This window comes from Micrasema longulum, unplaced genomic scaffold, assembly GCF_059751315.1.
Source record: "Micrasema longulum isolate JH-2025_06_02 unplaced genomic scaffold, ASM5975131v1 h1tg000236l, whole genome shotgun sequence".
NCBI classification, from domain to species: Eukaryota; Metazoa; Arthropoda; class Insecta; order Trichoptera; family Brachycentridae; genus Micrasema; species Micrasema longulum.
In genome coordinates this window covers 370382-429476 of record NW_028277441.1, presented here as the reverse complement: position 1 = coordinate 429476, position 59095 = coordinate 370382, and the positions used below count along the sequence as shown (strand labels likewise).

Genomic DNA, 59095 nt, shown 5'->3' with positions numbered 1-59095 from the left:
TCCACACGTAAAGATGGAGAGAAAATTGTCCAAGATAGAAACTCTCACTCTGGCCAAGAATTACATCATGGCTCTCACCAATGTCATCTGCGATATGAGAGGGGAGGAAAAGCATTACACGTGAGTTTTACTCATTACCTATTTATTAAATTTACAAATACAATATACAGGAAGTTAAATATATATTTTTTAAAAATAAGTACTGCAACTTGATGATGATAATTGACCGGAGAAGCGGTAATAAAGGAACCCTAGAGCAAAGGTTCGACATTATTAAAGTATGATACTCTCCAATAGCAAGAGTATTTCCCTCTTAAACATAGTTTCACTGATGTGAAAGATGTCGACATAACCAATGTCTTCCAATCGGCATAACCAGAGGCAGGTTGGTTCTGGAAGCCAGGAGGTAAAACAGTCTTTGCTGACGCTGTCGGAGATAATCATCAGGAACATAAAAATGGATACTCTCTGAAATGTTTTTTACGAGTTTTCGATAAAACCCCCTATCAGTCTGAAAAATTAATCAGTGTGAAACCATCTCTTCTAAGTTGCAAACTGTTGGTCACAATGCCCAAGAGGAATGCAATGGGATAGAGCCACCTTACACATATTTAAGATAATACGGTAGGTAATATTTAAGGTGAAAAATTAGAGATTATGTTGAGTTACTTCAAGAGTTATGCCGCTATTGCAGGTTAAAATTTTAAAACGAAGGAATTATAATACATTCTACATTGCATTTTTCCAGATTCGTGGATGCCGATGAAGCTGACGGAAGCTGCAGTGCAAGTAGTCCAATGGAGAACAACAACTGCCCTATGCAGCAGGATCTAGAAGCTCTTCCTACCGCCATTGCGCCTCTTTGATCTGTTCGTTCAAACAAAACAAATGTGATATAAATTATATGAACTTTTTCGAAAGACAACCTTACAGCGCCGCCATCTTTTGTGTTATTAGTGCATCCCTTGACCTCAAAAGTCGAACCATAGAGAGTTGGACCGAGTGACAGTGACAGTGGTCGAGTATTAAAAAACTAGAATGTTCCTAGTGATTATTCCCATATAGACAATAAAAACAACTATAGAGATATATTTAAATATGCATTTCTTGCAATTTTTCTGTGAATTTGTGAAAGTAGAGATAAAAACAGCGTTTATTTTACGAAATAATAAAATAGACGTATTGTTCAATATACAGGTGTATCCTGCATATTGGGAATACATTAGTCGTATAATTTTAAATGTTGATAACTCAATTCTCGATAAAAGAAAAGTGTCTTTGAACCGTTTTTAAACTTGTATATCTTTTGTACTTTTACTTATTCAATGTTACCAAAAAAAGTCATTTCAAAAACAACTTTAAAACCTTAATTTATGGATTAGCAGTTTTCAAAATATAATAAGGCCAATTTCATCCTTGTATTTTTTGAACCGAAATCTTTTGGATGAAATTGATGCAAATACTTATGTAGATACTTCTCTAGTAAAAACTTTGTCGATTAGAAACGATGGGTAAGCCTAAAGAAAAATGACAGATTTTAAAAACATAATTGCTTTAAAATAAAGATTACAATAATCAAAATATTTAAATTATTAAATTGTTCGTCTTATACTGATTTTTTATGTTAGTCATACTTGTTAAAATGTCTGTTTATAACTCTAATTAATAATGGTTTATTTTTTTTATTTAAGCACGCATCATAGATTTGCCGCAAAACGGGGAATTATATATTTTTTTAATGATTTTTCCCATCCCATGGAAATGATAAATCTTCGTAACATTAATTAGTCTTTATTTTGGACGGAAAACAGTCGTAAGAAATAAATATAAATTAATAATTTTTAATTATTGGGCAAAAAAATACCTTCAATTAAAATAAAAATTTCTCAAAATAACTTCTAGACATTCGTTATTATCGAATTGTTTCAGATGATTATTTAAGAAATGATTTCTATTTTCGATTCGAAGGATTTTCCTTACAATTGAACAAACATTTTTTCCATGTTATCAATATTTTAAATTAACGGCAACCATATTATAATATTAAATTTCCTTTTGCCAATAAGTGTATTGTGTATTGTGTATTGTGTTACCAATTTATATTCAGTTTTATATTTAGTATAAGAATTCGCAAAATATTTCAATAAGTATAGGTACATAATAAGAAAAGTTACGCAAAAAACAATATTTTTTCTTTCGAATCTATTAAATACATTTATCTTGATTTTCAATAAGTTATAATAATATGTAACACTGATTAATGATGTCTTCCACGGGTGAAATCATTTTGATATTTGTAGTGTTTTAGAATTTAATTGTTTTGCCTTGATTTCAGTAAACATTGCTTTAAATATAATTATTTATCGTACACATATTATCTGAATATTATGTGAATAATATTATCTCTGCATTTATTACATGTTATGCCCATAATATATTTATTTATTTTATTTTACATCTTACAACATTATACAGTATATCAATAGCATGACAATAAATTCATATGTATTACTTAAACAATGCGTATATTCGTGACATTTTAATGTAACCCAGAAGAAATAACGTTGATTTTTTAAGCTAATGTCGGTTCACTTACACAGCTACAATGAATAAATCCTCAAATAAATACATAATACCTATGAATTAATTATATAACTACTAGCAAATAATTATTGGATACGACATTTGCAGCCATTTCCTAGTGTTAGGAGCACCATTACATTTTATACACAATAAAACTTATTTTAAATAGTGGGTCCCATACAGGGAACCGCCCGTTACTCACAGAGCATACTATTTTAAGGCAGTTTTTACATTTACAAATTGTATCCAGATCTAATTAGCTTCACATAACAACCCCTTTATTAATTGTAAATATTGATAGAAAATTTAGGATAAATGAATACATACAAATTATTGATACATATTATCAAAACATTATTATAAGTGGGTCAAAAATAATACATAATCCAGAAAAATATATTACCAAAAACCTGAAGTAGATAAAAAAATTGTTTCATTTGTTAATAAACCATGATTATTATTACTAATAATATAAAATAATATTTCGGAAATATTTTTTGCCACATTGTGCGAAAATTTTATGAAAAAAAATAATTATTACTTATTTGTCCAAAACTGAATTACAGTCATTCAATTCTGAAAAAAAGGAAAACTTTTTTTAAATTATGATTATTATGCTGTATAACGTTATATTTATTTATTTATATTTAGTGATCATGCGTACATACATCTAGATCAATAAAATTAATGTGAATTTATTATTGATCACACTGAAATAAATCTTCGACTTTTTGATTCCAAATACGAGATAATACATAACTAATTGATTACCAATCAAAATGGATACCATCTTCAAGAGAGGCGGTTTCTTTATTATAGGTATTTATTATAACATATACATCCTTTAAGAAATAATATTTAATATCTACTATATGTTTATGAAATATGACAAATAATTATGGTTGTGATTGTTTTAGGTAAGCAGATTTTATTACACCACGAATACATGATATTTTGAGAACATTTACCTATTTTGATATAAATTTTTACGTCAACAGCTAGATAATTAATGATAAATAATAACTGATTCCTTTTTTACTATTTTCCGCACTCGATGGTGCACAGAGCATATCCTGATGCAGCACTAATTGATTATCGTTAGACGATTAGTTTTGCAATCTATCAGATATAGTTGGAAATATATTAGATTTTCGACATTCCTTTTCATTAGTATTTATTATAGAGTATAGGATAACATTTTATAAGTTACCAATGTTATAATTTCATCTCGCGATAACTGCTCATACAACTTACTATATAGAGTACTTACAATTATTAATAACTGACTTACATTATTTGTATATCAGTAAGTATTTTTATCATTTTATTCGTCACAGCTTTTTGATTTCTGCCATTTTATAGTTTGTATTTTCATCGGAGATTGAAGAACTGAATAAATAACGTTTATTATAATTATGATATAACAGTGTTTTATGTAATTATTTAAATAGCCGAATATTTTATTAGATGGGGTCTCATTTTGATCGTCAAATTTTGGAATTAGGATTATTTCATTTTAAATACAGTCATTTATTAGCTTTATTGTGATTTCAAACAATCTTTTTGGAAAAAAATATTATTTTGAAATTACAATTTTAAAAGCTTTGACGCTCCGTTACGTGTGCTTTACAATAAATAGATAAACGATAAAAAATATATTTGTATTAAAAAAGTAATAAAAATAAGAACCAGTAAGCGTTTAATTTAAAACCACCCTTTAAGCTCGCACTAACAAATTTAAACAATTTATTTATTTACTTGTACTTGTATTGTACCAAGGCATTAAAAATTAAGAAGTCAATGAAGTTTTTGGTGGCTATAAATTAACGTAGTTAGATCAGTTACGTGGAAAAAAAATCCTCTCCCCAAAACTTAAATCGGGAGGGGGTAGTACTTGAGTACCTCTTGGATTTTAATATACTTTATTTATTGCAGTCAAATTATTTGCTATGAACAAAGATTCTTACCCTATAATCTCTATATAACAACCAAAAAATCACAACAAACAGCTGTTTTTACCCAGTAAAATACATTTTTTCGCAGAGTTATTTGACGGTGACGGCCTGTGTTAACTGTCTCATTAACATAATGAAATTAATAAATAAAACAACCAAAACGTGCTCTCACATACCTACAATAAATTCACAAACGTGTAGTAATGAGGAAGTTCAGTGTTTTTTTAAAAGTTTTATTAATTTGTTAATAGACTATTGAACTTAGTCAATTTTTTTTTTTTTAATTTTTATATATCGTATTATCAGCGCTACGATTTTTTTAAGTTTTGTATTTCTGAAATAACTCCGCGTGTAACGTCAGAGGTTTATTTCCGCTTATTCTCATTCAGTTCTTCCCATTGGTCCAGAAGCGACAAGCAGACGGGAAATCTTCTATAGCTCTCAGATCATAGGCTGATTCACATGAACCAGTGACGTCATTCAAAGTAGTGCGTTTTTATCGAAGTATTTTTTATTATTTTTTCCGTACATTTTCAAGAAACTTTGCCGTACAATTTAATGTTCTAATTTTTACCCCGCGCAAGAAAACATTTTTTGTATCCAATTTCCCGTAGGGCTGAAGTTCCTCATTATAAGTATCGACGAAGTTCTTAAAATAGTTCCCCTACTAACATGTCTACCCTTGTTTCTGATCCCGATCACAAAATAGTCTCAGTTATTTGAAAAATGTTTCCAATTAACTCCTTTTTTGTCAAAAGTTGTCAACATGATACCTATGTAACGAAACATTTAACTTGACAAGTGAATAATTGCCATTTTAACATTATTAAAAAAAAGTTCTTTCAACAGTCGACATATGTACATTAAAAAACGATAGCTGACATTTAAAAGTGATTAATAATTACAATATTTCGAGTTTGTTTAAATGTTTGTAGATAAAAGATTGGATTTCGAATAGATTAAAAAATTACAAAAGGGATGGGGAATATTTTAGAGAAGGGATTATCAGGCATTTACAGGGATTATGACCTGTCATTGGCTGGATTAACTACAAACTCAGAATATTGTAACTAAACCAACTGGTCTAATTAGAAGTTAAATTTGGAAAATTGTTTTCATGCATTGCTTAGTGTGTGAAATAATTCAATTATATGAATCTCTTTGCAACATTTTTTTTTCTTTCACTTCACTAAAATCAACAGATGGAAGAATTGAAGAAATATGGATGCTCAAACATAGGCAAATAGCCTCTTAAACCAGCCCATGACAGGTCATAAGCCCTGTAAATGCCTAGGCTCCCTAGGTCTGTAAAAGTAAAATCGAAATTTATGTATTTAAATTGGCATATTTGTATGAAAATTTAAAGTAACTTCGACGGATTGAGGAAGTTCATTGCTACGGGAAATTGGAAATGAAAATTTATTTCTCAAGTGCGGTAAAAATTAGAGCATTAAACAATACGGCGAAGTTTCATGAAAATGTATAAAAAAAAAGATTTTAATGAAAACGAACTACTTTCACCGACGTCACTAGTTCTTCCGACTCAACAAATGGAAAGAGCATAGAATTAAGAATAGTCCAGAAACTGCACACGCGCATCAAACAGAAGGCGACTGAACTACTCTTAAAGGAGTAGTTTTACGTTTTGACCCATAAGTTTCTTTGTAGACGTCGCTCAGTAAGCAATTCCCGATTTGAATTCAACTATGCCGTGTTATGTCGTTTTCAAGGGTAGAAATACTGCTGGGATCAAAAAGAAACAGGGTGGAATCACATTTCATGTGTAAGTGGCAAATGCATGTGTAAGTAGCAAATGCATTACTTAAAAATTTAATTATTTTTCCACCTGTCAGATTGTCAAAGACAATATATATTATTTAACATGACATAAAAATATCCGCTTTATGTAAAATAAAATTTGTTAAATTTCTTAAGTTCAAAGTTCATTAATTCAATTACTCTTATTAAATGACCCTTTCCTTATCTACTGTCGTGTCAATCAATGTTTCCGCGTGTACAATAAAGTTTTAGAGAACTTTAAAAAAAATATGTGTTTACAATTATCTTACATTTATGTTATGATTATATTTTTCGCGATCTGGCAAAATTACGGGAGGGGGGGCAAAATGGGGGGATTTTCGGATACAGCCCGATGAATTCAAATATGATTCTACGCTCCTTCTGGACTATTCTTAATTCTATGGGTTAGAGTGTTGTGACATATTTCTGGTTTACGGGAAGCAAATTTACCAATCTGCAGAACTCACCGAAGAGAACTTGTGACGTCACGGGCGGAGTAATTTCGAAATTACAAAACTTGAAAAATCATAGCGTTGACAATAGGATTCATGATATTTTTATTGGCTTAGTTTGATAGTTTATTAAAAAATGTAACAACACTGAACTTCCTCAATGTTTAGAAAAAAAATGTAACATGTAGAGCAAATGGACGGTGAAAGAACGATACCCAAAAGCAGTTTTTTTTAAGTAAATCAAAGCACTGCATTGAGTTACGTTTCAAAATTTCAAATCCATTTTCTTTTAAATGTACGCTTTTATTCATATTTTTGGAAACAAGCACAGCTTCTTATTAAAATCAGATTAAGTTTTTATTCCCCAATAAAATCTTATTTAATAGATAATACTGTTATTTTAATTATTATTATGTTTGATATATGAATGAGGAACTTCAGCCCTACGGGAAATTAGATACAAAAAATGTTTTCTTGCGCGCGGTAGAGCATGAAATTGTAAGAAAAATGTACGAAAAAAATAACAATATATATTTTAATAAAAACGCACTACTTTGAATGACGTCACTGGTTCATATGAACCATCCAATGATATGAGAGCATTGAAGGATATCCGGTTTGGTCCACCGTAAACGAACCAATCGGAAGAGCTGTTATTGAACAACCTCTGACGTCACACGCGGAGTTATTTCAGAAATACAAAACTTTAAAAAAATATAGCGCTGATAATAAAACATATAAAAATAAAATTAAAAAAATGGCTTAGTCTAATATTCTATTAACAAATTTAAAAAAAAAAAAAAGACACTGAACTTCCTCATTGAATTCATTTGCAAAAGAGATCCCATCTATGAAAAATACTTTAAGATAAATATTATGTAAACATTGGACCATCGCAGATCGTGTTTACCTTGTTTTTGTAATGTCATCACTCATACATATTGAATCTTTGAACATCACATTAATATTAAAATTTATTAATAAGTTATGTATATGATAATATAATATTTGTTGTAATTATTTTATGATTATATTTTATGAAAGAATTTTACGAAGAAAAAACTCGCATTTTATTTACGTGTTTTATTTTTTAACCCTTTCAAATTAAAGTGAAAATATAACAATCAACCACACATTTATTTATACATATATATATTACAGGGTGTTCTTTAAACCTTGTCACATTCGAAACTACGATGATCAGTATAGGCAAAAAGACATGTTAGCTAAAAAAAATATTTAGAACACAGATTTTTTAAAAATAAAATATTTAAAAGAACAAAAATGGTGGCTTACTTCTGCAGGGGAGAGGTGAGGGGAGCGCGGCGCAGTATCAGTCTCCCCCCGCCCCCCTCCTCGTTTCTCCTCTGCAGAAGTAAGTATCATTTGCTTTTTTTGAATATTTTATTTTTTAAAATTTTATTCGTTCTAAAAAAAATTTTTAATGTGCCAATATGTCTTCTTGCTCATTCTGATTATCGTGGTTTCGGATGTGACAGGGTTTAATGAACACCCTGTATATATATATTTTTTAAAAATAGTTTAAACTAATGTTAGTAAATATTAGCATAAAACCACTTACCGACTTTTTATGTCTACCGGTTTCGAGACATGCCCGTCTCTTCGTCAGGACACTCCTTACACCAACATGCAAATACTGAAATACACTTTCGCCTTTACCAGCACCGTCGTAGTAGGTATACATAGTATTTACGAAAAAAAATTGTTTTGCTTGCCATGCAAGAGGTCTCGGGTTCGATTCCTGACATGGTTGAAATGAGATATCTATATGAAAGTTGTGTTTTTACACTGCAATATTTCAGTCACTGGACTGGGCACCGGAAGCGTTATGCTGATCATCTTGCCATCACGTACTGAAAATAAGATTGAGATACGCTGTCATTGATATGTGATGATTTCTTTGATTGTTACACACGTTGAGTATGGTCGGGGTCTACGTTCAAGGCGCACGGAGAGAATGCGGTTTTGTATTGTGACGCTGTCCGGTTGAGTTTACATGAAATTAGCTGGTCGATATTCACGAATGTATTATATTCTTGAATGTCGAGGCACCAGTTTTTATGGAAACTCAACTGGGCAGCGTCAAAACACATTACCATATTCCTTCCGCGCGCCTTAAACGACTAAAAGTATCTAATTAAGCTGAAACCTTTTGATATGGGTGAGATTTTACCAAATATTTCAGCCAGTAGATACTACATTATTCATTATTCCCCTTTTCGTGCATAGGGCACTTAATTGGTAGATTTTGATTAGTTGAAAGAGTAGCCTACCCATTTATGTACCTACCCTACATTCAAAATAAACTATTTTAGCTTCAGCACTATATATTATTTACACCGTATTTCCAGGTTTAAAAATTCTCTGAATAATATTATCATGGACGCATTTAACATAACGCAACGGCAAGTATATACCTGTTACATTAAATGAATACATAATATTACACTGCATAAATATTTCTCATGTTTAGGTACCTACTTAATTTACATTCTTATTTAGAATGTTTTAGGAATAAATTTACTAGCACTGTAAAGTATGAAAGATAAAAAAATAAGCGATGAATGCTACATATCCGAAATCAATAACAATAATTATTATGTGTGTATCCTTTGCTTAAATCATTATTTTTCAGTACATTTTGTATCAGAAATTTTTGAATTTATTTCGTTTCGCGGCACATATTTAGAGATTAAATGCGCATGCGCTCGAGCGATAGTGCTGCCACCATTATTTCTAATGCCGTAAACGCGAAGAAAAATGGTATTCTCTGTCTAGCACTTCAAGAACTCATGAGTAAGAAGAGTGCGGTAAGATGCGATCAGATGTGACCGTATGTCTTGGTTTGGCTTGGTCGATTCAAAAAAAGGGAGTCTATTGTCGTATTGTGGATTAGCGGATGTCAAATTCCTACGATGTATCCATTAATCCGAGTAATCTTCCATACGAGGTGTTTGTTTAATTAAATAGATCATGGATTATTAAAATTAAATGTTCGGCCTTTCTAATTAACACGTTCATTTTCAGGTAGTACTCTCCTGACTCTAATACATAGCGATGGACTTATCTGTCCGATATCAGAATTTGTTATGTAGTAAATACAATATGGCTGCTTTCTAATGGCACAGGACGGTGACTTTGTATTTGTCTCTATGAATGTCAACAAAAGTGTTTAAGAAATGGAGTTACGCGTAGGAAATAAGTACAGACTCGGAAGAAAAATTGGTTCTGGCTCTTTTGGCGATATTTACTTAGGTAAGTAGATTATGGCACGAATCAAATAGTAAACAAAAGCCTTATGTCTTCGTATTTCTTTGACATCTAATGTGTATTTTTCTAATACTTATCTACATCCAGTGCCCGATTTGATCATTGTTATTCTGTGTTAAATGATTCCTTATATAAATGTGCAATTTCGCGTTGAAGGCCTTTTGAAGGTCCTGTCCGGAATGTTTTCTAATGTTTTTTTTTTCGACATTCCAGTGTTTTTTTGTAATCAAATTGATGTGATCAACACGGTTGCCACATTTATCTATTGAAATAGTCGAGTTTCTGTTTTCTTAATATTTATTATTTTAATATAAGTTTTAATTATCTGGTTGTGAAATTTGCTAACGCCTTAAATTCTACCGGATAGCTGGAATTCCTTATAATAATTTTGGAACACCTGTAAATCAAATTTTGTGAACTAGAATAAAGACTCGGTATTTATCCTTTGTCGATCATTCCATAACTTTTCACCTATTCACTAAGAGTTTTGAAGAAACACTTGTATTTTCCAGTAATATTTATGGAAATACATATTACTTCATTCCTTCAATTTTATATATTTAAATATATATTTTAATTTGTTTATAGTTTTATAAAAGAACCTGTCATCATTAATGAAGTTTTAAAAATATTTCTTTAAAATTATGTTTTACACAGTCAAACACAAAATTGGCGACTGAAAGTTAGTAAATTATTGTCATTATTTTTTTTGTCTCCCTACAGCGAGATTAAAATATTTTTTACAAAAAATATTTAAATTGTGTCATTTGTGTTGATTCGGTATTAAATACTGGCCACACAGTATTGCAGTCACTCTAGTATGGATGTTTGTTCATTAAATCGGACGAAATTAAGACAGTGAAAGATTGTACATCCGCTGAAGTAAATAGAGCGGAAATTTAGAAGTCTTCTCTCTTTAATCTGTAACAATCTATTGTCAATTTACCGAATGCTTTTTTGTTTTGTTTTTAAGATTTATTTTGTAGATTTGGGCACAATTCCATTAAAATGACCAAAATTCAATATAAATCTTACAGTTATGCTAATTGCACAATTTTGCAGTTTTTGTGAAAACACCATGATTGTTTGCTGTGTTCTTGATAGATTAGCGTCGAATGATAATAATATATCTATTTTCAGCAAATTTGTTTGAAATCCCAGTGATAAATTATTGATTAAATAGGGTTTATTTTAGCCTTATATTTCGCGCATCCGATAAAATAGAGTCATAACTAAAAAAACTGATTTTTAGTTTCGTATACAGAATGAATTTTTTAAAAACGCATGAATTTTTATTTGGACATAATTCTATCTTTACGATTTACCCGCTTGATGGCTCTATGACACACCCATACTAACATTTATTTTAATGCTGCTATTTCCGTTCTGTTTAGTGTCATATTTAAACTATTTTCTTCATAACGATCGAGGTTTTCTTTAAAAAATGTTGTAGCATTATTAATACTAGTCCATATATATATATATATATATATATGATACATTGGCATTGCTTTAAAAAGTGAAAAGAAAAACATAAAAACTCAATGCATAATACTTGGTTTTAAGACATGTTTAATTTAGTTTTTGCTCTCCTTGAAATTCTACTTTATGTTATGACTATTTTATCAGATGTGTAATTTGAACCAGAACCCTGGATGAGTTTTTTTGACTTGATCCTGAAAAGGGATTTGAGTGTACATGCATTCACCTCGAAATATAGTGGTTGGTGCTTTCGCCTACCACGCTTGTGCATGAGGCAAGGGACAGCTATTACACCACGGGGCCGCCATATTTTCCAAAATATGACAATCTTTATAACCTGTTGTGTTGTGCATGTTAGTAATTTTTCCCACTGTACCGAGCCAACATAATAAAGTATCGAAGTTTAATTCCATAGCCTAAGAATTAGAAATAACAGTTAATGAATATAATTTCTATCTGCAGGGACGAGCATTGTCACCGGTGAAGAAGTAGCAATCAAGTTAGAATGTTTGAACGCCCGACATCCGCAGCTGCATACAGAGAGCAAGATCTACCGATACCTTCAGGGAGGAGGTATGTTCCCAATAATTATCATTAATACTGCATCGTCACTACTCTCATCGGTTCGGACATGAAGAGCGAAAGGACGCTATAATGATTAACATGTTGATGAATGAGAAGTTCATGAGAAGATGTATGAATGTAGAGGTAGCGAAGTCCGTACACAGATATATTAATGTGGCGTTCTATCTTTAACACGGCGGAACTGTGTGATGGTTTGTTGTTAGTTTGATTACCACTGAGCTTGTGCCAATACTATGCGAACCCACTTAGTGACCTTACGCACTAGTGGCTGGTTAGCGGTTGCTTTTCCAGATTAATATGCAACCGCTTATGATTGTATGCTTCGCGGCTCGCCGCCATCTTGTTTTTATACTCGCTGGTGATTTAGTTTGCGGCGAGCCGCCGATGAGTTTGTACGTTTGAGTTGCGACACCGTGAACTTCGACACGGAGAAATTCATTGTTGAAATCCAACGAGAAGCTATTTAGAATTGTGAAGAGGCAGTATATAAGAATAGAGATTTAAAACGGAAATAATGGGAAGAATTAGTAAACATTTTTGAAGAAAGAGATGACAACAGAGGAAACGAAAAGTCTTCGTAAGTATTTATTATTTTTAAACGAAACTACACATAATTTAAACACCTTACAACATAATAATAATACGTCTATTTTCAGTTAAATCATATTTCTTTACCATTCTAATTTCTCATCGGTCATAAAATATTCGGCAAACAATTCTATGTACCTCAACGCAGTTTTATCGTTCCTTCTTAACCCTTCCTGTGACCTGTGACCATTTTCTGGCAAAGAGCAACTAAGTGAGTCGTCGAAATAATAACCATCTCGGTCTCTTACAAAATTATGTAAGACACAAGTACCTTTAGCGATATCTTTTGCTAGAGCGAAGTGAACATTTAGAGGTCTATGAAATATACGCCACATGTTTTTGCATTAATTCCAAAACTGCATTCTACGTATCTTCTTACTCTAGAAAGCCTGTAATTGAACGTTCTTTTTGTTTCATCTAAATGACGAAACACTCATTCTAACACAGCCAACAAATTTTTCTTCATGCTTCTTCAGTTCTTGCGAACTGGCCAAATTTGTTGCGTGTTTCTAGTAAAGAATGAATCCATGATCTTTTTTTATATTTCTTTGGTTGTTTTCGGTAGTAAAAATAGATAACACAAGCTACCTCGATGCCGTCCATTTTGTTAATGGACCCAACACGCCTTCGAGCGGTCCAACCGTTTAATGCGGTTATATCGCGGTTGGCCGTCATAGCAGTCAGCCGCTCAAATGAATTGCCAAGGTGACCAACCGTTAGTGCGTAACGGGCCTTACTTCAGGTATTTAATTTGAAAAAAAATCAAATAACATTTGATGGAAGATTCATTACGTAAGTTTTACAACAGTTTGATAATATTACCATTAAGTATAATAAACGTTAAAAAATACTAATCCTCGGTTATATATAATAAGTTTTGAAAATAAGTAAAAAGGTTTTCTATTCAGTTGCCTTCGATTATAGTAATACACAAAAAACCAAACAACTTACATTTTTTGTGTTTTGTGAATGTACAAATGAAGTCACCACCCAACAAAAACTAATGATGAATCATTATGTATTGTAGTTAGGTCAGTATGTAAATCATTTTGATTTTTACCTTATAAAGTTATTCATCAACTTGATTTCCTTATCCACAACTAATGGTGCATAGGGCACCGCAATGGTACACTAATCACAGCGAACATCTTCATTTTTTTGCCACGTGAAACTGAGATAATCAGACTTATGCTTCAGATGCCTATCATTAAAATATTACAGTGTAAAAATACCCTTTCAAATAAATATTTTATGTAAACCATTATAAGGGGTTGAATCCGAGATCTTTTGCGTGGTAGACAAAAGCACTGAAATAACGAGGCGGACAAATATATTTTACAGGCGTTATATTATTTAGTTGAAATCCAATTCCATAAAGAATTATTGCAAATAAAAATGTCAGCTTAATTAAGAAATTTCTTATTGTGTTAAGACAAATGTTAAATTACAATCTATAACTTCCTTATATAGGCACCGGAAGATACTAGCAATGTGTGACCTCTCGTTGGAACCTCTCTACCCTCGCAACTTCTCGAACCTCTCTACTCTCGAACCTCTAACCTCTCTACTCTCGCAACTTATTAAAGTTCGCAATGTCTAGCATAATATGCTAGCCATTGTCATGCTAATTATCTTCACACTGTCATCATATAAATCTGATCTTTGCACAGCATAAACATCCATATTGTTAACATTTTAAAGCTCATATTATATTACTTGCATTCTAGACATATCATAAATTAAAAATGAGGTTATCTCGCAGCAATATAATTGTACCTACATAATGTTTTCCCCATTTATTTACTTTCCGATCTATGTAATCTTCATATTGTAATATTTAAGAGATACAATTGAATACAAAGAAAATGAAATAAATTGTTTTGAAATCACTACTTTGTTTTGAAATAATATAATTTCACCATCTGCTTCATAAACATTATAAATATTTATTTTCTTTAATCAGACTTTGGGGTAATCAATGATTCTAGGAATGACAAATCAAGCTATATATCAAATTCTGATCTCCAATTCATAGACCATTATTTATTTTTTTAATATTAGATTTTTAACATGTATTTTTATTATATATTTTTCATTTATCAAATACAAATAATTAGCGAAAGCGTCCTCCTAGAAATTGGAAAAGAATGTGTATTTTTTGCTAAAAAATTACAAATACGAAAAAATCTACAAATATTCCCACAGAAAACTATTGGGAGCATGCGATTCCTAAATTCAAACAATTTTTGCATTTTACATACCTACTTATGCGTATTTCCTATACCAACACACTTAATATGTAGGTACTACTTTTGTTAGCCTTGATAGAATTTGTCGGATACGCCAGATACAGCTTTTAAAGTTGAGTTCAGTTCCTATAGTAACACACCTATACTTACCTAATACATACAAAAAGTAAGAACAATATTATTTTTTATTTATTTATTTTAAAGAAACAAACAGTCGACCATGATTTAATTTCAAAAATAAATAAATACGGTTTAAAGACAGACCAGCGAAGTTTCTAAATAAAAATCATACATATTATTAAATTGTGTTAAAACAAAAGGATGTGTTTATGTGTATTTGTATTTTTTGTCAGCATCCCTATTGATAATAGTCTCTGCAATGAGGAAATAACCCCGAAATCAGTTGACGTATCATATTAAATAAAGGGATTTAAATTACGCTTTTTATTCCTTTTATTTGAAATTGCAAACCGACAAAACTTTGTCAGTGATGTTAAATGTCATTAATTTTTCTAGACGGAATCCCGGTACTAAAATGGTCGGGCTCGGAGGGAGACTACGAGGTGATGGTGATGGAGCTCCTGGGTCCTTCCCTCGAGGATCTGTTCATGTACTGCTCCCGCCGCTTCTCCCTCAAGACCGTCCTCCTGCTGGCCGACCAGCTCATCACCCGCATCGAGTACATCCACAACAAGAACTTCATCCACCGTGACATAAAGCCCGACAACTTCCTCATGGGGCTGGGCAAGAAGGGGAATCTCGTGCACATTATTGACTTTGGTCTGGCCAAGAGATATCGTGACCCCAAAACATTATTGCACATAGAGTATAAGGAAAATAAAAATTTAACAGGTAATAATATTAAAGGCATCGCCCATATAATGTTGTAACTTATTGAAGAATGAGGAAGTTCAGCGCTACTGAAAATTAGATACAAAAAATGAAATTTCTTAAAAGTGTATGGAAAAATTAATACTTTGAAACGGCTCAAGTTCAGGTGAACACGCGTTTTCAATAGCCAATCAATTATGTGTTGTGATAGATTTCCGGTTTCCGGGTAGCCAGGTTTAGCGTGTTTTGAAGGATACGAGGTTCTCTTTATAAATGTCAGGAAAAATCATTGACTCGAACTCGTGACGTCATGGGTGGAGTAATTTCAAAATTATAAACTAAAAGTGATTTTTTGATGAAATAGTGATGCTTCTGGCTACACCTATCTATCCTACTCTATTCAGGGAAAAATGATATCTTCCTTCGAGTAGCATCCAAAGTGTGCCGGCGAGCGCATCTCAGTGGAATAACATTGCGCGTGTTGACCCGTCCGTGCCAGTTTCTGTGTCTCCCGTGTAAATAAAAAAAGAGTGTAAAATTAATTGGAAGGACTATAAACAGACGGTATTTAAGAATCACTAAAAGTGGTAAAAAAGGAAGATTTGACGTCTGTTTCAATATCTGCCCAAAATCGACACATGTTTTTATGAGCTGGCTACAAAATACATAAAAAACGTGAAATTGGTAAATGAGTTACATCTACAATAAACATAACCATGACAATTGGAACAATAATCAGTGTAATAAAATTGTACCTACATATAATATTTATGTAATAGAATACATAATATTTATTATAAAGCTACTTAAAAGAGATTCAGTGAAAATCAAAAGATAAAATTGTATTGTTTTTTTATAGACTTTATTTTAGGAAACCGTATGTTTCTTGAAAAACATAGGTAGTTCCATTGATTAAGTCTTACTTCTTCTCGCATAATATTTTTTATTGATTCTGTAGACTGAATATTAAAGTGGTCTGTTTTATCTTCAGGTACTGCTCGTTATGCGTCGGTGAATACACATTTAGGTATCGAACAATCTAGAAGAGATGATCTGGAATCTCTCGGATATGTTTTGATGTACTTTAACCGAGGCTCCCTGCCGTGGCAAGGGTTGAAGGCGGCCAATAAGAGACAGAAATATGAATGTATATCTGAAAGTAAATTATCAGCACCCATCGAGGAACTTTGCAAGGTACGATTTCAATTTGAAAAATGTCTGTTGTTTTTGTTTTATTTTGTTCAAATAATGATTTTTATAATGTCCGTTTATAATTTTGTATACCAAAACTGCAAATTAAACATTGTCCTAAATTACTGTGACCTATATTTGAAAAATAAATGTTTGGGTCTTATCAGATTCATTACTTGTCTGAAATTTTTTGAATAAATATTACAATTAGGAAATTCAGTGCTATGGGAATTGGATATAAACAATGTTTTCTTTTGCACGGTCAAAATTAATTGTGCGGTAAAGTTTCTTGAAAATGTATGAAGAAAAAAAAATTAACTACTTTGAACGACATCACTAGTTCTTCCGAATCAAATAATGATGAAGTGTTGTAATAGATTTTTAGTTTAGGGCAAGCCAACTCGCTAATAGAGAACTTGTGACGTTACATGGGGAGTAATTTCAAAATTAGAAAACTTTGGCTTAGTTTGATAGTCTATTAACAAATCCACTGAATTTCATTATTTTTTTATAACCCTTTTCAACATCATTGTTTATTACTTTGTATCTTTGTAAATAAGAATTGTAAACATATAAGCCTTTTCAAGCTGTATTATTGAAAAAAGTTTATTTTTGAGATACTAAATAAAATGTTGACCTTATATTCAACAGGGTTACCCTCCAGAGTTCTGTCTTTACTTGAAGCGGTGTCGACAGATGAGTTTTACAGAGCGACCCAACTATAAAGCACTTCACTATCTCTTCAGTAATCTTTTCCTTAGTCAAGGCTTCTATTATGATTATGTCTTCGATTGGAATATGCTGAAATTTGGTAATTTTTTTTTTACTAAGTGATTTTTATCCAGTTTTGTTTGTATCTAAAAATAAAATAAATTTTTGAGTTCTTAAGATTTATTAAAGTTTAACTATCGATTTCCCTTATAAAAATAAACCTGTACACAACAAGCACAGGCAGCACTATTTTATATCAACTCGTAACCCTTGTGTGGCTGTTATATCACATAAGTCTACATAGAATACAAGATTCGATGTATCTCTCGTATTTAAAAAAAAATGTAGGTATATTTTGCTATAACAGACCTAAATTATATGAACATTTCTGTACATTATGGAAAATAGATTACTAAACTGCATGTATATGCGTATTTTGTAAAGATAATAAATAAATGTTTTTATGTAATCAGGTGGTCCCTCTCGTAAGGAAGGTAGCAGTGCCGCCCCCCCCGCTATCAGCGCCCCCGCACAGCCCAGCCCGGCACAGAGGCCGACGCGCAGGTACCAAGCTGAGCAAGATCCCAATAATCGTAAGTTTTGTACCGTCTTCCAATATTCCATTTAGCAATGCATCACTACCCGTAGAATGACATACACAAATAATGTTTTTTTTAAATGAGAACATGCATTAGCTTTAAGAATTCAATACCTCACGTAAATTTGAAATATAGAGTAAAACCTCGTTTTTACGTTTCTCGATTTTACGTTTTCCTGCTTTTTACACCGAAAAAACCATTCTCATACAAATATTCCCCCAATTAACGTTTTTTACATTTTTCTTCATCCCGGTTTTACGCTTGAAAATTTCCGGAATTTATTTGATGTGCCAAAAAAGCCAAAATTACTTCGTAATAATGATGCCGCGGACCGCACGCAACCGCGTGTGCCACGCGAATGAAGAATAAAAACAGGTAAACAACTAATAAAGGATAAATTATTGTCTTAACCTAAATTCAAAGCAGGTGTAGTGTAATTGACCTTTTTGTTTAAGTGTCTTCCTTTTGGGTTAGTCTTAGCTTTCATTTAAACAAAAACGTCATATTGACTTGTACAAATCATGATACGCAGTTGACAAACATTTAGAAACAATAAAGTTTTCATATCATCAAATTTTGAGTTTTAATATCATCAGATTTGTGTTTTAAAAAATACCACACCGATATTAAAATCTTAGTTATTAAATTACTTTTAAAAAAATCAGTTTTAAAAATATTTTTTCTTTATAAATCGATATTCTTTCCTATCTTTTCGCAAGCATTTTATTTAGAGCTTGCTTAAACAGTAAGTGTAAAATAAATAGGGGAAAGGTGGTCTGAGATGATATTCTTTTTGAAAGGCGCTGTGGCACAGTCAGTTAGACGACCAACTGTGAAACTGGAGTTGCGGCTTCGATTCCCACCAGTTGCAAGAAAAAATTCAATTTCTCGATTGGTCTGGGTGTTGTAGTGTACTTTCATAACCCCGTTCCGTATCCCTCTTTCCCACCTGCTGACAAGCCTCTAGAATAGAGGTTTAGCAGGTTATTTCTTTTTAAAAACTGTTTTTTTCCACTAACTTAAATGAAATTAAAACAACCAGTAATTGATTATCATAAACTATTATATTATAAACAAGAACACAATATAAGTATTAATTAAAAATATTGTTTTACTAAATATTTACTAAAGTAAACTCTTGAAAAACCAGGGGCGCTCTCATTTTATTTTGGGTCAAAGGCAATTATCATACTCATACGCCATCTCATCCTGTAGGTACATATTGTCTAAAATAATTAATAAGCACATCAAAAATACTCATTATAGTATTACTTTAGTTCCACGCTCCTTAAATCAAATTATTTATTTTTATTTATTCTGCTTGTGTAAGAAAAGGTTTTTGGCGCATATATTGTTGTGCTATATTTAGTTATGAAGGTGCCAAACTTGCTTTGTTTCTTTATTGTTCTCAATATGTGTTATTTTTTTAATGTTAATATTATTTATGTCCCGAATTAAGTTGTTGTAACTCCTGGGAATGTAATTCAACGTATTATACTTGTAAAATACTTGATTTTGAAAGCACAGGTTTTGAACAAACATACATGGTTTCACTCCCAATCTCTTTTGCATACTGGCATCAGATAAGTTCGAACAAGAAACCATTTAAGGACACAACCCTGACATCAATGGCGTGCTCATTCGCTGAATTATGACCACCATGCCACCTCGTTACGTTTAGAATCTAAACCAAAATGCCTGTTTGTGTCATGAAAGCATTGTAAAAATGATCATATAACTTTTCATCCGTAAATATTTGTTTCATGAGTGATAAGCAAAGCTTAAAACAATTCATATGCAAATAAAAATACTATTTTTGTAAATGTCAAAATACACCTAGCAGTACAATTGTGAAGCTCTTCTTACTTACAAGGGGTGCATTGATAGGAATACATTTCACAAAAATACATCATACAAAAAAATAAAATAGATGTGAGTTAATATTGTTTTTTTGTTCCTCAAAATCTAGTGAAAAAGGAATTTAAGGAAAGAATCTGATTTGGGATCCACCAAAAATTAATATTGATTGTTAACGTTAAAATACAAACTTTTTTATGTACCAAAAATTAGTATCCTCTAATTTTTGGTAGCATATGCATGATCGTTGAATGCGGCCCTGGTGTAAATAAACAATCTTATTAACTTGGGTACGTTTTCGTGTCACTACTTTAAAAATATTTTACTGCGTCTATGTATATTAATATGTCAATGGCATTTTGTGTTCTTACGACAATAAATGAATACAAAATATTTCTTATGCTAATATTGTTTTCAACATATGCAAATACCAATGTTTCTAGAGTGAAAGAATGTCGAATTTTGAAACGTTACTACTAAATAAATCAAATGGTCCAATCATTCGTAACCTTGTGTAACGATAATTGTTATTAAGTAATTTTTTCAATATGAGCCGTGTTGTTTTCCCAGGGGGACAGTCCCGTAAGGAGGTAGTGGCAACCGGAGGGGCGGCTGCTCCACCCCCTGCCCCTCCCCCGGCCCAGCAAGCTCCGCCACAGCGCCCCTGGATGCGTAAGCCTCCCTTCCATTACTTGTCTCGGAATCCAGTTAGTTATTACATTTCTTCATGCAATCTATATATTTTACGTATTTACCCATATTTTATATTTATAACCCGTTTGTTTTCATTTTACTAACAATTGTTCCTTCTGGTTGCTCACAATTATATGCTCAATTAAATGAATTGAATTGTGTACACATTATGTCCGGGCGGATACAGTTGTGAAATAGAACCAGAATCCTGGATGAGTGTTTTCAGGCTACCCTTGGGCAAAGATCCTGAACAAGGAAATCAAGTGCGGAAAAGTCCACCTTGTGGTGTAGTCGTTGGTGCGTTCGTCTACCATGCTTGAGGCCTCGGGTTCAATTTCTAGGGAGGTCGACATGAAGTATTTTTTTACGTAGTGGTTTTACACTGCAATATTTCACTGTCCCTGGACTGGCACCTGAATCTTAACACTGATCACCTTACCTGAAGATGTAACAGATGATCAAGTTACACTGCATTTAGTGTAACGATGCGGTGCCCTATGCACCATTGGGTGTGGATAATGGCTTGACGATACTGAATGTATTATATACAGTTGAATTCCGTTTGTCCGGATTGCCAAATATTCGGATTGTTATCAGGAAATAAAACCTTGAAATAAGGACCTCTCTGCTCGTAATCGAGTTTCTTAGACAAACCAATTAACTTTGCTGGACATGTTTAAGTAAGTTTTTAATGTCATTCCAATTCACTGTATTATTTCTAAAGCAAAAGAAAAGAGATTTCTGTAAACTTTGCATGTCTCAAAATATGACATTTACTTGTGAGGGCAGTATAGATGTACTTGATCTAACCAAGCGTAGGCATTTTCTTAAAAAAGATTGCCTTAATTTAATGTCTAAATTTTTGCAACAGAGAGGGAAAACATTTTGGAGAAGGAAATATGGAAGTCTAGACATTTACAGGGCATTTACCTGTCATTTGCTGGTTTAAGTGGCCACTTTACACATTGTGTAACATTCACCATTCTGCCCATGTTTAAACATCCACATTTCCTCGACCCTTCCATCTGTTGACTTTAGTGAAGTAATGAATTTAATGGTTAATCCAATTATGTATCCAGATTTCTGCATATCCGTTTAACATCTGGCACTCGGTAATCTGCATAATTTACTGTAGATACGAATGTTCTATTCTTACTGACTTCGGTATAAATAGATGTGTAGAATAAGCATTTTGCTTTTATTGTTTTAGCTTCTTACGGATACTACCCCGGATATGAAGAAGCCGCAGCTCAACAGTCGGTCCCCCGACCTCTGCCCACGCGACAATATCAAAATTACGACAAGTTAATTTGTAAGTTGCGTCAATTTTCCTATTCGCCCACTTATTTTTCCATGTCCACTAATCCTTCTAATGTATTTGTTTTTGATGTTTTAGGAGGCCCGTTTTATAAGGAGTATACCTTCGCTCAACCTCCTTCCCATCGTGAGTATATTCTTATTTTACCATAGAATGCACCGAACTCAAACTCTGGAAGAATTACGGCAATTCGGAACATTTGTTTTATTTATATTTGGTAAAAACGATGAATATTTTTCAATCGTATAAATAAATCTCATTACTCTGACTTTTGTTGGCATAGACATCTCGACTCCTTGGAATAGCAAGGTTCCAACTAACAATTTGAGTTGCCAAGTAAAAACAGTTCCATTTGCAAATAATCTATTCCTTTATACACCTTAACTAAGTAAGTAAGTAATCAAGTATCAGTTTCAGGTGGAACTTGGTTATTATTATTCTAAGGATCGGTCTGCCAAAACGCGTTGCTCTCTATCATCGATCCTGTATTGCCTTAAATTTGAATGTGTTACAAACACTTGGAATCCCAATATTCTATAACTTGCTAAATATTAACATCACTTTTCTAAGCATGTTTTCATAACCCTCGGCTGTGATTTAGCAAAATATTAACGGTGCAAACCCTTTGTTTCAGCTGTAAACTGGTTTGTAGCAAGTTACGGTGAGGTAGGATCCTATAATTGTTACAACATTATATACGAGTGAAGTGTGGTGAACTAAACAAATTGTGCATTAAGAGACTATTGCGTTCCTCAGGAGCGCTCTGTGATTTAAAGTGTTGCCAGATTATTCCAATAGGTCACTGTTGCAACGTACCAAAAACTGTCGAGTGCTTACTAATGGTTACAAATACTTGGGACATAAGTGACAATGTTTTTTATACAAAATAAGTATTTACCCGTATCGACCCCGAAAAAGGTTCAAAAAGTTCAAACTAAATATTTGACGAGTTGTTTTTATGTCATTGTTTAGTTTTTTCTTTTATGACAAGTGGTCACTATGTCGCTATAGTAGTACGGGTGACCGACACGAGTATGGAGGGTGTGGAATTGTATCGGGCTTCTCTCGAGGGGATGATGATTATCTCTTACTATCTACGTATTGTGTATTATTATGTGAAATGAATTGAAAACGGCGATTCTTGAATCTCGATATCGTAGCATACACTCGTGTTTCGACCAATTATATGAATAAATTCGTCCGCCTAAGTAATATGTCGCCTGTTCCTCCCTCTCCTCGGGTAGTTAGTGGTAGTGGTATGGGACACGGAATGCGAGGTATTGGTGCATTATTTATTTTACTCACTAAGGTGCGGCTTGTTGTATATTTGCAATGTTGGGTTCTCCGCATCCGCGAGGATGTACGGAGAGTATAATAATGCCAAAGAGCGACGGGAGTCGGTGGCCGGGAATATATATCAGTCCATACAGGGTGACTATTTTATATGAATTTTTGTCGGGAATAATATTGGCCTCGCGCAGAACCCGGTCAGAATAAATACTCGCACCAATATGGATAGCATTTTTCTATTCTTGTAAAAATATGGAACTCGGCGAAGTGCGCGAGATTTACATTCAGCGAAGCGCTTCGCACTAGAGTCATCCGGTGCCAAACGGTGCGGCGACACTGTCTGTCAATTATCAGCGAAGAACCCCTTTCCCCCGTTAAGTTGTTGAATAATGATGTAAGAAGTTAGTAGCCGCTGTAGTCCCGTCCCATGCAATGGGACCCCGGTGATTAGTTGCGCTTTGGTCACCACATTACCGACATTAGCGCACAGAACAGGACGGATGTTGGGATGAAGCAGACTGTTAAGCTTAAGACATTAATGAAGAAGTGTGAATGTGTATTTGTCCGAGACATTTGATTGTATGTGTGTAGTAATGATTTGTTATTTCTTGGAAATAACACTTGACCGCTTTGTTTTATCTAAATTTGCATACATATTATTGATTTATACATTAAACACGCAATAGTTAATACAGTTTAATTTAGGTTAAGATTATTTTATATTTGTCTTTATGTACATGACTTATAGCGTAATATTTACCTAACAACATTTCGTTGTACAGGGAGTTTCCCAAATTGCGATATTTTACAATTTTTATATTCATCTTGTATTTTGAAGTTTATGTTAAGTTTTTAGGTTATTTGTCCTTAAATGTCTTCCTTAAGAGTATCGAAACAACATTGTGACCAAATACAGACATTCTATATGATGATGATACGCTTTAACTATGAATTCTCAAACTACCGCTGTTGGAAGCCGACTGTCACACTCATTATGTAGTCTCTTTCTCCGAAGTACAAGTATGTAAGGCTGATGTGGGTACTTGTCCCCGTTACGCACATTCCCCACGTAGTATTACAGAGCTCGGACTCTTTATTTGTTCTAGCCAAATTGTTAAGGTTACAACTTGAGACAAAAGACCAAAATTATGTCTTTGTTCAAAAATTATTTGTTCGAGTTATTTTAAGATTTTTGACTTTGCTTTGTCTTATTAGAAAAATTAAATCAATGAATTATTATTAATACAAATTAAATTAGAAAAATATATTTCGCAAATGTAATTAATCGACAAATGAAATATTTATTATTTCTTAGAAAATTGAGATATGAAAAATTTTAGGAATTAAAATAATTGACCTGATACTAATAATTGTAATATGTACTCAAGCTCCTCAGAGTTATACAATCCCCAGAGTATGATTATTGTGTTTATTGACACATCGCAATATTGTAACACTAAATTCTTAAAGGAACCAAATGTTATATGGCTAATTTAGCTTTTTGACTTGTATATGATCTCATTTCATATTTTTACTAATCATTCGCAAATTATCACCACATTTATCATTGACCGAGTAAGATCCTGATGTATCCATACCACCACGTAGTATATATTATGCATAACTCGCACAACCGAGACACTACTGACTTGTGATCCTCAAACCATGTTTTATTTTCATGAAAACTCTTCATTAGGTATTAACGCAAGTGGTGATCCCTTATACATTTTGTCCATTAGCGTATTAACATTTATGATTATTTTTTAAGATTTATCATTTCGGATTCATGTAAATATCCTAATGTGCTGTTAGCTGTCATGAATTGGAATTTTACTCTGAACTCGGGATAAAACTTGCTACTCTTTTATAACGCAGAACCTCCTGATCCACTAAGTGAGATAATTTAAGTCTAAATTAAAACTAGGATTTAGGTTAGTCTACTGGCCGAATTAAACTAAATTTAACTGTGAGTTTGTCTGAATATTCCTCTCACTGAGGATTTTTATAAACCCCGCTACTTATAGTTCCCAGTTCAGAGGAAATTCCATACTAACATTTACAGCGGTGTGAGGTGATAACTGCATATAATACTTATTATAAGGTCATAACATTAAACAAATTAAACAAATCAAATGAAATACAGAGAAATTTGTTATAGATATTGTGTTTTATTTATGAACTTTTAATCAATTTGCACCTGATTTTAAATTTAAAAACTCGCTTAACTAGTTGCTTGTGCTTTTATAATCACGGACTGAACTGGAAGGGTATCTTTTTTCGAAAGATTGTTTAAAAGTAAATTAAGTGTTTTAGTTTTTTGAACTCTATTGAAAATTAACTGACTATTTTTGACTCAAATAGAATAAATTCAATATTGCTTATTTTTGAATAAGATGTTTGTATCGGTACCACTTTTCTTCCAACAAAATACCGGCATATGTATTTCCCTTTCTCAGTTGCAAGTAGCCAGGAATCCTCCATCCAGAGGAAGTTGCACTCCATTAATGAGAGAGGCTTTATCACTCAGTAGAAATAGTACAGCATTTACTACTTCGTGTACTTCCCCAAACCTAAAATCACCAAAAAAACTTTCATCTTGGAAATGTAATTGAAAATACCAGAAACCGTCATTTGGAGAACATTCTCAAATAAAGAGTTTTTCTTACTGATCGACCCCGAGTATTTCTCCACTTAACATATTATTTTTACTTCATAATCATGTCAATACGTAGTAAAATCAGATAACTCCATTTAATACTAAAAGTATCTGGCATTTTCGTAAAATGGGCTATGATCGAATCACATGATTTTGTTCTCTTTTTGTAATTTTTCCAGGAACTTATTTTTAACAGAAATATCAGTACTTATGTCAATTAATAAACATAATAAAAAATAACTGGAAATTTTAGTTATGGGTGTTTTTTAAAATTAATTGATACAATTATTTAACTTTTCTACTTAAGGAATATTTGCAAAGGTTTGCTTTTCACCTAATGAACCTTTATTTATTTATTGAATTGAATGGTTCGTCCAATTCATCAGTTAGGTATTCTTTCAATAATGATAATATATTAAGGACACTTACGAAATGTTCCACAAAATTACAGACATGTTTCAAACTAATCAGTCGTATTTCACTGGAGAATGAAATTCTTACTCTGTACTGCAATATATTTCTGAAAGCAAAGTCAGGCTCTGGTGTAGATTTTTGGACATTGATTTCCTACAAGGAATATCATACAATAATATAATAAAAAATGTGCCGAACAATTGCACTAGTGTTTTGGTTCAGCATATTTAAGTGAATCGTCATTTTCAAACGAACGAAAAGTAAGCAACGTTCTCGCATGACATGCTCATATGTTGGATTTTTAAGTTGGCTATATTCAACTAAAACCCTGATTTTGCTACCCTAACAAAATATGCTTACACTAAGTTGTTACTTGGAATTATTTTCAATTTTGTCCTGTGTTTTTCCATACGGTAAATGAATTTCAAAAATTGTGTATTTTGTTTCATTTACATATCGCATGCATGATAAAAAAAATATTTTTTATAAAATATATGGTGAAGTTTACCATAAAACAATGTTTTGAGTATGTTCAAATGTTTGCAGAGATGCTAGATTTCCTCCCTAGGGAGTTATTTAGATCTAAAATTGTTGCAACCGAGAGGGAAAATATTTTTGAGAAGGGATTATGGAAGTCTAGGCATTTACAGGGCGTATGACCTGTCATTGGCTGGTTTAATTGGCCACTTTACACATTGTGTAACATTCACCATTCTGCCTATAATTAATTGTAAAACTGATTTTTTTTTAAATTTATAAAACTCTGATTGAATGATTGCACGGACTCTGGACAGCGAAAAGTAGATCTCGGGTCTGGTCAAGTTGGCCACATTTGCTATAGTTGGCATCATAAAAGAAGCCGCATCCTTAGGGCACCACTGGTTAAACCTGAGGATGTTGGAGCACTTGCCCCCTAACTAAAAACCCGAGCTTCGATAGTGAGAATTGATTTACGGGGACCCGTCACAATACAACGACGTCAAGAGTTTATATAGCACTGACTCCCGTCATCCGGAATAAGAATAGGTTTAACCAGAAACATCAATATTTTTTACATTATTACCAATGCCACATATTATATGCAGAGGGTATTCATAATACTAACCTTCCTAGAGGTATTTTGCTTATCATTTGATTAGCCTTTACTGGATCAGACCAGCCGATGCGACCCATATCAGTCATGATAACGGTTGGATTGACACAGTTGACCCTTATATTGTGTTTTCCAAGTTCTAGAGCCATTACTTGCGAAAGTGAGTCCAGAGCGCCCTTTGAAGAGCAGTACAGGGCGTGTTCACGAAGACCAACCTGCCAAAGTAAGATATGAAATGTGGCGCTAAATGTATTTTATTACCCTCCTTTATATAATGATAATAAATTCAGATGCTAAAATTATTGTAGTGTTTACAATTTGAATGAACTCTGAAGTTATTTATACGATGTAATATGGAGATTTATGTGTACAATAATAATATTATAGTTCATGCATTGGCATATTAATACAATCCCCAAAATTTAATGATAAGAAATAAGTGGGTTGATATTATAAGGAATTTAAAGAAAGCATCTGATTGGATCCACCAAAAACAAATGTTGATTGTTAATGTTAAAATACAATATAAAATTTATAAAACACTTTGTTCTTAGACCACTTGAGTTTATTTCAAAGCACTATTAGTTTCAAAAGGCACAGATCCTTCCATATACAGGTGTTATTATAAACTAAAGAGAAATGAAAAATCTGGGTACTGATTGGGAGGGGTTTTTTAAAAAAAAAAAAAAATGGCGTTGCATAATAAATTTGATGCTTTTGCCAATGTCATGTTGAATTATTTTATAAACAAACTGGTTTGCAGTACGCAACCAGCCACCAGGCCCAACCGTCGGTCTGCAAGCAACATAAACATGTGTAAGTCTAACAGTTCCGAGGAAGTTCTCTCCTTTCTCGTTTCAAAACTAAAAAGGAGAATCCCTCCACCAAACGACCAATCCTCCACCCATACTCATACTGCAGGCCCCAGTCGAGCATTACAAATCAATTCCGTTATTTTTCAAAAATTTAAGCAAAAGGTTGTATATAGATGGATTTCTGCTCGCTTAAGCTAGGGTTTCCTAGGACAGCGGTGCCCGTATTTTAACGGCCGTAGTGAACGGTGATGCAGTGGACAGCCGTCGTAAAGGTGACTAGAGTGTGGTTTTCTAGAAAAACGGTGTTATCAACACCATTTAACCCTAGCTTTAGATGAGTTGGATATTTGTAGGAAGAGAAATTAGTGGGGTCAAAGTTTTAAAAAAGGTTGGCATTTGATTATTTATTGGGCAAAACAAGAATAAGTGGTTGAAATCTTCTTCAAAACGACAATCGTGATTTAAAAATATAACATTAATAATTGATGTTTTTTTATTTATGTTTAGTTTATAATAACACCTGTAGATAGAAGGATCTGTGCCATCCGAAACTAATAGTGCTTTGAAATAAACTCTAGTGGTCTAAGAACAAAGTGTTTTATTCATATATTTTATCATGTTATTCCACAAAATTAATGCCGATTCAATAAATAATTTAAAATATAACCTTTTTTATATACCAAAAATGAGTATCCTCCAGTTTTTGGTAGCATTTAAATGCAGCTTTGGTGTAAATAAACAAACTCAGTAACTATGGGTACGCTTCCGTGTCACTACTTTTTAAAATATTTTACTGCATAGGGCAGGGCGTGTATATGTATCAATATGTCAATGAGTTTATTTTAAAAACATATTTATTACCTTGGAAGCTTGAGACGATATATTGACTATAGCACCACCCTCTTTCCGGGCAACCATTTCTTTGGCTATCATTTGACTAACATTCAATACAGATTTCACATTTATATTGAATGTACTGAAAAAGACAAATGAATTCAACGACATAATATAAGAATTTATTTATTATAATTCAATTACACTGCAACTGTGAAGATCAGATCAGTATTGTTTTTTATTTAGTCTTAAAATACTTCAAACATGATAAATGAATGTCCTAATATTAACTTATATCTAATTAACAAATTACAACAGGGAATGAGAATACCTTAAAACCTTCTTTAAGGTATTCTCACTCCCTGTTGTAATTTGTTAATCTTTGCGACTCTCCACGATTTGTGATTGCAATACAATTTGTGAAATAAGTAGATAATTAATTAATCGGGTTGTAGTTTCGTGGCTAGTGTTGCGGACTCACAGATCAGTGGTTCGAGGTTCGAACCCCACTCAAGCCAGACTTGATTCTCATTTTCTAATAGTGAGTTAATTACAACTAGTTGAAAATGGCCCCAAAAAATTAAGTATGTGTAAATCACAAGAACGCAGATTTCTTTTTAAAAAAAAAAAATACATATATTTTAATCACATTTTTCAAAATGCAAAAAAAATAAATTATTATTATTATATTTTGGATAACTTATGTAGCTGTATTTTTTGTTAAAATTACCTCAAGAGGGCTGTACAATTAAAATACCAACACATTATTTTTAATGCAATAGCGGGTTGTACATTTTGAAAAAATACACTGTAAACAATAATGGGACTCGATAATTAAAAATCATAACATAAAAAGTGTGTACGTATGTCAAAAAAAGTGGAAAATAATTGTGGATGATGGTGATAAAACAGAGGTCCAGAAGAAAAAAAAATGTCATGGCCTTGATATAAACCAATCACGAAAAAAGCTATGTATAATTTGGTGTTACCAGCATAAAAATCAATTGTAGTTCTGATTTTATTTGATTTTTTACTAATTTTGACTGACTATAAATTTTTTTAGGTGCCTACCTGCCAAAATTACAAAAATGGGTAGATAGGGATAGGAGATGGCAAAGTAAGTAAATCCCTCGTTTGACATTAAAGATTTCAAAATATTTTTTTTTTACCTGTCAAAATCTGCTTCTTTGACTTCAAGGAAGGAGTCCAACAAGGCAACGGCTGCATTATTTACGAGTCCGTGGATTGGCTTCTTAGTTATTTGTGTCATGGCTTCGCGGGTAGCATTCCAATCACCCAAATCTATACATACTGTCTCGATCGAAGGCACAACATTTTTCAGTTCGTTGAGATTCGATTCTGTCTTAGAAATAGCCACTACTTGCGCCCCACACTTTGCAAGGGCTATGCACAAATCTCTCCCGATTCCTAAAAGAATATAATAAAAAAAAAACTAATTTAGGCTTGAGTTATCAAGGGCGCGCTATCATTTATGTCGATATTTTGTCTAATTTTCATGTATAAAAATAATTACTAAGAGTATGTAAAAATATCCATTAAGTATTGGCGCTTTAAGTAAGGGCGCTTTTCCATTATTTAACATAACGGTAGTATATAAGAGATATCATAATATTTACATAATAGTTACAGATGTTAACAGCTCTATTATAGCACCTACAACTCTTATTTGATATGGCGTTCTACCCTTTCTGCCTACCCCTGCGTGGAAACGACTCTATATATATTTGTAATAAATGTATGAATTTACAGCAATAATTAGATAATGTAGGTAGTTTAACTTTTTTTTAATGTAATGACCCGCCAAGCCTTTATTATTTAAGAGGTTTGTCAGCAGGTTGGAAAGAGAATATTTATGGCTTTTTCATAACGTCTTTACGTTATGAAAAATACACCACAACACTGTTTCTTTTTGCAACTGGCGGGAATCAAACCTGCGATGCCTGTTTCATATTCAACTAGTGTATAATATCTGTTCACAGTTAGCCGTTTAACCAACCGCTTGTACTATATAATCTGTGCCAACCGCACCACGGCGCCATTAAAAAGTAATAAATTCTCATTGCTGTTAGGTACTATGAAATATACGTTATACCAACATCTCTATATAGGTAATACGTAGCTTAGTAGTGTGACAAAGATGTGATAGGCACATAATGTAAACCCTGAGAAATTCTTTGCAGACATATTATGTTATGTTATAACACAATAAAAGAATGAGGTTAGGCAAAAATAAATAGAAAAATCTTACCTCTGCCCGCTCCTGTCACAACAATCCGCTTTGCCTTGAATGAAATTTCCATGTTGCCTGTTGCGCTGTTACTTCCCGGGAACAAGACTAAATAAAGAATAAATGATATAAAAGTATGCAATACCTAATCTTACCGTTGATAAGAAATTACAATACCGTTTTTCGTTTTCAAATTACATTAAAACATTATCATTTGACACCGCGTAGGTTAGGTAAACACAGAACTAATGACTAATAACACAGCTAACAAGTTTTGATGAATAATTATTCTGATATGTGATGGGCGTTGCTATAAACAAGAAGTTATCTCTTATCTGTAATGATTTTAGTTTTCTTGAGAAGCAGAGATTGCTTATTTAACTTAACAGATTTGTTGGTACAATTTAATGTGGTTAACGTTCGGTTATAAGGTGACAGTCCAAATTTGATAACAACGAAGTCTTGGCAGAATGAAACTTATGAAGCATTGGATTATTGGACGGCGCGAATTTTTCCTGTTTCCCAATTCGGCGCAAACTGCCAGGATGATGATGTCTTAGCCAAAGTTCAACATTTGAATGTCCTTTACCCAGACTTTGAAAACTAGGTTTAAAGATGCACTGGGAAGTTAGTACCTACATCATTCACGTAAAATAAAAACACACGTTATTCCTTTACTGGCTCCATCTCAGATTTAACAAAAATTGGGTTCCCCTTAACAATTAAAAAAATAAAGTACGTAGAAAATCATTACCTGCATGAAAATATTTATAATTAAAAGAGATTTAAAAATCCAAAGTTCGTATTTGATATTTGTTGGTATGAAATCTATTCAGCATTGTTATTTTTTTGTATTTTTTTTACACGGTATTTAGTTCTCATATTTTCCATACTTTATTGTATTTTTTTTATTTCAATTTTATAAGGTACATCTATATTTTTAATTCTTATATTTTATGTGTTATCTTCTCACACCTGTAAATTGTATTATACATGTAAAGATACTATACCTACCTAAAACAAATATCGTAAAGCTCTGGATTTATAATTTTATTTTTAATATCTTGATCATGGTCTTATTATGTTGTGATATTATGTTTTGCATTCTACACTTAGGTGTCTAAAGAGATTAGTCTCTTTTTAAAAATATTTTTTTATTTTTATTTATTGGGGATATCAACAGTAATACATGTAACAAAAATATAACAAATTAAATATACAGAGAATAAAACCAATGACAGATATCCACAGAAATACATTAAATACACGTACAATACATACAAGTGTGTTTGTGTGAGTGTAAGTGAGTGAGAGGGTGGGTGAGTGGGTGTTATATTGGAATGAGGGTGGACATGTGTGTAAATATTATTGCACAAGTGTCGAAAATATAATTATATATATCATTTTTAAGAATTAGAGATAAAATAAAATTAAATAAGATAAAATAAGACTTTATTATTGAAACTAAGTATAAGACAAAAAAGTATGTTTTAAGACGCGCATTTTAAATATTATTTTTTTACAATTAAATGGATCAATAAAGGGAAAGTTAAATTATATTCACGAGCAAAACTTATAAGTGGAGAGTTCTGGGCATAGTTCGTACGAACTGCTGGCACATCAAATAGAGAGCTCGACGTGTGACGTGTGACGGGTGCGGTAGCCGGGGACATTTAATGATAACTCCGATATAAGAGCCGGACTATCAAGGCGTCCACTAAGTATGTCATGAAGCACCCCCATGTCTAATAGTAGACAGCGATCTTCTAAAGTAAGCAAGTGGTGCTTTTTGCAGGAAGACATATAATTGAGATCGGTATTCCTGCATCTCCAGTTAAGATGTCTAAGAAATGTCCATTGAATTTTCTCGAACCTTTCTTTATTCCACACACTTATTTATATCTTTGAGTCGTTACTTCTTATATTTCTGTAATATTCATATTGTCACTAATATGCGTCACCGAGTCGAATTGTAATGTAGGTTTATTTGACTTTTTTCCTAGAACAGAACTCTTAAGTACTTATGTTTTGTATCACTATAATTGAGCTATCCGGAATGAAATTTCCTAATTCTCACGTTAATATTACGATTATTTTCCTTTTCAGGCACACTATAATCATAGTATATCAATAGTAATTATTTCTTAGATAAATATATATGTTATCCTAATTGTTATTCTAATATTTTATCTTTTAAAAAAATATTATTATTAATACAATAAAACAGATTGCTAATAATAATGGATATAATAGGAACTTAATTGATAAAATATTAAATCAAAAAAAAAAACTTACAAATAAATATTTATATTCTACTCCCACAGTAAATAAAGCAAACTCACCTAAACAATGGAGGCGGACATTTTTTCCAACAATTATCTAATTCCCTACCACCAAACATTAAACCTGCATTCTACACAACTAATAATATAGGAACATTATTAAAAATCACCAAGAAAAAGTCCATAAATATAATAAATCTGGGATATACCAATTAAATTGTAATGATTGTGCTTCAATCTACATTGGAAAAACTAAAAGAAACTTTAATATATATTTTTTTCTGAATTCGCAAACCATCTGATAGAAAATAATCATAACTTCAATAAAGACACTGGATTAAAAGTACTTCATGTTGAAAATAAAATATTAAACATAGATAACTTAGAAATCTTAGAAATTAAAAAAGCGATCCACAATAAGAAAAAAATAATAATAACCAAATAAACAATATTTCTTTTAGTCTACTCTTGTCTATATTCGAAAATAATCATATCAAATTACCACTTGCGAGAATGACCGGTCGCGGAAAAGGTCTGAGAAAGGGAGGCGCCAAGCGTCAAAGGAAGGTTCTGCGTGATAACATTCAGGGTATCACGAAGCCCGCCATTCGCGGTCTGGCTCGTCGCGGCGAATTTATTGGCTCCATGTGTAGTATTTAGTAAACATGATAAAAAATAAAAAAGGAAAGAATTCATTAGTTACATAAACCTTGACGAAGAAGCTTGTTCGATTTGAAACCGGTCGGTGGATAGTGGTTATAAACAAAGTTGTTAAATTTATTTGATTTTATTATTTATTGATTATTATTATTTACTCATCTTACTTTTTGTTGTGTTTTCTTCTTTCTGTCATAAACATTCTTCAGTTTTATTTTTCTCTCCATCATGCCTATGCTAGTCTACCAGCATAAGTTTAGAGGTCTACGATCCAAGACCAAGATTTTTTTTAGAAAATGTAACTTGTACTGTAGTCAGTATCGTAGTTGATATCATGGCGATTACTGGAAGTTGGCTAACTGATAGTTTCCATAGCTCCGAATTGTTCGATGATAAATATGACGTTTTCCGGTCTGATAGAAATCCGATAATTACAGGTTGTTCCCGTGGCGGGGGAGTGATTTTAGCAGCAAAGCGTAATCTTAATGCATCTATTATGTGTGAATGTGAGTCAGAAGCTGAAAATATCTGGATATCTATTCGGCAAAATCCAACAAATTCTTATATGTGTGTTGTGCATATATTCCGAAAGGAGATAACTTTCAACATCTTCTCAATAGTTTCTCAACGATTATCAACCAACACATTTTAAACAAACCAAATGAAAACTTTTTGATTTTAGGCGATTTTAATTTATTAGATATGTCATGGTATTTCCAAAGTAATAACTGTTTTCTCACACCAATCAGTTATAGCCAGCCAGTTAGCTTTGCTTTTATAAATTCATTTTTTTTGCTAATTTAAATCAACTTAATAGTATTGCTAACCATAATAACAGAATTTTAGATCTTGTGCTAAGTACTGATGACATGATAAATGTATTTCCATCGGATTTTCCCTTGGTATCTCACAGATCACAGATCTATTATTATTGAATCTGCCTTCGAAGTGAAACAATCTATTCACCATCAACCCATTTTGAAACCTAATTTTTTAAGTGGAAATTATGAACTTATCCGCAATAAACTAGATGAAATAAACCGGGAGATTTGGATTCAAAGACATATTCTAGTCGTATTCTACAATATATTGAATGAACTCATTGATTCAACCATTCCTAAAAAACATCTCTCTCTCCACCAAATATCCTCCATGGTATACATCTAGTCTGATTAAAATTTCCAAAGAAAAATAATAATTTATAAGTGCAAAAAGTACAGTAATCCTATAGATTATTCGACTTTCTCCCTTCTACGATTTAGACAAAAGTTGAGCACACAGAAACCAACATCTGTAAATCCCCTAAACTTTTTTGGACTTACATAAAATCGGAACCTTCTTCCATCCTTTCAATGGTTATATACAACGAAATTATTGCCGACTCCGGGCATGAAATTTGTGAGATATTTGCTACCTTTTTCAAATCCGTTTATGAAAAGCCATTAGCTGTATCAAGTAACCAAACGGATACGTTAACTGATTCTCCAACTAATATGAATAATATAAAAGCAAACATTGATTTAGTCATAAAGTACATAAATAATGGCGATTTCACAAAAGAAGCTGGACCTGATTTAATTCCACCCATATTCATTATTAACTGCGCGGAACAACTGGGAAGTCCGCTCGCGTTGTTTTTAATAAGTATCTAGTTATATTGTCCCGAAACTATGGAAAACTGCTTTTATTTCTCCTTTTATAAATCAGGCCGTAAATCAGAGGTCAGAAATTATAGACCTATTTCTAAATTATCAATTTTTTCAAAACTGTTTGAGAAGATAATTTACGATTAAGTTAAGCACTCAAATCTTCTCTTAGTACTTTACAGCGTGGATTTACATCTGGAAGATCTACCGTGGCCAATTTAGTTTACTTCTTCTTAAAAATATGGAAAACCGATTCCAAATTGATTCAATCTACACGAATTTGAAATATTTTAACATTTTTTATCCACAGAGATTGATGTAAAATAATGTGTTATTGAAATGTTTCCCTACCAAAGTACATTTTTTTTATTATTATTATTCAGAATTAACAGAATGTGGGTAAAGTACTTAGTATGTGCGCGATTTAAATCGTAATTTAAAAATATAGCAAACGCGTTTCTAACAGAAAAACCAGACGTTACCAACCCGCCACATTATAATGATTCAATTCAAAAGGATTCCATTTTGTGTTTAAAAAAAGACAGTTCTAATTTTCCAAATTATTATATTAATAAGTACTCTCAATAATTGTTAATGTTACATAATAACATATTAAACAAAGAAGACCGGGCAAATTTGAATGTAAAGTGGTTTGTGAACCAACGGAGATACGGTATCCTTAACCACACATCTGTGCAAAGGGGCATCAAAATCTGACCAGGCAGTTTTGAGAAAATGACGTGGTATTTCGACAATTATTTGTTCCATTCTGTGTTCCACTGCTGGGCAAAGTCCTCAAAATTAGATTTTTCCATCTCGATTTTCAAGTATATTCTGTAGTGTTTTTCCCTCTCCCTCCCCTCTCAGAAAATTCTTCCCAAACCGTTCTTTATTGACTTCAAGGTTAGATAAAAAAAAACAGGTAACTAGAGGTCGAGGGTGATAAATGCAGTTCATAGCACAATAGAAGAATATAGGCCATACCATAGAATTAGACTATTCTTAATTCTACGAGATATTTTCCACATCCCTTTTGGTTCATAGACTGCGATTTTCTGAAGTAGGAAAATTGAGGAAATATTTTTGAAGTACGCACCTGAGACACACAAAGTTAACGTAGAGTAAAACAATGTGTAGGTTATAAAATATAGCGGTATAATATAGGTAATAGGTACACTACAAATATCCCATTTTATAAAACGCATCTAACAACTTATATTTTATCTCGAATTCTGTACAAAAATATTTATGACAGAATTTTCAATACTTCTTTGATGCTCCTAAGAATCCCGGCATGGACCCGCTAAGATAGTTTTACAAATCAAAACTTTTTTCAAAACTGATGCAAGTTTTGAACGATTGTGATTTTGGTTTATACATGATCGGAATAACAAAGCATTTATTGTTAATTGATTATTAATCAGCTTCGTCCATTTTAACCGTGAAGTTATTTAATATTTAATTGATATTATTTTAGGTGTTTTACTTGAAAATATCAGGTTTAGTTAAAGTGAACAGCTAGGGACTTAGAGGGAATTAATAAGTGATTAAAAATTAAAATTAAAATTAAAAAGTTAAAACTAAAAGATAAAATTAAAAGTCAAAGTTCAAAGTTAGGCAGGAGATCAATTTAAAATGTCTAATAGATCTGATAAAAATATAGTATTTACAGTGTTTAATTTCGATGTCACTAAAACTGTCATTATAGGTAATCTGTATTCTTCGAAGAGTGCTATTTTTCATGTAATTAGTCATTGAGTTAGGAATGTCGAAGAGTACAGATTGACGAGTTCTACGGAAAGGGACTCGATATGAAATACTTTCCGTAGGCAGATAGGATAAAACGCCATATTACTCTGCATATAGTCTGCATATAGACCTCTCTTATTCAAGCTAATTATTCTGACATGCCCATCTTTAAGTATTTGTTAGATTTGGTCTTGCCGCGTCTTTCTCGGTCTTCTTCGGATCATCAACATCGGCATCCTAAGTAGTCATTGTCGTTCTTCGGGGGCTCATTCGCCTGAACATGTCCTAACCGACGCGGCATCCCTTTCTTAGGGACAAGACTTAGGTAAGGTAATAAACCCAGATATTTTTAGAGGAAAAAATAAAGATTTACGTTTATGCTTCGTTTAATATTTGAGCTCAAATAACCGCGGTAGAAAAAGGGAACCGAGTATATTGGATCTCTGATCCGTAAGTCCACAATACTACCCGACAATCTTTGTCAAGACGATATGTCTCGACTCTCGACAGACATTTTTTTAAGACGTTTTTAACAAAGAAGCGTTAGCCTCTCGGTGTACTATTTTGCGCGTTTGCCTACCATGAAAGAGGTCTCGGGTTCGATTCCCCACATGGTTGACATGAAATGTTTATTAAAAAAGGTGTTTTTACACTATAATATTTCATAGCCCCTGGACTGGCACCTGAAGCGTAAGACTGATCATCTTACGTTCATGTAACAAAAAATGATCAAAATAAGCCGCTACTGATGTACCAATGCAGAGCCCTATGCACCATTAGGTGCGGAAAGGGAATGATGATGATGCGATGAAAGATGTGTAGCAGTTACGGGTTAAATGGTGAATTACAGAATATATTGAGACATAATCTTGTCTTGAAGTAGTAATTTTTATTTTTTTTGTCCTAGCTTTAATTTTATTTAGTTGTATTTTATTTTATTAGTGCCTGTATCTATGATAAGAAATTGTATTTACCACCGTTAGAATGGGCTGCATAAGTCCGTCAAATAAATAAATAACTAATCTTAGAGATACGCCACCGTTACCGGCTAATACAGTGGCCCATACAGACAAAAATCATTCTACGTTAATCAATTACAAAGTTAGCTACAGTTTACCTTTTAGTTTTGTTCCAAACTTTTGTTCTATGTAATAGGGCTAAAGGGCTTCTGATTTATTACCATAAGGATATAAAACTATGAAATCAGATATTAATATTAATTTATCATGCGAAATCCCCACATACGTCACTGTCGAAAAACATAATTTATTGATATATTTACATAATTTATTGTCTTTAATGTTGGAAGCTCATGGCGTGATATTGTAAGAGCTAGCAATTCTTTAGCTGTGGCAGAGATGAAATAGCCACAGGCAAGGCTTGAATATTAATTAGGAATGTCTCTCTACCTGCCCCCGGCGTGGGGTGGGTCTATGGGTGGCATAGGGTGGCAAGTATAAATATAGATTATTGCTATTTATTCTTCATTTTATTAGCACGCGAATTGCAATAGCACAGCGTAGAAATGCGAATATTGAATGATATTTTTTATGAAAAATTTAAATTACTACATTCAACATGACACATCTTTGTTAATTTTTTTTTCAGACATCTCATCACACATTTTCATTTCTTATTTCTACTATCGTAATATAATTATGGGTCTTACTCATAAACTTGATATAAAGCTACGCCTAGGCCTAGGCATAGTGTTAGAATAACGGATAAGAATACCATCCTTATTATAGTGATAGAATAAAGATGGTATTTCCATCCTAATTCTATCACTATGCCTTGGCGTAACTCTATACTAGGTTTATAAGTAAGGCCTATGAAAATAAGAAATTAAGAAATAAGGCGCCGAACTGTAGTCGTAGATATCATGAATCGTGCTAAAAAATTGAAATGGCAGTGGGCAGGACACGTGGCGAGGCAAAATGATGGCAGGTGTACAGCCAGAATAATAAAGTGGAGACCGTGGGCAAACAAAAGAAGTGTTGGAAGGTCACAAAAAAGATGGGTCCGATGAATTGTCTCGATAACCTGGAAGATAATAATTGAATAAAGACCCAAAATGCGATGGATGGACTGCATCAGTGCGGATACGACAACGTTGAAAGTGAGGAACTGGAGAGGAAGGGCAGCAGACCGGCAAGAGTGGAGGAGACTCCTGGATACAACCATGGCCCACCTAGGACTGTCAGCCTTATGATGATGACGATGATGATTTTGTTTTTGAAATTGGTTATAATTTAAAAAAATAATTAAATACAATTTCTAGGCATTTATAATACTTAGTCTTTTTTGTCATCTGTTTTACTCTTCTATGATAAAATGTTTAAGATCTTGTTTAAACCAAAGATAGTTTCATATTCTGTATCCGGGCGGATGAAGAATACTTTTCTGAGTTTTAGGCAAAAATCCTAAAAAAGGAAAATATAATATATATTTTTGTTCATCTCGTAGTTTAGTGGTTTGCGCGTTCGCTTACCCTAGTCCCGGGTTTGATTAGCAAAGTCACCATAAAATATTTATTTAAAAACCGATTTTACACTGAGGTATTTTATTGTTTCTGGACTGGACCTAAAGCGTAAGACTGATCACATTATCTTCATGTTACAAATGATCGAGATACGACACTTTGGTTTACCTATGCACCACCGAGTCTAGTATTCTGATGATGAAGATTGTGGTGATCTTCATTAAATATAACAATATAATGTCCTCCTAGTGCCTCGTTTTCCTATTGTGGTTCCAGGTTGGATTCACGGCGTGGTCGATACACCATTTCACAGTAAATAACCGTGTCAAAAAATAAAATGGAAACAAATTGTGGTAGTGTGGGGTTCGAGCCATGCATCTACTGATCACTAGTCCATGATGTTACCATGGGAAGTTCAGTGTTTTTTAATGATTTTTTTTGTTAATGAACTATCAATCCAAGACAATTTTTTTACATGTTATTATGCACGATACATATCGTATTAACACCACTATGAATTTTTTAATTTTGAAATTTTAAAAATCCCCACCGAAACCTCGAAATTATACCGCCCGCTACGTCACAAATTCTGGTCGGCGAGTGATCAAAACACACGTCTGATCGTTGAAATACAACTGACAAGAAGCAAAGAAAACAGGGGTTTATCTGACGATTGCTTTACAAACCGCTGACTTGCAGGTATTTTACGACATATTTTAAGATGATCAAATTAGTTTGTAGGGACGACAAACCGTTTGTTTTCATTGTTTCATAAGTGAAAAGATATATTCATAACATTGAGGTATATAACTAGAGAAAGCATGAGCGTTCGAAATGTGGCCTCTCAACCAGAGGCCAATTGGCATATGTTTGATAGAACTGACTTAATTCTGTTGCGAGCAGTCCCCGGCTACTTTTCTCCCCGCAATTACTAAAATGCCAATAAAATATACGCCAAGAAACTGCAAAAATCGATCTGGAAAAGCGATGGTACAACCTTTCACCGGTAAGTAATGTTCTTATCTCAATCAAAACTTGTTAAAAATAGCTAGTTAATATGTTAAAGGTACTTATTATTCGTGAGTTATCTCCAGTCTCTGTCCTGCTGAGTAAGTTGGGCGTATAGTGAAACGAGAAACAAAGGTGACGCGTATGCGGAAGGGAGCGACATACTGAATAGAACTTACAGTAGACCGATGTAAACAGTCCGTGCTTTTTACTGTACTACCTGTTTTGTTTGCCAAAATCGACGTGATATGACGCGACGACACTTGCTCCCTCCGCTGGTCATTCCCTTTCCTTCGGGGAAGACTTTTTAGCTCATATTTGTTTATAGAGTGTTATTTCTATATATTATATCTCAATGATTCATAATTCATTTTTGTGGAGCACTGATTGAAAACACCGTATATTTTGTAATTTATATGTTGTACTGAAAATATTTATTAATTAAAAATAAAATAAATACATTCTTGTAAGAGACGTCACTCCCCAATGTGTACGGAAGAATTGATTTATCTTTTACGTTATGGGAAACGTTAATGAAAATATATGTATCGAATTTACATAAAATTTGTATTTAGTTATAATATTACAAACTTATATTTTTTATCTGAATAAATCAAAAAAAATATCTAACATTTAAAAGTTGAACCCCGTACAATTATAATTTCTACCCCAACACATATATTTAATTTCCCGAATCACCGAACTTCAAATATTCATTAAATTTAGCAAGCCTATTTAGTAGGTGCAATTAAAAATAATTATAATTTTACGGTGCTAATGCTAAGTATTTTTAGCCACATATAAAGTCACAGATCGTCTTAAGGAAGTTCCTTTTCTCGATAGACGCGTTTACAATGAGCAACATTCTCATATTATGGAGGTGATCAAATTTTATTAATCTATGTATGTAGTTTTGTCCGCTTCGTAGTGCAGTGGTTGACGCGTTAGACTGTCCCACTTCCGATCCCGGTACCGTTTACACAAAAAAGTTTATACGCGGCATCAATAAAACGCAATTAATTTAAGTCTGAAATTTGAATAAGGAAATATAAAAAATTACGAATACCGATAAAAATATATGAAACAGATTTAGAAAACTTAATTGAATTTTCAAAATCAATATGGATATTGTGGAGACATGTTTTCATATATTACTTTAAAAAATAAATTATTAAAAAAATGTCCCTACAAAAACGCGACATGTTTGGCCTTGATTATTGTGACGATATTCAATTTATATTTAGACGGTCGCAAACAAAGTTCAAAATTAACCCTAATCGTGACGTATTAGGCCCTTTTTACACATGCCACGCCAATCCACCCGGCCCGGTAACTTTCGGGTAAACTCTACAAACGCATACACAATGCATGACTGTACGTATAATTTTTGTTATTTCAAAAAAAAAGTTTTCCATTTTAAAGTTCATTTTGATGTTCATAACTTATTTTATTTTATGTAATGACTAGATGAAACAGTTCGTTAAAACTATTTTATTTTTTTAACTATTTTTTTTTAAACTAAAAGAAAACAATGAGACGGACTTGTAAAAAAATGCTATATTTTTTATTCACATAATTTATAACAAACAGAGATGGAAAACATTTTAGAGAAGGGATACGCAAGTCCAGGCATTTATGGGGCTTATGAACTGTTATTGACTGGTTAACCTGACCACTTTACGCTCTGTGCAACATTCAGTATTCAGCCTTAATTTTTTTCATCCATATTTCTTCCGACTGTTGATTTTTGTAAAATGAAAGAGCTGAACCCTTTATTGATGCGGTTAAGATTCATCTGACTGAATTATTTCACCTGCATAATAGGCAACGCCTGAAAATATTTTTAAATTTTTATACTTCTTATTGAATAAGTTGATTTAATCAACAATATTCTGAGTTTGTAAACTTTTTTGTGTGTAAGTAGGACTAGATTTCACCCCTTAGTTTAACGACGAAACATTTCAGAGAAGGGGAAACGGAAGTTAAGATATTTATAAGGCTTATGTCCTGTCATTGGCTGGTTTAAGTAGCCACATTACAAACTGTAGCATTCGGTGTGACACAGTGTAATTAGAGATTTTAATCCTACACTTCCCAATGCAGACGATCTGCTACTTACCTGCCGATAATCAGAGCAGTTGTACCATATACGTGATTTTAAACATTTTTATCACTCGAAAACTAGTCTTTTATATTGTATACAAACTAGCCTTTATAATTTATTTTAATAATCGCCACCAGGGTAAAATTGTTCAATAAAATTTGAAACAAAAAGCCAGTTGCTCGTGTATGTCAGAGGTGTAATTTAGCTAATGTATGGTGATTGCTTTGTATTTTAAAAAAGATTTGAAGGTATACTTGAACGTAGTTATGCAGAAAGCAGCCAGTCCATAATTTCGAAAAAAATGAGATATTGATGTTATTGGGTGCAGTAAGGTAGATTCTATGTTCTGCTAAAAACAGCCAGACCGCTTTCATATAAAAAAACTGTATTAATCACCTCCGGAAAAAGGTGTCGATCACAAAAACGGCATTTCTCAATTTGGAGGAAACACCCACAAAACTAGAAAAATCGTATGGTACTTTAATTTTTTTTTAAACTGGTCAAATACATAATAAAATTCTTGTTTGTAATATATAAAAAAACTTATGTATTCATTGTTTATCGTTTGTTAAAGTTAAAAACATTCAAACTATTGTGTAGATTTTATAATTCACTCTTTTCACAAAATGGCTATTATCTCAGTTTCACTTTTCTATGGCTGGCTGCTTTCTGTATAACTACGTTCAATTGTTTCCGCAACTTTCATTATTAGATAAAAAAGGTATTTCTTATTTTCCTTTTATTCCTAATCTAGTATATCGAGGCTACTGACAGAATGCATTAAGTCAACAATTTTGATATATTTCAAATATTTTTAAATATAGGTGCCAAGATGTTGATTTCAAATTTTATGCTAAGCCTAGAATAAAGATTACTCTTTCAAAGCTTAAAAAAAAGAAAGAAAATTGTGGGAAAAATAATAGGTTGAAAGAATAAAAAAGCTTTAAATGCGATTGTCTCGGAACTTGTTTTAACGACTTAATGCATTATGTCAGTAAAGCCTCGATATTGTCTATATTTCTAAAATGTTTAAAAAAAAGAAAAAAAAATAGTTTTTCTAGTATCTACATAAAAAAAGCATTCATTAATACATATTTTAAAGTTCGAATTTTATCGACCTCGTAAAGTAATGGTCAGTTCGCGTTTGTCTACTATGCGAAAGGTCTCGGATTCGATTCCCGACATGGTTAATATGAAATATTGATTTAAAACGGTGTTTTATTTATTTAGTTAACACTTTATATACATAAACATTTTCTATACATATAAGGGCGGGCATATTGCCTTAAGGCAATTTCTTCCCCCCTACCCAAACCGTTCATTTTGAGAAAATTACAAGCTCATGGACATATTGAATCTTAAAGATTGAGAAAAATAAAAATACATAAAAAATTAACACTATACGAAGAGTGGAGAGGGGATGGGAAGGAAAGAAGAAGGATAAATGAACAACTTAGATATAAAGATAGTGACATTTCAATCTTGACTTAAATGTAAATAAAGAAGGGCATTAGTGGGTAGATTATTCCACAGTCGAGCAGCTACTACTGCGAAAGAAGAGGCAAGAAAATTAAAGCAATGAAAGGGTATTAAAAGGGTTCTCTCGTCACTATAACTAAGAGATAGGCCGAGTTGTGATAGAGGTTGGAAGAGCTCTCTCAGATAAACAGGCGAAGTGGGATTATTTAAAATATTGTGAAGAAGTGATAGAATGTGAACGTTTCTTCTATTCTATGAAATGAATATACAATTGCAAATCATCGGCATATAAATGGTACGAACAGGGGAGATTTTTTGTTATTGGATTGTTTTCACATTAGAATATTTCATTGTCCCTACACTGCTACTTGAAACGTAAGACTGATCATCTAACTTTCATGTAGCAAAAAATGATCAAGGTACGCCGCGATTGGTGTACCAATGCATTGCCCTATGCGCTGTTAGGTGCGGAAGGGGAATGATGATGAGTTAGAATTTTTAAAAATTGGACAGTGAAGGGATAAAGCTTATTTTGTTGATTATATAATAACTGTTTTTTTTAAATATATCTAAAATAAAAAGGTGGATTTATTACAGAAAATATACTGTGTTGTTTTTAGTTTCTGCACTCTGGTTTGCGGGATGTGTTGTGCGGAGTCGGGGGCGGGGGGACCGGGGATGGGAATTGCCAGGGTGGACCTGGGCCCCGCAGATACATCCCTCCTGGCAGCCCTAGAAAGGGCTTTAGTGTACATGACCGACAACTATGATAATATGGACATCGATGGGTACTTTGGCGTCGCTATAGCACAAGGTAAATCTTTTTTGAATTCTTAAAATACAATGCTAAAAATCCCTCTGAAACGTTGCTCTACATTAAGCAAAAGACCTTTACGTTAAAAAAAATAGTTATTATTGTTTATAAAACTATTTTCTTTAATTCATAAAAAAAACACAATTAATTTTTTCATAAAAAATACGACTTCTATATAAAATATCACGTCTTGTATAATTCGTAAACTTGAGTCATTAAAAAAAAGTATACGCATGGTACGGCCTTCATTGGTAAAAAAATATATATTTACTATTAACCACTATTATAAAAATATGACCACTATTATAAAAATATTATGTAACAATTTTTACATTTTATCATCATCATTACCTTTCCGCACCTAATGGTGCATAGGGTACACCAAACGCAGCGCATCTTGATCATTTCTGTTACATGAAGGCAAGATGATCAGTCTTACGCTTCAGGCACAAGTCCAGGGACCATGAAATATTCTAGTGTAAAAACACCCTTTTAAATTAATATTTCATGTCAGTGAATCCTTTTTTAAAAAAATATTATTTTCACTTCACTATTTCTTACTATTTTATATTTTCCTCTTAATTCACTATACTCGTATTATATGTTTGGTACTTTTTAATTCTTATGATATGTCTATAGTAAAATGTATAAATTGAAATATTTTGTTTAAATATCCTTGTACTAAATCTATGTTTTATACTGTCTACGTTTTTATATTAAACGCATCTCTCAGACTCAATATCAGACATCTATTACAAAGTCGCTTTATTATCCTGGTGCCTATGTTCAAATCAAAATTTCAAGTAAATAATGTTAAAATAAAAAATATTTAAAAAAATATTTAAAAAAATATTTTCAAGCCGTGGTCACCCTATGAGCGTTGGAAAGGTTATATGCCGATGATCTACATCAATCGAAAAGTACCTTAAATGATTAAAATGATTTTGTTACAAAAATGGTAAAATTATTCAGGTGCCAGTGATTATGCGATTATTTTATATTTTCTGAATGTTTAAAAAAAATACATGGCTTATTATATTACATGCTAACCCTTGAATCAATAATAATGATAAAATAGTCAAAAGCAGGTATGGCTAAAGTGAATAAATATTTATTTTTTAAGTCAAAATCTGATATCAAAATTATTCCGTCACGACATTTATTTTAATTTTCAGGACAGTTGGCGTCCATGAAAAAGGATGGTACTGAATTAAAAATAATTTGGTCTTTAGCAGATTATTTACTACAAATTGCCCGCAGTAAACATTTTCGTAGCAAAATTGGGAGAGGTAAGTCCATACAATTGAAAACCCAATTTGTGCATATATTTTTTATAATTAAATTGGCACATAAATTTGCTTCAAGACAGATTAGTTTCAAGATAGATTGGCTTCAATATAGATTGGCTTCAATATATATTAGCTTCGAGATAGATAAGTTTCAAGATAGCTTAGCATCAATATCGATTAGCTTCAAGACCGATTGGCTTCGATATTGCTTAGCTTGAAGACAGATTAGTTTTAAGATAGATTAGCTTAAAAAATGTTCTCTTCAAGATAGATTAGCTCCAAGATAGATTAACTTCAAGATATATTAGCTGCAATATTAATTAGCTTCAAGATATATTAGCTTCACGATAGATTGAAGGGGAGCACCCCCCCGGTTTTTGATATCTGATTGTTTTCGCAATTACTGATAAGTCCGTCGGGGAAAAAATGCAAAATGCAATTCTTCCCAAACCGCAAGATCTGGAAGCGGTTCCTTGGGAACATATTCTTATTAGTTCCCGTATTGCGAAATATATCGGTGGCAAATAATATTTTATTTAGTCTCGTTCGATTGCATTTCTTGACAACATGTCTGATAACGATAGTGAAAGGGAATACACTGTGGAATCCGCTGCTTGAGCCAGGAGTCGCGACCAGTCAGTTCAGTGTTACCGCGAAGTTGCCGAATCCGGCCTAGGCGGCTGTTCAATTCCGGTCTATCTGAACATCGTCTACATCGGTTGCTGCGCCTCCTTTTTCGGCTGCCTCATCACCTGCCATCCATTGTAAATGTCTTCAAACCGTTGTTTTAACCTGAATATGATTCAGTTTTTCTTACGACGTGTACAGGAAAGGGGTCAGCCAGAGTATCAGGTTTCCAGTCATCTTCTTTCACTTCAAGGGTATCTACTATGATAACCAGACCGTCGCCCTGTGCCCCAATTGCTCCCATGATCTTCGTGCTTCTCATCCCGTGTGCATCGACACCATCTTGCATCACGTGGTGAATCACCACGATTTTTACAACAATAGATTTACAACAAGATGGAGACAGATTTTTTGAGAGGTAAAAGGTGTGGTAGGCTTGACATTCATACCATTCATAATCGGCTATGGGATGGTCGATTGTTCACATTGTACACACTGTGTAACATTCACCATGTTGTCCATTGTTTAACACCCGTACTTCATTTATTTTAATGTTAATAATTAACAAAAAAAAAACAATAAACAGCGAGCCTATTCGTTAATTATTTTTTAATATTCTAAATTTCGAACTGTAAGATAGGAAATTGGTTGAAGAATGTTTATTTTATTGTAGTGGGCAAGAAGCTGTTAGATCCAGAAAGTTGGCGGAATATTGGGAGTTATTTTAATAAAACTTTGATTTGTTCAGATGATGAAGAAGACTATCAGTTTTATGACAACTTTCACAATTCACCGAATGAAAATGAATCAGGTGAGTTGAAATAATTTGTTTCATTTTCAAAGGTAACATACGGAGAAACAGTAATAAACTTTACTATCACGTTATATAGGTAGGTATATTCATATATGAATCAATAAAATATATAATTAACAGTGAGTAACAATATTTTGAGTTTGTCTGATTTTTTAAAAAAAGACCGGGTTTCACTCCCTAGGTAAACTGAGAACATTTTAGAGTAGAGAATATGGAAGTCTAGAAATTTGCAGAGCTTATGACTTGTCATTGACCGGTTTTAGACTTCCTTATCTCTTTTCTAAAATATTATCCATCTCTGTTGTAATATTAATTTATTTATACTTTATTAAATTAGTTCACGATGTCTTTTGATAAAATTACAATTTTATATCGAAATTACTCAAAAAAATGTATTTAATTACCCACGTATATATAAGTATCGTAGTAATGTTTGCTATTATGCCTGATGTGGGATTTTAAGTAAATTATAACGTCAGCTGTCAACAATATAACAGATATACATTTTTGTAAGGGAGTATAAATACATACCTATTTAGGAGGTCTCATTTAATATATGAGATAATTTTACTATTTCAGATATGTGTTTGACAGAGTTAATTGACCAAGCAATGGCCAACAATAAGTCAATACAAAAGTACAAAGATTGTGAAATGAGTTCTGAATGTAAACACTTACTGACAAAAGGTGAATCTTGGGGATATAGTCTTACACACAGGTACAATCAATTAATTTATAAATATATATAGAATATTAAGTATACGCATACCTATCGTATAATACCTATATAAAAATATCGCCTCCCAGTTTAGAAAATCATAATAATGTTTTTTGATCCTGCTAACAATTCTTCTTTAAAAAGAAAGAAATTTTTTATGTCCCCTCTGGTGACATCTGTCACCATTTGCATGAAGCTATTTTACAACCTCTATGCAGTTTCTGGTGACGGCAGAATTTTCCAAAAAAATCTTTTGAACATAAACCAGAAACGGCAGAAACGGTGCACAATCTCTTTCAGTAACGTTTGTTGTATGTAAAATTCTTCCGATGGAGGATTCAGGTGGAGGTGAATTTACGATTATTTTTCTCCAAGTATGTTCAGAATTTAAGTTTGCCGACTTTGAGGGAAAATTTTTCTCTAGGAAACCGTTTTTTGTTTTTATCATTGGACGCATAGAATTAAGAATAGTCTAGAAGGGGCGTAGAATCATATTTGAATACACCGGACTGTGTCCAATAATCTCCCTACTACGCCCCACTTTCGCCGCGCGCATTCGTGATGTCGCCGCGTAATGTTGCACGATGGGAAAAATATAATTATAACACAAATGTAAGGTAAAAAAAGCAATCTGTTAATTTCTCTAAAGTTGTATCGTGCACGCGGAAATATTGATTGACACAACAGAGTAGATAAGTAAAGGGTCATTCAATAAGAGTAATTGAATTAATGAACTTTAAACTTAAAATATAAAACAAATTTTATTTTACATAAAACGGACATTTTTATATCATGATAAATAATATTTGATGTTTTAAAGGTAATGTCGGTCAAATGTCCACCACCGAGTTGTTTAATCCGAGGTCTAATTTTCATTAGTTCTCTCATTAGATGAGCAAAGTTGGGTAAAAAATTTTACTACCCTGGCAACACTAACGAAATGTTCATTTTGTTTCTTCGACAATCTGACAGATGGAAAAATAAAACAATTTTTAAGTTATTAATTTGCTACTTACACATTCATTTGTAAAGTACATATGATGTGATCCTATCATGTTTCTTTAAGATCCTAGCAGTATTTCTACACTTTAAAAGGACACAACACGGCATAGTTGAATTCAAATCAGGAGGTGCGTACTGAGCGACGTTTACAAATAAACTAATGGGTCAAAACGTAAACCTACTCACTTATGAGTAGTTTAGTCGCCTTCTGTTTGATGTGCGTAGGTATGCGGTTTTTGGACTATTCTTAATTCTATGATTGGATGTTTGTTTCTCGGTTTGGATTTTAGAATCGGGGATTTAATCCTGACATCCAAATCATTTAAAAATGGATCATTTGAAATTTGGATTCCATCAGGGGGATCTTGTGGTTTTTCATTTCTATCCAAAGTTAGAAGATTTAAATAATGTTTAATTAGTACGAAAAGAAAAATAAATTTTAAATTAAAGTCAAAATTTATATTGTGAATTTATAAAAAAAACCAAATAAGTATAAAAATATATATGCAAAGGATACTGATGCACCAAAAGGAAAGATTATCACAATTTTTAAAACTTAAGGAACACTTATAACATTAATAAAACACCAAAAACTAAGGAGCACTTTGACAGATTGATGTCAACCACTTTTCACGGTTATTGTTGCGATCCCAACTCTCAACTATAATAATTGTAATTGATGTGAAAGTACTCTTACGTATAAAATAAAGAATACATACTCTGATACTCCTCTGAATGTGCCAATTTTATTAGTGGAGTGGCTACATCTACAAATATACTTTTTTTAATGTAATTTTTTTAAATATGTATATTTTGTAAACTTTGTAAATATTTGTGTTTATTTTTTTGGATAATTGAAAAATAAAAAAAACCTGAATACAGACGAAGAAAAATAGTGACTGTGTAACAGCTTAGGAAATTTGTAGAGATGTGGAAAGTTAGTCAGAATGGTGAATGGTAAACTTACTGTGTTATAAGTTATAACACTCTACTTTAAACTATCCCTGTAAACGCCTAAACTTCCACATTCCCTGATAATTCCTGTATCTCGGTTGAAATATATGGATTTGAAATTGAAATTAAGTTTGTAAACTAATAAGAAATCGTTGGTTATTTTATTTTTGCATATTATGTCAATGTCGGTGCCCAAAAGGCCCAATAATATACTTTACATTGTTTCAGAATATTATACAAGCTGATTTCTCAGGCTCTGGGTTGTGAAGCAAATATTCCAGTGGAAAAATACTGCTGTAAGGTAATGGATGAGGTGAAGAAAATGCATTTTCAAAGGTATCCAACGCCAAAAAGGGATTTATTTCTTGAACAAAGTAAGACACTATTAGTTAATAATAATATTGCCATGTCATCATTACTTTATTAACATTATAAATATGCATGAGGGTACTAGGAAATAAAATAATTGACATTGGGTGTTCAAGCGTATGTTATAAAAAAAAAAAAAAGTAAGTTCAAACTTACAAATAAAAATATTCAAGGATTAAAAAATGTGGAAAAAGAAAAGAAAAGGACTTTACAGGCAAAAGTATGTGTATAATACATTGAAATATTAATACGCATAGACATGCCCCGAGCCCTAAAAAATTATGACACTTAACTCATGCCCAAACGCTCAGTCATGACCAACGGGTGTTTATTCGTTTTTAGACCGCAGCGTCAGGCGAGATGCTTAGAATCAAAACTGAAATGCCTGCTTGTGTCATGAAAGCGTGTAAAAACCTTTCGGATAAACATTGTAAAAAGGATTGTGTAAATTTTCATTGGTAAATATTTGTTCATGAGTGATTAACAAAGCTTAAAACAATTAATTTTCAAATATAAATATTGTTTTTTTGTAAACGTCAAACTACACCTAGCGGGGCAATTGCGAAGCTCTTCTTACTTACAGGGCTGCACTGATAGGAATACGTTTTTAAAATAGAATACATGCGAGTTATTATATTATTATTTTAGCTTTCCCCAAAATTCAGTGAAAACCAATAAATGGGTCGAAATTAAATGCAAGTAATATTTTTTTTAGAAAAAAAGAAATATTTGCGTTCTTATGATTTACCCAAATATTTCATTTTTAGGGCCATTTAGTAAATATTGGTAAGCTTTCGAGTCACTACTTCTTACAATATTTTACTCTTCATTCATATGTCAATGGTATAATATTAATATCTGATTTATAAAAATAAAAAAAATACAATTTTATAGAATATTAACATTTTAAAGTATACGCAATGTTTCAGTGCCAGCTCATGGTAAACCTATTTTTTTTATAATTTTTTTTTTTTATGGTTTGAAAATGTAGTAAATCTTTAATTTTTCGGACAAGCATTACTTCATTAAATCCCTACGCCTCCCTGCAAAAAAATTGAGATGAAAAACGCACTTGACCAACGAAGCGACACACATCGGACGTAGACAAGGGATGTGGCTGGGTAGGGGAGGGGTAGAGGTTTGTGTAAGGGATGCTAGTCCAAGAAATTAAGGATTTACTCCGTTTTCAGATTATAAGAATAAAAAAAAAAAACTGAATTTTTTTTTTTTTTTTTTAAATCATTAGGATTTTAAAATAAGATTATCGTGAGGAATGTTATCCTGAAGTTTTGCAGTCTGGCCCTGAAACAACATGTATTATCCATAAAAACAGAAGTTTTGAGATAAATGATATAAGTAAATACGTAATAATTTTAATAAGTAAAAAAACTATAAATACTCAAAAAAATACAAGCAAAGATAACGATAAACTAGTTATAAATGACAAACTAGCGGAACAGGTTAGGTCATTCAAATACCTAGGTATAGAGATCTCAAGCAACTGTGATCTCTGTACTTCGAAGTTAAGCAGACCGATAAGCTTCCGCTACACCTTGATGTCTTTGTAATATTATTTGGAGCTATAAACATATATGTATATAGAAAGCCAAGTACAGATATAAATGTATAAGACATCGCCAAACATAATATATGGGGTGGAAACAAGAGCTGACACAACCAGGACAAAGAATCTGCTTAGAACATCCGAAAGAAAAACTTTAAGGGCAATCACGGGGAGAACGCTCCGAGACCAAATCCGCAATAAAGAAATAAAACGAACCCGTGGCACTGAAGATATTGTGCGATGGAATGGAGCAGAGCAAGAATAAGATTTTGGAGAGACCAAACAGAATGGATAACTCCAGAATCCCTTACATTTCAGCTAAGGAAATTCCACCTGGTCATCGTCTTTCTGGTAAGCCAACTACAAGAAAGAGGGACAGTTGGATTCCAATGTCCCGAGAGTAACGGCTTTCAGCCAAAATAGATCAACAGATCTAAACAAAGAGGAAGAAGAGTTTTACAAGTCAGACCGATCCCCCTCTCCATGAATACCGAATGGAGTTTCTTGCTATGATACTACGTGGTCCTGTTATAGGTTTTGCCGGATATACAGATCTGGTAACTTCCAAAAAGATTTTTGAGTCTTTCAAAAAGTTTTGTAATCAATTCGGCGATTGATCATGTCCAACCAATTTAATGAAAGGGGCAAGTCGTAAGTTAGGCCGATGATAATGTTAATTTATCTCTACATGAATGTAATAGCAGAAGATTAAAGAAAATTCCTATTAACCAAAAATAGAAATAGAACATGTATTGACCGGATTTACTCAGAATCACCTTGTTTTTCAGTTTTGGTGTGTACTTTGAGTGGCTATGGAGAATTCTTACAAAATGGTTGGCTGCAACTAGTTCTAGATTGGCAAAGATTCCCAGGATGTTGGGGAAAGGAATCTTCACAATCAGGAAATGGTTTACACTACCATTTGCGGAGAATTTCACTATCAAAGTCAAGAAAATACCTAAGAGACTCGATGGATAGTGGATATTCCAAGCAAACTAAGCGATCTTCTAGGTGAATCATTTTATATAGCTTGCCTGTTTTATTAAACTTTATGTTACATTTTATTATTAATAATGTTAGTAATGAAGTAAACAAATCAACGTTTAAGTGGTGAAATGATCAAATTGAAAAAAGCCTAATATTTATTTGTTACAAACTTTTTCATGATGTTTTCTTCTGAGATTTGTAGAATATCCGTTAATTAATATATTATCAAACAATATTTATTTAGTTATTTTCATTAATTTACCTTCAGGTCTTTGGGATATTACAATTGCTCAACACACACAAGTGGATTAGGAGTTGCTTTACTGGCTGTAGGACTACGGCAAGCCTCGTTGCTTCAGCAGGATTCAAGGAAGACAAATAAGGAGCTGTATTAGACAAAATTTATGATTATTATTTGACATAAACCATGTATTAATCTGCAAATTAAATAAAACGGTAAATGATTGAACATAATTTCCATATTATTGATGATTCATAACGACTACTGTATTCATATGAAAATTGAAGCTGTGCATCGGGCATATGTTGCATACAAGCAGAATATTTTAGTTTTTTTTAAATATGAGAGTTGTAGTATTATTGACCTTCCTTATAATACGAGGTTTGTATTTCATAAGTGGATTTTGTTTCCTGACTTCTTTATTTGAGTACTTAAAGTTGGGTATTTTGGCTATGGACCTTTTATAGGAATTTCTCCGCATTCGCTAAATGAAGAGAAAAACACAAAAAATCTCATTCAAAAGTAGCCGGATTATTGATATACATCAGTTAGTAGGCCCTCCGTTTTACTTGGAAGAGATCACAGCATTTTGTGTCATGTTATAATTTATTGTCATTATTACCTGCACCATTCTAACATGAAAGATATTACCTCTTGTGATAAGTCATTATGACTTATCACGGAATGAACGTGCCTTAGATCCTCATCACACTTGTGGATCGCGCCTCCTGGTTGTCTCCCGAAACTGAAACGGGGGAAATCATCAACAAGTGAAAACATCAACAAGTGGTTTGAAAATCTTGAGGGGGTTCATCATCACATGAACAGCTTTTGATCTCAGAAAGTTTATAGCGGTGTAGGTAGCTCATAAACATTTTCATGATTGTAGGTATTCAGTATCGGAGCCATAAAACAAAAATATATATACACATGTGAAGACCTTTAGATATGCGCATGACTTTTGAGGTATAATTAAAGAATTACTAGTAATTTTCTTAATATAATAGATCAATTATGTTATGTTTACATAATCACCAGTTTGAGTATTGAAATGAATTGAACAGCTTTTTAAGTAAGTTATACATAAATTATTATTAAAAATCCAAAAAATGTGGTTGTGCAGTATTTAATATTCTGTATCTGCTGAGACGTTAGTTATTTTTGGTGATTTTTTGGAGTATTTTTTTTTATCATGTAGCACTCTACCTGCCAATTTACATACCTGTGTTCAAGCAAACATTTTTATTTTACTTTTTAAAATGGCTTTTTACAAAAAAAAAATGAAAAAAACAATTTAATTTCATTGTTACCTTTTGATTTTGGTTCCATTATGGACTATAAGCTCTGAATATTTCATCAATTCAGCGTTATCCATGATTATTTCAGCCAAGTTGAGTTTCTTTTTTCATGATTTGAAAAAGGAATTTGAAATAAAATACCACAATTTCCCATTCAATATTTATTTGCTTGTCACAATATGTTTCTATTCAAACGATCTCTCATCCACATTGCTATGTCCGTCTTAACATGTACCACAACATTTAATCTATGGTATAAATGAATGTTCACAATGATTACACATGGAAATATAAGTTGAGGTTAAAACGGTTAATGTTTTCTATTACCAGTCATACATACACACTTCATGTACTCAAATATCCAACCACAAGCTTGGAGAGGGGGTAACAGTCTTATGATACATAAAATATTCAACTTAAACAGAGAGGTGCTGTATTTTAAACATTTTTGCATAAAAAGCTGATAAAAAAATAGAAACAGTAATTTTATACGGTTGTTTAAAATGAAATAGTAAAACCAAAAATGATTTATGCATAAAGTTATAAAATACGCATTTTATGCACTGTAAGCTCTCACAAAATACTCAATTTTTACAGTGAGCCGAAAAACCCCCTATTCCTTGATAAAATTAATTAATATTATGATATTTCAGTATTGAAAAATGAATATTAGATAAATGGGATGAAAAGCCCAAAATAATATACCGATTAATCAAATTTATCTGCTGATTTTCACGAGATCAAAACACATTTTCATCTACTATTACAGAATCGTTTCATCCATAGAAACAATTGTGAATTATGAAAGACAAAAGGTTAACATTTTAAGAGAAAAATAGCAAAGTAACAATTGATATAACTCCATATATTATTAGGTATTTAGATGTAAAGTATGTTAAAATTAATAGAAAATGTGGATGGGTTATCTGGAGCTCAATCACAGATGGCTATCGACATGCTAAAAAACGTGCTAAGTATTTGAGCGATCACCACGAACAATCATGAACACGCTGAAGTTAAAGCGGTCGCGTTGCAAAACGAAATTCAACTTCGGTCAGTTCAAGAGGATTGGTTGAATCTCGCACAGGAACTTATCTATGGCGTTTTGCAACGCGACCGCTTTAACTTCAGCGTGTTCATGATTGTTCGTGGTGATCGCTCAAATACTTAGCACGTTTTTTAGCATGTCGATAGCCATCTGTGATTGAGCTCCTGAAAGAGTTAACACTTGATAGGTATGTATGTATGCGTATATTTTGAAAAGGACAAAAGCACTCTCTCACACTATTGTAATATAGAATTGCGAGAAAAATAATTATGTACCTATTTTAATTAAACACATGTAATAATAATTAGGCACGATGAACAGTATATATAAAAAATATTTACAATAACAGCTATTACTAGAAACAATAATAAGCTACCTTATCAAATCAATGTACAATATATAATAGATAATACATGTATTTATTTATATTCAAACAATATTTCATACTGACAATCCCAACAAATATCATTATATATTATTTACTTTGCTATAATAATTCGCTCAATGTTGAATGCCAATATGAAATAATAATACACTTGAACATAAAAGCGCTATTTTAAGATGTTTTCATTTTCGTAAGGCATAATAAGTATATAGTACAGTACCCAGCGCCGAATCTAGCGGGATCTAGTGCCCTGTCACTCACTGAAAAGGAATGGGAATACGTATTTACAAATTAATACCAAGATATTATTCTTCCCTTCGTTGGGTCTGGTTCTTTGTGCCAAATGAACCTCTGGTAGGTCCAACTCTGATAGTACCACGTTGAATACAAGATGCTCTGGTTAAAATGGCAGATATTCCATTGGAAATATGAAAACAGTCTTCAGGTTATCTACTGACGTTTTTCGGCGGAAGTATATTTTTTAGGTTCTGATAACTTTTTTAAACACTTACCAGCAACCAGTTCATAACTATTAGCTCCGATGAAAATAAATTTAATAGATTTAAATAAAATGGAGTTTTGATGGAGTGAAAATTGAAATTTTAATGAGAGATGGATTGATGGACATTGGATGATAATAAAAAAATGTACCATATATATGTTCATCAGTTTAAGTTTGAAGAAAAAGCAGGTGTTTTTTGGATTTGAGTGCTATTAAAAATTAACATGAAATCAATGAACAGAATTTTCAACAGTGGGTCATAGATTTAAAAGAAAGATATTGAGATATTCGAAAGACAATATAAACATATATTTAGGATATCTGTTTTGTCATATGCAGCTCTACTCCGCAGAGCATAGTGATTACTGTGAATAACATACTTAACAGTTTTCCTTCATCATCATCATCATGTCTGTCATATACTAAACACACAAATAATTAGATGATACAATGAATGCATTCTATTGTGAGTTTTTAAATAAATTGAGAAAAGAAATTATCTTTGATAGTTAAAAACCTGTCATAAAGTTATATGGACAAATAAGATAAGATTTTTGGTAGAAAATCAATTCGGCTTTATTGTGTTTAATGGAATGTGGTTTACGATAAAAGCAAGGATTTCAAGGACTCGAAAATATACTTATAATATTGAAAAATAATCTGATAGTAAATTAGAAATAGTATAGTAACTACAACTGCAATTAATAATAATGATATTTTAAACCATTTACCCTGCATAATCACACAAAATAATACAACGAAATAGCATCGCCCCTTAAATAGATTAAAATTTGGATGGCATTTTTATAAAACAAACAAAAAAAAAACATTTTTGAATATTTTATTACAATATAAACCGTAATAATAATAATTGAGACGTGATTTTTGATTCATAAATGACATTGATTAGCAAAGAACAGCTGAAATATTATTTCACTTGCAAAATTGATTTCATAAATATTTATGATACATTTCATATAAAATTAATCAATAGTTTTTTGATAAATTTCACAAGATTGAAGTCAGGAGTGTTAGAAAACTATGTAAATAGGATTTACTTGTCATATGATCTTTGTTGTAACTCTTCATGCCCGGCGACTTCTATTCACTTTTGATTATATACAAAACAATTATGGTAAAGCTAAACGATAATTATTAAGAGACATTTATCATAAATTATAAGTAAATAAGACTTAAATAAGGGTACAAATCTTAAATATTTATTTCCGCAATTTATTACGGAAATTAGTTCAATGATTATGAGATATATTTTACGACAGTAATATAATCTTAATTTACTTAAATTGCACAAGAAATAAACAATAATAGGATGATACAACTCATAAAATGATTTTAATTCAATGCGATGATAACCTAAGTATTAAAATATTTCAATAACACAACTAATATTAAAATATGTGTACATTTGCCTGCAGGAAAAACAAAAGGCAGAGGTCTAATAATACATATTTAGAGGGGCTTGGAAAATAATAAAATATTTTATTTTGGATCATTTCATGAAGTTCTGTTTTTTCCAACCA

At 32.3% G+C, this 59095-nt stretch overlaps 3 protein-coding genes and 1 long non-coding RNA gene across 9 annotated transcripts; 3 read left to right on the top strand and 1 right to left on the bottom strand.

Moving 5' to 3' along the window:
• The first annotated feature begins 6 nt into the window (after window positions 1-6).
• On the top strand, window positions 7-1861 carry LOC148283464 (uncharacterized). The gene is made up of 2 exons (XR_015825589.1): window positions 7-120; window positions 749-1861. It is a non-coding gene; the product is annotated as an uncharacterized LOC148283464 (long non-coding RNA).
• A 7788-nt stretch (window positions 1862-9649) lies between these two features.
• Window positions 9650-25632, top strand: LOC148283463 (casein kinase I-like). Of its 2 annotated transcripts, none has more exons than XM_088243809.1 (11): window positions 9650-9761; window positions 9839-10066; window positions 12026-12136; window positions 15502-15837; window positions 16808-17010; window positions 17659-17818; window positions 18192-18311; window positions 20745-20846; window positions 22078-22179; window positions 22264-22311; window positions 22820-25632. In XM_088243809.1, coding segments are annotated over exons 2-10 (1212 nt in total). In that variant the 5' UTR covers window positions 9650-9761; window positions 9839-9990; the 3' UTR covers window positions 22266-22311; window positions 22820-25632. The 2 variants fall into 2 exon arrangements, with proteins under 2 accessions (XP_088099935.1, XP_088099934.1); XM_088243808.1 differs by having other exon boundaries at window positions 20745-20881.
• Window positions 25624-56659, bottom strand: LOC148283461 (L-xylulose reductase). Of its 5 annotated transcripts, none has more exons than XM_088243814.1 (6): window positions 56617-56659; window positions 31557-31643; window positions 30457-30715; window positions 29315-29429; window positions 27651-27853; window positions 25624-26045 (listed from the first exon to the last, which is right to left on the bottom strand). In XM_088243814.1, the coding sequence occupies exons 2-6, from the start codon at window positions 31606-31608 to the stop codon at window positions 25928-25930; spliced, it is 747 nt and encodes a 248-aa protein (XP_088099940.1). In that variant the 5' UTR covers window positions 31609-31643; window positions 56617-56659; the 3' UTR covers window positions 25624-25927. The 5 variants fall into 5 exon arrangements, with proteins under 5 accessions (XP_088099940.1, XP_088099939.1, XP_088099942.1 ...); XM_088243813.1 differs by lacking the exon at window positions 56617-56659 and adding an exon at window positions 50781-50884; XM_088243816.1 differs by lacking the exon at window positions 56617-56659 and adding an exon at window positions 49256-49624.
• Window positions 42181-54551, top strand: LOC148283462 (UPF0764 protein C16orf89). The gene is made up of 8 exons (XM_088243810.1): window positions 42181-42239; window positions 45563-45756; window positions 46932-47045; window positions 48346-48483; window positions 49066-49204; window positions 51389-51534; window positions 53882-54104; window positions 54349-54551. Exons 1-8 carry the CDS (start codon window positions 42214-42216, stop codon window positions 54473-54475), a joined length of 1107 nt encoding a protein of 368 aa, XP_088099936.1. The 5' UTR covers window positions 42181-42213; the 3' UTR covers window positions 54476-54551.
• Window positions 56660-59095: the final 2436 nt, after the last annotated feature.

What these genes read in the sequence shown, in the direction of transcription:
- LOC148283463 (XM_088243808.1), top strand. Translation starts at nt 9,991, where the DNA reads ATGGAGTTACGCGTAGGAAATAAGTACAGACTCGGAAGAAAAATTGGT. An exon ending in TTTTGGCGATATTTACTTAG is followed by an intron (nt 10,067 to 12,025) that starts GTAAGTAGATTA and finishes TTCTATCTGCAG; the next exon opens with GGACGAGCATTGTCACCGGT. An exon ending in ATTACTTGTCTCGGAATCCA is followed by an intron (nt 20,882 to 22,077) that starts GTTAGTTATTAC and finishes TTATTGTTTTAG; the next exon opens with CTTCTTACGGATACTACCCC.
- LOC148283461 (XM_088243814.1), bottom strand. Translation starts at nt 31,608, where the DNA reads ATGGAAATTTCATTCAAGGCAAAGCGGATTGTTGTGACAGGAGCGGGC. An exon ending in AAAGAAGCAGATTTTGACAG is followed by an intron (nt 29,430 to 30,456) that starts GTAAAAAAAAAA and finishes TGTCTTTTTCAG; the next exon opens with TACATTCAATATAAATGTGA. An exon ending in AGCAAAATACCTCTAGGAAG is followed by an intron (nt 26,046 to 27,650) that starts GTTAGTATTATG and finishes TGGTGATTTTAG; the next exon opens with GTTTGGGGAAGTACACGAAG.
- LOC148283462 (XM_088243810.1), top strand. Translation starts at nt 42,214, where the DNA reads ATGAGCAACATTCTCATATTATGGAG. An exon ending in TGGCGTCGCTATAGCACAAG is followed by an intron (nt 45,757 to 46,931) that starts GTAAATCTTTTT and finishes TTTAATTTTCAG; the next exon opens with GACAGTTGGCGTCCATGAAA. An exon ending in GGATTTATTTCTTGAACAAA is followed by an intron (nt 51,535 to 53,881) that starts GTAAGACACTAT and finishes CTTGTTTTTCAG; the next exon opens with TTTTGGTGTGTACTTTGAGT.